Source organism: Trifolium pratense, linkage group LG1, assembly GCF_020283565.1.
Source record: "Trifolium pratense cultivar HEN17-A07 linkage group LG1, ARS_RC_1.1, whole genome shotgun sequence".
NCBI classification, from domain to species: Eukaryota; Viridiplantae; Streptophyta; class Magnoliopsida; order Fabales; family Fabaceae; genus Trifolium; species Trifolium pratense.
Genome location: NC_060059.1, coordinates 12,067,427 through 12,139,515, shown reverse-complemented (window position 1 = coordinate 12,139,515; position 72,089 = coordinate 12,067,427). Strand labels below are relative to the sequence as shown.

Sequence of the window (72,089 nt, the reverse complement as noted above, 5' to 3'; positions counted from 1 at the left end):
TCACTCCGAAATGATCATCTGATACTTCCTCCAAAGTATTCTCCAAATAAGAACTCCACATCGAACAACGCTACTCAATCTTAAACAATCCACTTCAAGAACATCTCTATTCGTCCTTACTTCTCGCGTTCGAAACATCTTGGAGAGACAAAATCTTCTCCCCCACTTATCTCAAACCCACCTTTACACTTCCACTAGAACATCCGGTGCTCACACCTAACGGTTCTATCGTCTCTAAACATATTCTTCCTAAGAAGAAACTAGTATCGACATCGTTTACACGCATGTCGCATACAAGGGACAAAACCTAACCCACGATACCTAAACACTAACACAAATTCATGCAAGCATTCAAGTAACCTATACTTCTCAAAGTTAGGAAATCAAAACAACACAAGAAAAATGAACATTGCATAGCAATAATTCATATTCACATTCATTCTAGTCCTAGCAAACACAAGAAGACAAGAATCTCACATCTAATCAACTTAGGACAAGACATCAACAAAAATAAAATTCTTGTCTAGCTCCCTCGCTTAGCAAACGCTAGCGAGCTCCCGGCGAGACAAGTCAAAACATTCACAGGACTTAGCAAGACTTAGCGAGACTCAGCGAGGTTCATTCTTCGCCTAGCGAGCACATCCAAAAAATCTGGGTGCTCTGCTACGGTTTTGAACTTACGCTCACTAAACTCTCGTTTTCTCGACTCACTAATCCACAAAATCCAAACTTCAAGCATATAACATCATTATAAACTTGAAAGCACAATTAGAATCATGCATCAACATTCACGACATAGAATTATGAGATCTTCATGTTTTTACTCATAAAACGCATAGCAATTCAAATGCCTAGTAATCATCTAGCACATGTTATAAACAAACATATAACAACACATATTAGGATCTACTTACATCCTACTCCTTTCTCACTCTAGTGAAAAATTCATTTTCACTTACTCAAAAGAAATTAATCTTATATTCTCAACAAAATCTTCCTCACATGCAGTTTTACATCATGCCGGATCATCAACAATTAGCAATAAGCATCTACAAACCAAAAGTTCAAACCACACAAATTTCTAAAACTTTAAGCATAGAAATACACAACCACTACTTGACTTGATAACTTATAATAATGATAAGCATCAATCGCATCAAGTACACACTACAAGAAAAGACAGACACAACTGGCACACACGCTCACTCGATCTGACTGCACAGAACGGCTCTGATTGACACACAACCTCACAGTCCGAAGACAACTGCTCTGATACCACTTTGTAACACCCAAACCCGTTATTTAATTATCTCTGCCTTTATAAAATCTTTTTCGAAAATACGCAGCGGAAAAATTGAAAATCTGATTTATAAAGCGCTGGTTTGAATATCACAAACTTCATTCAAAGATAATACTAATACATTTATCTAGTAAAATATTCGAATGAACTAAAAACAAAACCTCGCATCGAACGATGCGTTATTAGTTATACAAAACGGATACTTTTCAAATGAAAGCTTAAGACCAACAGAGTATACTAAGAGGACTACATGCATATACATATAAAAACCCCTTTTTCCTGTGTCTCAATCAGAGCAGAGCTTCACCATTGCACTCGGACGAGGCTAACACATAACCTGTCAACCTGGACCCCCAAAGGTCCAGCAATTAACACAAAGCAGAGAGTTAGAAAACATAAACATAAATATAAGTGTGAGTAGTATACTACACACTTCACACGCTATCATACATTTCTAACTCACGCACATACATCGTCAAATACGACTACCAATTAATCATTCATTTACAAACACACCAATCATATAGTTTCACGTCTTCTCGGACACTACCAAAGTGTTCATTTTATAGTCATGACGGACTCTACACTTGTTCATTTTATAGTCATGACGGACTCTACTCACATACCAAGTCATGGCAACAATCACAGTATTAAACAATTAGTAAATACCAAAGCTTAACACATACGGAAAACACATTACAATCCAATCAGATATTGTCACATAACAATTATCAAATACATGTGCATTTACCCTAATGCATCTAATGCCAATTATCCAATGTCATGTCATCCCTAGACACGACTAATGCATGTGGTACCAATTTACATTGTTCAGATTTCAGTCATGACGGACTGTTCAGTTTTCAGTCATGTACGGACTGTTCAGATTATAGTCATGTACGGACTGTTCAGATTATAGTCATGCACGGACTCTACATCTGCAGTTTTACATCATGCAGGATAAGCGTCTCACCAATGGTGGACCAAACCAGTTTTACATCTTGTTGGATGCTGCTATTCACCCCATTTAAGATGAACCCAGTTTTACATCTTGTTGGATGCGTCGGAAATTACCGAACCACCTTATCTCCCTTGGATAAGCTCAATAACAGTTTTATATCATGTAGGATATGGTTATCATCAACCATCTCTCCCATAAAGAGGAGTCACACAGTTTTATATCATGTTTGGATATGGGCTCCAGATCTCGGATAACATAATCCCATCTTCGGCCACTTTTCATAAACATAGTCCATTTTCATCAATTATTGGAATTCACATGATTCCCATAACACAATTATTCATGAATGCATGATTACTTTTAAACACATCAAATACATGACGCTATCTAGCTCGAAGCTATTCATTCACTGATGCGGAAACACAATTCCAACATCTAACACATTAGGATAACACAATATCCTATCACTCCAATCATAATTATTCACATGATAATTATCTGCATAACCATTTTTATACACATAAGGTTTCATTTACACTTATGTCATAAAACACACATCATTTCCTTAACATTGTAAATTAATGCTAAAACATAAACATAGTCACTTGAACTACAAGTCATTGCATACGCGTGCGAATCATATAACGATTAACAATAAGCATTAACAACATCAACATGTATCAACAAACATGTAAGGATACCCTTAAACCATGTTACAAGTGCCTAATTGCACTTAAAACAATTATCAAAAAGTTGCTGTCACAGTGCTGTTCGCTGAGCGAATCCGTAGCGAACCCGTAGCGAACACGTAGCGAACACGTAGCGAACACGTAGCGAACACGTTCGCTGTAGCGAACAGGTAGCGAACTACATCAGAGGGTTGCAGGTACATGGCGAACAGATAGCGAACCCGTAGCGAACTTATTCGCTAAGCGAATCCGTAGCGAATCCGTAGCGAACTTATTCGCTAAGCGAATCCGTAGCGAATCCGTAGCGAACTACACCAGAAATATCTGTTCTTGAGTTTTCTAAGGCGGTTTAACATTGAATCAACTCAAAAATTCATCCAAACATGTTATAAATTCATATAAACAGCCATTCCAAACATATATGGTATCAAGGAACATTAATCATCCCTTCCAAACATCCAAATACCTCTAATAATCAAAATCATGGCAATTTCTTGGGTTTTAAGCAAGTTTAACAAAACATGCAAATCATTGATCAAACATCTACATATACCCACTTTCAACTTCCCAAAGTTGTTTACCTCATCTATCATGAGTTCACTACACATGTTAGGATCAAAAGAATCCAATTTCCATTAAGAAAATCACCCACAAAACCCACAAGAAAATAGAGTGGAAAGAGTTTGGGAATGGAGGAATCGACATCCTCCCCTCTTCCGAATCACTCACGAATATGTAATCTAACTCTCGTACCTTAGCTCGACGAATCCACAAGCTTGCTCTTCTCTTTCTCCCCCATGAGCTCCTTGCCCTAGCTAAGCTCTTCAACTTCTCAAGAATTGCAACTTATGAGACTATTCATGGTTGACTTGGCTACTTATAGCTCTCTCTCTATTCTCATGGATCAAAGCCCACTTGGCTTAGGCCCAATGCCTATTCTACGCCCAAAGGCCCAAACAACATAACTTCTCGCTCATTAACTTACGTTCTCGCTAAATGATTATCTGCCGCTTAATAATTTAATTATAAATCACGCCCTCGCGTAATAAAATAATTAAATAACGAATACTAAATTTTGGGTCGTTACACTCAAGTTGCTCATATATTGTATATAAAGCCTAAAATGAGTTTATAATTAAGAGTAGCACATCAACAAACATGAATCATTGAACAAGAAACACAACCAACACAAATCACAAAAACGATTGGACCAAAGAAATTGTGCCTTTGTTTGTCAAAAGAGTTGAACCAAAATTTACTGTTCCATGTGTTGTTGTTTAAATCATGAATATTGAACTCACTCATCCTAGTGGTTTGAATCAGATTATTTTTCTTAGTTTAACAAAAAGGGTGTTTAGAAGTAATTAGTACCATATAAATTGAGACCCCTAGCTTCCAAATTATAGCACAACACATCACACTTCCTTCAATTACATTCTAGTCACTAAATCTAATTAATATTCTCACTCTCACCAGCCAAATACTCACCAGTCACCACTCAGTACTGAAATGGGAGGAAACAATAAAAGAAAGTATGAATCTTCATTCAGGTCTATTTTCAACATATTCAAATCTAGAAGCAACAAGCAAAGATGGTATGATTACTATGATGATGGCGCAAAGCAACGGAACAAAGTGTGGCCTAGTGATGAAGATAGAGGTAGTTGGGGTGTAGCTAATCCTGTCATTGATATGAGAGCCACAACTTTCATTGCTCAATACAAGAAACAAATTTTTGAGTCTGAAATTCACTGCCAAGCTCAACCTGACCTGTAGGAAAAAGCTTCTATGTTTATCCATTTTTAATTTGTTTGTTCTTCTCTGTTGAAATTATGTAATTAGTTATTGATTATAATTTGTGAACAATTATAGTTAAATTGTAAATATGAATAATCCTTCAAGTTTATTCATTTCTACCAACAACACATAATTTAATTCTATGTCGAGAACAATACAAATTATTCAGATAGAATGTTTCTTTAGTGAGTTACTTTTTTTTGTAAAAGAAATTCAATAAGGAGAATAAATATTGGTTGAAGGGATTGATTGATTCAATCATTATGAAAACTACTGATCCGGATGTGATAAATCTCATACCAATGAGATACCTGCTACAAAGGCACATACTACAAAGACAAAAGTAAAACCGGCCACAAAGGCAACCTATACAGACTCTGCTAAACACATCATATATGATTCATGTCTCAACAATATGAGGAAAATTCATTTTCTTAAAAGACCACCATGACCTGCAACGAAACTAGTCCTCCATACACTCTTTCTATAATTTCCATGATTTAATTAATAAAAAAGCATGTCATTATCCCCTTTTTTTATGTGTCTATATATATTAAATGGTCAAATTTTGTGTAGCTTATAGTGTGACAGAACCAAACGAAGCACTCAACCCATAGTTGGATGTTTTATATAATATAGCAGAATTAAAAACAAGCACACAGTACACCAAACAATTCAAAATAGCCATGGATTATTCCACAAAACAAATAAGGTGTCAACTAATGACAATATATACTATTCGAACAAAAGTAAACATACTGAAGCATAGTAAAATATATCATGTATAAACAGAACCAAGTATTTATCAATATCGTACCCCATTTTCTATCTTTTTCGAATTACATCAACTAGTATTTATTTATTCTCTCTCTCTCTCTCTCTCTCTCTCTCTCTCTCTTTTTCGAATTATATATATATATATATATATATATAAGGTTGATTCCTTTGGTTTGTTTTAAGTGACAAAGGCTTTACTATAATCTCTTAAAATGGTTCCTATGTAGGATGAGTGTATGGAGAAAATGAAAGGAAGTTCAGTTTTTTTTCCTCTCTAGTCTGGCCTGAATTGGTACAGAATAAGGAGGTAATGATTAACGAATGATAAGTAAGGTTAATGTGTTATGTGGAAATCAATCAAAACTTAATATCCACACTAATTGTTATTGATTCAGATGATAGCATTTTTCATTTGCCAAAACATTGCCAACTCATAATTCTAAAATAATAAGACAATTGATTTCTAACCAAAACAAGAAATTAAAATTAAAATAGATCATAAAATCATTAACCTAAACAAGAAATAAAATAAGGATTATATTTAATTATATTTAATAAGTCAATGGAATTACTAAGAATGACATATAAAATGTTCACTATAAAATATCAGGTTGTTACATAGTTTATTCAAATTGTAATGTATATTCAAATTTGATAATAAGAAAAGAAATATTTATATAAAGAAAAGATATGGCAAAGTGTGAAATTAAAAATATAGTTTCAATTTTGTTGATGATAATTTTAGTTGTTGCTCAAGCATATGGTTCTCCGGTTCCGTCGACCTCATCAATAAAACGTAATTTGATTTGTGTTGGTCAGTGTGGTTTGAAATGTATTCCTGTGATACAATTTCCACCAGTATATGCTGCTTGTGTTAGTACATGTGGATTATTGATATGTCATAAAGTTTCGTCAAAAAGTGCTTATGGTTGTGCAACTACTTGCGTCATGTCCAAGTCTGTTAACGTCAATAAAGGTATTTTCAGTTGGAATTTAATCTCTTGAATTATACATTGTTATAAAATATAATTGTATTAGTTAATAGTATTTTATACAATAATTGACTATTTTACAGACGCTCGTGATGTTAACGTTGTTGTGAATTCATGCATGGAAGCTTGCAAGGACAAATAATTTGTTAAAATGTGACTTTCAATGTAGCAAGAAAATGTTGGATAGAGAAGTATTTAAAATTTTATAATCATGTACTAACGGTGTAAAATTTTATTACGGGTACTTCAAATCATATTTCATTAGATCTTATGTTGTGATATTTTACTTGAAAATCAAATAAATGTATCTGATGATGTATGATTGAATGTATTGTAATCTCTTTTTATACTACCAGTTCATACATAGAAAAATATAATGTTCATTTATGTTGAAATAATGATTCTTAAAATAATATCAATTTTTTCTAAAAGGTTCATTTTTAAATATTTACTTTCGTCTCTCTAGTAAAATTTAACTTGGTGGACTTTTCCGTTTCATTCCCTTTCAAACGATTTAGTAGCAATAAGCATGATCTTCCAATCGTTAGATTTTGTTATTTTTTATTTTTCATCAATTGTGGTTTGGTCCCGATAATTTTTAATTTTTATAAAATTATGAATTTATGGTTTGTAGAGTTGTTTAATGGGTCGACTCCATTTGGTACAACAAGCCATTCCAATTATTACTAGGCTTTTTTAAGCCAGATCGAGGGATGGTCAATCTATGGAATTGAGCACCACGGACACGAGAATCGTCAAAATAACCATAAAACCCCTTAGTGCGATGAACGACAGTACCGCTAACACAGCGTATCACGCACCTTGCTCTTTCAAAAAATATCAGGTCGAGGCAGAACTTGATGAATAATGAACGTGCGTGGTATCTCACAAAACAATAAACAGAGATGAACCACCCAAATTGTTTTAAAATTAAAAGCAAGGGAATACAAACAAACCAGAGATCACAACTTGGTTTTGTCAAATAGCAACATATAACCTCTATCAACAAAACATTACTATTAATAATTTCAACATAAAAAAACCCAATTTCCACATGAAATAGAAATTAAGTCTGGAATTTATAAAAAATTACATCCCTCACCTTATAAGTCGAGTTAGACTAATATATAAATCTAATATAGTATAAGAGTCTATAAATTCATGATCCACCACTTAACTACCTTTTATATTCACACACAAAGTCCAATAGTGCGATGAAGAAGTGTGTATATAAAAACTCAAGTTGCTCATATATTGTATATTGTTGGTGTTTTAAAGTTTGGCCTCATTTTGCTAAAACAAATGATCAAGTCAGATGGGGAGCAGAATGCTTCACCATCAAGTTCAAGCAAGATGTTGCGCAGAATGCTTCAACATTGGATACCACATCCAGTGGGCCGGGCCTGTTATCATTAAATCTCGCGCCTTACTCTATAAAAGGAATCCACGTGATTTTACTTGTATGGCAAGCAGCGCCTTTCCTAATGCTCCAGAAGGCGGCCATAACCTAGTTTTGTTTCACAAAGAATCTCTTATTTATGGAAACAAAACATTTGCTCGAAGAATATTCCTTGAAGGAACTTTTGGACCTGATACAAGTTTGAAGCCCAATTCAAGACCTAGCCCATGCTAGTTGCTCAGGTTATTAATAGGGTGACTGAACCCTTGTGGAAATCACTGAAGCCGTTATTGAATTTCACAAAGCGTGTGTTTAGGTTTTAGTGTGTACTGTTTTTTCTTGTGCTTGTATCTCCTTGATGCAAGTCTGAGAATTGTTTTATTGTATTGTAATATCTCTGGAGCTTCTAAGCAAGGAGATAGTGTGTCAAGTATTCCCAAGCTTTTAAGCACGGAATAGCTATGTTTTAGGAAGTGTGACTTCATATCAATTATCTGTGTTGTGTAAACGATCACAGAGTCTGTGGTCAAGAGGAGGTGAGCGGAGGTTCTCATACCTAGGTGTGTCTTAGGTAGAATATAGCACGGGTGGTGATTAGGTGAGAAGTCATAAACTGGAAGTTTAGTGAGGGCTTCAAACTAATACTGTCATAGTGGATTCACTCCTGGATTGGTATCCCCCAGAGTAGGCTTATGCTGAACTGGGTTAACAAATTACTGTGTTAATTTATTTTCAGCTTGTTAAGTTTATTATTCATTTTGTATGCGCTGTTGGATGTTGGATCATTCACGCATTAAAAGTGTATTACAGTGGTGAAGCACCGTGTTCAACATCGTGTTACTAGTGTGCCAGAATTTCAATTGGCATCAGAGCAGGCACCCTGCTCGAAACTCAGGGTGAGCTTCAGGGACGGAAATTTCTGGTGAGATGGACAAGGAAGGAGGAACGGTTTCTATACCACCACTGCTAACTGGGCCTGAGAACTATGACTACTGGAAAGCTAAGATGATGGTGTTTCTTAAATCCATTGACAGCAGAACATGGAAAGCTGTAGAGAATGGATGGGAACCCCCAATGGTCATTGATAAGGATGGAAAGGTAACAGGTGAAATCAAGCCTAATAAAGACTATTCTAAAGACGAGGATGACTTAGCTCTGGGAAATTCAAAAGCTTTGAATGCCATATTCAATGGGGTGGACATCAACATGTTCAGACTTGTTAAACGATGCACTGTCGCCAAACAGGCGTGGGAAATACTCAGGAAAGCACATGAAGGAACCAACAAGGTAAAGCTGTCCAAACTTCAGATGCTTCGCACAAACTTTGAAAATCTAAGTATGAAGGAAGAAGAGACTATTCATGACTTTCACATGAATATTTTAGAATTTGCAAATTCATTTGATGCTTTGGGAGAACCCATATCAGATGAAAAGCTGGTGAGCAAAATCCTCAGATCTCTACCTAAGAGGTTTGACATGAAAGTAACAGCAATAGAAGAATCTCAGGATCTGGCCAACATTCAAGTGGATGAGCTAATAGGCTCACTTCAAACCTATGAGATGAGCATAAACCAAAGAAAAGAGAAGAAAAACAAAAGTTTGGCTTTTACTTCTAATACTGCAGAAGATGAAGAGATAGATATGGAGACTGATGAAAGTCTATCTGAAGCCATGGTGTTACTTGGGAGACAGTTCAATCGTATCATGAAGAGGATGGACAAAAGAAATAAATTCAATGGTCCAAGCACCAAATCTGACTTCAATAATAAGTACAATGGTCCAAGCACCAAAACTGACTTCAACAAATCTGGATCTAGTCAAAGGAGGACCAGAAGTGATGACAAAAGTACTTCATCTAGAGGAGTTCAGTGTCATGAGTGCGAAGGATTTGGTCATATCAAATTCGAATGCCCTACTTTTCTGAAGAAGAAGAAGAGTCTTGCTGTTACTTGGTCAGATGAAGATTCAGAAGAAGAAGATGAAGGTGAATCTGCTAAACTTGTCAATGCATTGACAGGTGTTTGTGAATCTGATGCTGAATCATGTGATGAAACATCCTATGAAGAACTACTAACTACCTATAAAGACCTATTCATCAGGAGCAATGAATTCTGCAAAGCCTTGGAAAAACAAAAGAAGGCGAATTGCCAACTACAGGCTGAGAAGAATGAATGTCTAGATATAATTAAGACTCTCAACAAAGAGATTGAGAAGCTGAATGAAGACTTGGAGCATGCTAGAAAACAAGTTAGAGTCTTTGCATCTGGAGAAGAAAAGTTTCAAGCCATGCTGTTAAAACAAAGTGCAGGTAAGAAACCTATTTGAAATTCTGGTATCACTAGAATGATGTTGCCTAAGATGTCCCACCAACTACTTTGTGAATAATGTTGTTTTCTATTGTTGGCACATCTTATATAACATATAAAAACTGACAGAGAATAAATAAATGACACAAGTAATTGTTAACCCAGTTCAGCCAACTGCCTACTCTGGGGGATACCAATCCAGGAAGGAAATCCACTAATAGCTCTAGTTACTAAGACCTCCAGCAAACCCTAGGATTTACGCCTTAAACTAAGACCTCCAGCAAACCCTTGGTTTACGCCTTATAACCTCGACACTACTCATGCAACTTCTGCCTAGGAACTCCTAGACATGAGATCCCATCTCACTTCCACTCACACAACACAACCTGTGTTGATTATACAATGTTGGGAATGATGTGGCGACAACTTGTCAAGACAACACTTCACTTTTGCTTAAAAGCTTCAAGTGAATCACACACGGTAAACTCCGTACTTCAAAGCTTAGGAGTAACCTTAAAATAATAAACTTACTTCTTAACTCGTGTTATAGAATCCACAAGCAAGAATTACAATCAAATAATAAAAGACTCAACAAAGACTCAATATGTGAACTAATATTTTTCAAATGAGATATCTATTCTTGAGCTTGGTCTTCGTATATATAATGATCTAGCACGCTCCTCTTTCTTCATTACTGATAGGACGCTCCTTGCAGCTCATAAAAGGTGATCTGATTCTCTTTTGATCTTCATCAAGAATATATCAAGACTTTCCAAAAGTGTTTAAAGGACTTTATGTGATAGGATAAGTCATCCAGCTATTCCATTAAGTTTGTCTTATCCTTAAAGCTCCTGATCAGATCAAATCTCCATTGAGCGTGCTCTTTAAGTGGATTTCCATAAATAGCAGATGCTCTCATAAATGCGCGAGATTTCCTTGAATAAAAAGGATGTTGTAACATGTTTTCCAACATCTTGTTAGTATATTTGTTTTAGCAAAATTAAGCCAATTCAAATATCCAACAATCTCCCCCTTTGGCAATTTTTGGCTAAAACAATTTCAGGCCATTACCTTTGAGAGATTAATAAGCGCAATCCTTCAAATCAACATGATCACACAAAAGAAGGAATGTTAGAGCATCATTTAAACAAAATTTCACATAGGTGAAAATATATGCATCAGAGGCAGCAGCAGCGGAGTTATCATCAATTAGCCTCGAGCAAAATAAAACGTGGTATCAGAGCAAAATATATATCATATGTCATCAAAGATGTTGTGACATATGGGAGCACATCTTCTAGCGCATGTTCGTCCAATCAGGGCAGCATCCATTTCAGCAGCAAACTCCCCCTGACTTCATCAGCTTATGCATCATCTCAGGAAAAAAATTTTACACTCCCCCTGAATACTTGCTTACTGCTACTTAAACACATGTCATAACAAAAGACAGAACAACACGTAGCAGACAAACAAAACAAAGTACTACTCCCCCTTTTTAGCCACAAAATGTGCCAAAACAGGAAAGTTAAGTATCCAAAGTGCAGAATTAAAAGTACAGACCATGCACTCAGAAGGTGCTAAAATCCAGGGCACAAACCACCCACAAAAACAAATAACAAAGTTCAGTAAAACATTAAAACAGATTATAAAATCATTCATCATCACTACTGTCAGAGGCTTCATCCTCATCTGTAGCAGTAGCATAACCTTCTTCCTCATCTGCATTGTTTTGATCACCTGTAGCAGCCACATTTGCACTAGCTTTGACAGGTATCTCATCAGTTTCCAATCCTTCAATCATTTTTGAAATTCTGGCACACTAGTAACACGATGTTGAACACGATGCTTCACCACTGTAATACACTTTTAATGCGTGAATGATCCAACATCCAACAGCGCATACAAAATGAATAATAAACTAAACAACTGAAAATAAATTAACACAGTAATTTGTTAACCCAGTTCAGCATAAGCCTACTCTGGGGGATACCAATCCAGGAGTGAATCCACTATGACAGTATTAGTTTGAAGCCCTCACTAAACGCCCCGTTTATGACTTCTCACCTAATCACCACCCGTGCTATATTCTACCTAAGACACACCTAGGTATGAGAACCTCCGCTCACCTCCTCTTGACCACAGACTCTGTGATCGTTACACAATACAGATAATTGATATGAAGTCACACTTCCTAAACATAGCTATTCCGTGCTTAAAAGCTTGGGAATACTTGACACACTATCTCCTTGCTTAGAAGCTCCAGAGATATTACAACACAATAAAACAATTCTCAGACTTGCATCAGGGAGATACAAGCACAAGAAAAACAGTACACACTAAAACCTAAACACACGCTTTGTGAAATTCAATAACGGCTTCAGTGATTTGCACAAGGGTTCAATCACCCTATAAATAACCTGAGCAACTAGCATGGGCTAGGTCTTGAATTGGGCTTCTAACTTGTATCAGGTCCGAAAGTTCCTTCAAGGAATATTCTGCGAGCAAATGTTTTGTTTCCATAAATAAGAGATTCTTTCTGAAACAAAACTAGGTTATGGCCGCCTTCTGGAGCATTAGGAAAGGCGCTGCTTGCCATACAAGTAAAATCACGTGGATTCCTTTTTTAGAATAAGGCGCGAGATTTAATGATAACAGGCCCGGCCCACTGGATGTGGTATCCAATGTTGAAGCATTCTGCGCAACATCTTGCTTGAACTTGATGGTGAAACATTCTGCTCCACATCTGGCTTGATCATTTGTTTTAGCAAAATGAGGCCAACCTTTAAAACACCAACAATCTCCCCCTTTGGCAATTTTTGGCTAAAACAATTTGTGATTATTTCAACCAATCTAGAGAGATACAATAACTACCTTTCTTCAACTCAACATAGGCACACAGTCATGAAGTAAAGTAGAACAATCTTCAAGTGCATTTTCAAACGCTCCTCATATGGAAAACGCAATCAAAAATAGAAGTATCGCACTAGAGTATCAGAGACATACACAGCGGAATAACGAGCACAACTAGCCTCACATGATATACGCCAATAGAGAGTATATAGATTCTCATGAAAGAAACACTGGGGAAAAATAAATTCCCTCAACGCATAGAAAAATAAATTCTCAGGATTATTGATGCTTCAACATTCATTAGCACCTTGCATGGTGTGAGTAAAGCACTTGCTGCTCCCCCTTAATATCAGAGACGAGTAAATATTTTAAACAAGTAATTTTTACTCCCCCTACAAACATGCATACCAGATAAGCACATATGCATAGTATATCAGAACTGTTACTGTTACTCCCCCTCAACTCCCGCATTACTACCTGTAGCTTGATGATGCAACATCAGGTAGCACATCCTCATGGAACATCACATCAGAACATCACATCAGAGAGCATAAAGACATTAGATACTCTACTCCCCCTTTTTAGCCAGAAATTAGACAAACATGGTCTTCATAGAGCAAAAAAAAATATCCAGAGTACCAGAATATAAAGTGCAGAGAGTACCAGAAATTATTACAGACCATGCACACTTGGTGCCAAATTCAAAAGATCAAATGCAAAAGTGAAATAAAGACAGTTACACAGAGGCACTAGCACTAGAGTCACTTTCTTCTTCCTCATCTGAACCAGCTTCCTCTTCCTCACTAACAGCATCAGCCATTTGCTCATCCATATCAGTAGCTGCAGCTTCTTCAAGCTTCAGAGCATGAATCATCCTTTCAAATTGCAGCTTCTTTTCATCCAACTCCTTGCAGTTTGCTTCCAGCACAGCAATTATCTCCTTCCTTGTCATGGGAGCATTTGTAGCAGCAGTTGATGGGCCAACAATGTCTGGAGCATGCTGTTGGCTATACAATTTCTGATGAATAGAGAGAGATTCTGCTCTTCTCTTTGCAGACTCACCCTCATGTCTAATGCTAGGGTGCTGAGAAAATATGATATCACAAAGCAAAGTAGGGAAAGCAATGGGTTGCTTTGTAACAGAGGTCTTGGCATGTTGTACAATTTGATTGAAGATATAAAGACCAGCATTAAATTTTGTACCTGTGCCAATCATGTAGATCAATTTACCTAGTCCAGTAGCAACATCAGAGGAGTGGGTTGTGGGAACCCAGTTGACTGAAGCAATGCGATTCAGAATAGCATACTTAAAAGTCAGCTTTACAGCAGGCACCTTTGCCTTCCTTGGCCAAGTCTTCACCTGGTTAGCAGTAATGGTTTTGCAGATCACATTATTAGATACCTCAAGATCAGGCTGAGTCACATCAGGGTTATCAAGAGCCTTGTTGATAACAGCAGGGGAGAATTCCACACACTTTCCACGCACATAAACCTTCTGGTATTCTCTATCCAGAGGATTGTCACATCCTGCAGGGATGTTGACCACAAACTCCCTTACCAGCTTCTCATAACAGGAGCCTAAACCCGTCACAGTCTTAATCATCCCAGCATCCTTGATCAAGTTCACTACTTCTTCACACTCCAAGATATCTTCGCCTAATTCTCTTTCCAAGGCAAGTCTCCTTTTGCAGATAAGACCCCATCTTTGGGCATATGATGGAAGGTGGAATGACACATTATCACAAGGAAAATCTTCAATCTCAGCAGGAACAGAGGCAGCTTTTCTTGTAGACATGGTCTTCTTCGCAGGAGGCTTGATGCTTGAAGCATCCTTTTCAGCATCAAAATCAGAGTCACTGGATGGTGCACTCTTCCTTTTCAGCACTTTCTTCTCAGAGGGAGGTACAGACTTGCTCCAAGATTTCTTAGGACCATATTTGACAGGTTTCAGGGTAGAACCCCTAGTCTTCTTGGTCACAATAGGGGTGGTTTCAATAACAGGTGCAGGTTTTGTTGTCCTGCTTCTCAGCCTTCTTCCAACACCTTTCTGAACAGGTTTGGCCTGTTGGTCTTCATCAGTTTCAATGTCATCCAAATCCACCATATTCTTGCCTTCAGTACCTGTTTTCTCAGAGCCAGTAGCATCATTGTTCCCAGTAGCTTCTTTCTCTTTTTCTTTCTCAGGCTCAGAGTCAGCCACAATCTCAGGAGTACCTCCATCTTTAGTTATCTCTTCTTCAGTAGAGGCTTCTGTATCAGAACTACTACCAAATGAATCAGTGAAGGCAGTATCACTGGAGTTTTGACGAGTTTTGGATGGTTCACCATCCTTTGCAGCATCAATCAGTTTCGCGGATGCTCCAGCTTCCAACACATCATCAGGAATAGAATCCTTTTCTTTCACAGTTTTGTCACCAACCGCAGGGGTGACATTATCAGAAACAATTACTTCCTCTTTCTCAGCCATAAAGGTTTGACCAACAACGGGTTCAATAGTAACAGACCTAGATGTTTCTAGGGTTTCAGTAGATTTGGGGTTAATCGACAGAGTAGGTTTTTCTCCAACAACCTTTTCAACTTCAGATTTCTCAGTTTCACTATGAACCTTGCTAGATGATTCAACATTTGATTCAGTCGCTAATTTGACAGAGGTGTCAACATGCGATTCAACATTGACAGTATCAAAGGGATTTTTGTTCAAGTACAAGTCAAACATGTTCAAACCCTTTTTAACAGACAATTCACCCTTTTTCTTCTCAGATTTATTAGAAATAGACTTGTTCGAGAGAGACGGAGAGGATTCACTTACTTTAGTAGGTTTCTCCTTCTTTTCGCTAGCCTTCGATTTTGACGATTTCTTCTTCGATTTAGTTGAAAGCACAGTCGTGATGGGTTCAGCATCAATGACAACAGTAGAGCCTTTTGCTTTGGAGCGAGTTTTCACAGTATCATCAGTGGTGTTCTTGATTTGGGAAGGATCAGATTGTTGAGACATGGTGATGAGATTTTTGTGAATTTTGGTGATTGAGGGTGACGAACGGGAAGTTGAGAGTTTGAGAGAGAAAACACAATTGATGGAGAGATGAGTGCGTGTAATGAGGTGGTTACGGAAAGTGTTTGATGTCTTTCCTAGATTTGCGTGCTCCACTAGTTGAAGAGAAGAGAGAAGAACGGTTGCACGCATATAGTGCTTTAACTGCTATAACTCCTCATGCAGGCAAATTCCCAATTTGCCCCTGAGCCTTTCAAATTGTGTTGCATCCAATGCTTTAGTGAAAATGTCAGCCACCTGTTCCTCTGTAGCAACATGCTCCAACTTCACAATATTTTCCTCTACTAAATCCCTGATGAAGTGATGACGGATGTCAATATGCTTTGTTCTACTGTGCTGTATAGGATTTTTTGAAATATTTATGGCGCTTAAATTGTCACAGTACAATGTTAGAGCATCCTGTTCAACATTGTATTCCTTGAGCATCTGCTTCATCCACAATAATTGAGAGCAACTACTCCCAGCTGCAATGTACTCAGCCTCTGCAGTGGATAGAGAAACACAGTTTTGTTTCTTGCTAAACCAAGAGATAAGATTCTCTCCTAGGTAAAAACATCCACCAGAGGTGCTTTTTCTGTCATCAGCACATCCAGCCCAATCTGCATCACAATATCCCATCAACCTAGCATTGTTGGTGTGGGAATACATTATTCCATAATCAGAAGTTGCATTGACATACTTCAAAATTCTTTTTACTTGTGTAAGATGGCTCATCTTTGGCTCAGCTTGGTACCTTGCACATACACCAACAGCAAAGGTGATGTCAGGTCTGCTTGCTGTGAGGTATAGTAGGCTCCCTATCATGCTTCTGTACAGGCTTTGGTCTACATCTACACCTTTCTCATCCTTGGTTAATTTTAGATGTGTGGCAGCAGGTGTTCTTTTGTGTGCAGCATTCTCCATGCCAAATTTCTTTATGATATTTTTAGCATACTTGCTTTGAGACACAAATATTGTGTCTTCCATCTGTTTCACCTGTAATCCAAGAAAATAGGTTAATTCTCCTACCAAGCTCATCTCAAATTCAGACTGCATCTGTCTCACAAAGTGTTGGACCATCGGTTCCGCCATCCCTCCAAAGACTATGTCATCAACATATATCTGTGCTATCAACAAATTTCCATTTATTTCTTTGACAAATAAGGTCTTGTCATTTCCACCTTTCTTGTACCCTTGGTTAATCAGGAATTCAGTTAGCCTCTCGTACCAAGCCCTTGGTGCTTGTTTCAAGCCATACAAAGCCTTTTTCAGTTTGTAGACATGATCAGGATGATTTGGATCTGTGAAACCTTTGGGCTGTTCAACAAATACTTCTTCATGTAGATACCCATTTAAAAAAGCGCTCTTGACATCCATTTGGTAGAGTTTGAGTTTGAGGATGCAAGCTACACCAAGAAGCAGCCTTATGGATTCTAGTCTTGCTACGGGGGCAAATGTCTCATCAAAATCAATTCCTTCCACCTGAGTGTAGCCTTGAGCTACCAGTCTTGCCTTATTCCTTGTTACTGTGCCCTTCTCATCAGATTTATTCTTGTATATCCATTTAGTTCCTATGACATTTACTCCATGTGGTCTTGGAACAAGATCCCAGACTTCATTTCTCTTGAATTGATTCAATTCCTCTTGCATAGCTTCAATCCAGAACTCATCAGTAAGAGCCTCTTTTATGTTTTTAGGCTCAAATTTTGATACAAAACAAGTGTTTGAGATAGCATCAATCTTTCTTCTGGTAGCAATGCCCTGGTCTGGATCACCTATGATTAGATCTTTAGGGTGATTCTTCTGTGTCCTAATAGATGGTGCTTTTGCTGGGGCAGGTACAGAGTCTTGCTCAGATTCATCACCTTTTAGTTCAGACTTTTCACTTTGTGTCGTCTCATCAGAGTTGTCAGGAGATGGTTCAACATCTGTTTCCACATCCGGTGGTTGAGTGGATGGTGCATCATCAATCACAACATTGATCGTTTCCATAATGACTTTGGTTTTTGTGTTATAGACCCTGTATGCTCTGCTATTCAAGGAATATCCCAGAAATATACCTTCTTCACTTTTAGGGTCAAGTTTTCGTCTGGGTTCTCTGTCAGCAAGTATGTAGCATTTACTCCCAAAAATGTGGAAGTGTTTCACAGTTGGCTTTCTTCCCTTCCATAATTCATACAAGGTTGCAGATGTTCCCTTTTTGAGTGTTACACGGTTGTGTATGTAGCAGGCTGTACTCATAGCCTCTGCCCAGAACTGATATGGAAGACCCTTGGCATGAAGCATTACCCTAGCAGACTCTTGAATGGTTCTATTCTTTCTCTCTACTACACCATTTTGTTGTGGTGTTATGGGAGCAGAGAATTCATGTTGGATACCTTCTGCTGCACAGAAATCATAGAATTTGCTATTCTCAAATTCCTTTCCATGATCACTTCTGACCCTAATGATGACAGACTCCTTTTCTCTTTGAAGTTGTACACATAAGTTTCTAAATGTTTCAAAACTATCTGATTTTTCTCTAAGGAAGTCTATCCATGTAAATCTAGAGAAATCATCCACCATAACAAAAGCATACCTTTTTCCTCCAAGACTTTCAGTCTGCATAGGTCCCATCAAATCCATATGAAGTAATTCAAGTGTTCTGGTAGTAGATTGATGTTGCAGCCTTGGGTGCGCCACCTTGGTTTGTTTGCCTATCTGACATTCTCCACATATTGTTCCTTCATCTATCTTTAGCTTGGGTAATCCTCTGATTGCTTCCTCAGCTATGGCCTTTTTCATTCCTCTCAGGTGTAGATGACCCAACTTTTGATGCCAGAGTTTGACTTCCTCATTTTTGCTTATGAGACAAGTAGACAAATAATTTCCTTCTTCAGACACCCACAAGTAACAATTGTCTTTGGACCTTACTCCCTTCATTATCAGTCTTCCTTCTTCATCTGTAACAAGACATTCTGATTGTGTGAAGTTCACCTTCATGCCTTGGTCACATAGTTGACTGATGCTAATCAAATTGGCTGTAAGTCCTTTTACTAACAGAACATTGTCTAAGTTTGGTAACCCATTATCAATTAGGTTCCCAATTCCTTTTATTTCTCCCTTAGCTCCATCTCCAAATGTTACAAAGCTTGTGGCATAGGACCTTAGGTTGGCTAGATACCCTTCCACTCCAGTCATGTGTCTAGAGCATCCACTGTCAAAATACCAATCTTGTCTAGATGATGCCCGTAGTGATGTATGGGCTATCAGGCTTACACCATCTTCCTTCTTCTTCCACTCTTTCTTGACGTTCACGTTCTCAGATTTGGGTTCAAGTGATCGTGAATTCTGTGGATATCCATACAGCTTGTAACAGTAAGGTCTGATGTGTCCTTTCCTACCACAGTAATGACACCTCCAATTCCTTCTTTTAGTTCTAGATCTTGACCTGTTGTATCGATGGTGGGGCGGATGTTGAGGCATCGAGTTAGTCTGAACATGCTGCTTGGGTTTCAACCATGTGTCAGTTCCCTGATGTGTGGGAGGATGAGGAGGTAGTAACCCTCCACTAACAGGAAAAGTTTTATCAATGGGGGTAGTGATAGTAGCTTTGTTGTAACTCATTTCTTGATCCACTATCTCATAGTCAAAGCCAATAGGTTTCTTACCTGCACTTTGTTTTAACAGCATGGCTTGAAACTTTTCTTCTCCAGATGCAAAGACTCTAACTTGTTTTCTAGCATGCTCCAAGTCTTCATTCAGCTTCTCAATCTCTTTGTTGAGAGTCTTAATTATATCTAGACATTCATTCTTCTCAGCCTGTAGTTGGCAATTCGCCTTCTTTTGTTTTTCCAAGGCTTTGGAGAATTCATTGCTCCTGATGAATAGGTCTTTATAGGTAGTCAGTAGTTCTTCATAGGATGTTTCATCACATGATTCAGCATCAGATTCACAAACACCTGTCAATGCATTGACAAGTTTAGCAGATTCACCTTCATCTTCTTCTTCTGAATCCTCATCTGACCAAGTAACAGCAAGACTCTTCTTCTTCTTCAGAAAATTAGGGCATTCGGATTTGATATGACCAAATCCTTCGCACTCATGACACTGAACTCCTCTAGATGAAGTACTTTTGTCATCACTTCTGGCCCTCCTTTGAGTAGATCCAGGTTTGTTGAAGTCAGTTTTGGTGCTTGGACTATTGAACTTATTATTGAAGTCGGATTTGGTGCTTGAACCATTGAATTTATTTCTTTTGTCCATCCTCTTCATAATACGATTGAACTGTCTCCCAAGTAACACCATGGCTTCAGATAGACTTTCATCACTCTCCATATCTATCTCTTCATCTTCTGCAGTATTAGAGGTAAAAGCCAAACTTTTGTTTTTCTTCTCTTTTCTTTGGTTTATGCTCATCTCATAGGTTTGAAGTGAGCCTATTAGTTCATCCACTTGAATGTTAGCCAGATCCTGAGATTCTTCTATTGCTGTTACTTTCATGTCAAACCTCTTAGGTAGAGATCTGAGGATTTTGCTCACCAGCTTTTCATCTGATATGGGTTCTCCCAAAGCATCAAATGAATTTGCAAATTCTAAAATATTCATGTGAAAGTCATGAATAGTCTCTTCTTCCTTCATACTCAGATTCTCAAAGTTTGTACGAAGCATCTGAAGTTTGGACAGCTTTACCTTGTTGGTTCCTTCATGTGCTTTCCTGAGTATTTCCCACGCCTGTTTGGCCACAGTGCATCTTTTAACAAGTCTGAACATGTTGATGTCCACCCCATTGAATATGGCATTCAAAGCTTTTGAATTTCCCAGAGCTAAGTCATCCTCGTCTTTAGAATAGTCTTTATTAGGCTTGATTTCACCTGTTACCTTTCCATCCTTATCAATGACCATTGGGGGTTCCCATCCATTCTCTACAGCTTTCCATGTTCTGCTGTCAATGGATTTAAGAAACACCATCATCTTAGCTTTCCAGTAGTCATAGTTCTCAGGCCCAGTTAGCAGTGGTGGTTTAGAAACCGTTCCTCCTTCCTTGTCCATCTCACCAGAAATTTCCGTCCCTGAAGCTCACCCTGAGTTTCGAGCAGGGTGCCTGCTCTGATGCCAATTGAAATTCTGGCACACTAGTAACACGATGTTGAACACGATGCTTCACCACTGTAATACACTTTTAATGCGTGAATGATCCAACATCCAACAGCGCATACAAAATGAATAATAAACTAAACAACTGAAAATAAATTAACACAGTAATTTGTTAACCCAGTTCAGCATAAGCCTACTCTGGGGGATACCAATCCAGGAGTGAATCCACTATGACAGTATTAGTTTGAAGCCCTCACTAAACGCCCCGTTTATGACTTCTCACCTAATCACCACCCGTGCTATATTCTACCTAAGACACACCTAGGTATGAGAACCTCCGCTCACCTCCTCTTGACCACAGACTCTGTGATCGTTACACAATACAGATAATTGATATGAAGTCACACTTCCTAAACATAGCTATTCCGTGCTTAAAAGCTTGGGAATACTTGACACACTATCTCCTTGCTTAGAAGCTCCAGAGATATTACAACACAATAAAACAATTCTCAGACTTGCATCAGGGAGATACAAGCACAAGAAAAACAGTACACACTAAAACCTAAACACACGCTTTGTGAAATTCAATAACGGCTTCAGTGATTTGCACAAGGGTTCAATCACCCTATAAATAACCTGAGCAACTAGCATGGGCTAGGTCTTGAATTGGGCTTCTAACTTGTATCAGGTCCGAAAGTTCCTTCAAGGAATATTCTGCGAGCAAATGTTTTGTTTCCATAAATAAGAGATTCTTTCTGAAACAAAACTAGGTTATGGCCGCCTTCTGGAGCATTAGGAAAGGCGCTGCTTGCCATACAAGTAAAATCACGTGGATTCCTTTTTTAGAATAAGGCGCGAGATTTAATGATAACAGGCCCGGCCCACTGGATGTGGTATCCAATGTTGAAGCATTCTGCGCAACATCTTGCTTGAACTTGATGGTGAAACATTCTGCTCCACATCTGGCTTGATCATTTGTTTTAGCAAAATGAGGCCAACCTTTAAAACACCAATAATTTTCAAGAACACATTCTTCCTCTCCTCAAGCTCAGCCTGTTGTTTATCAATATCCTGACATTGAGCCTTTAAACCAGCAATAATCTCCTTTTTGGTCATAACAGCAGCTCCACCAGCAGATGTCCCAACATGTTCAGTAACATTGTGATTACCAAAAAGTTTATGATGAAAAGTAAAACCAGATTCCCTTTTCTTGGGAGTGTCAGTCACAGCCTTAATGTCTGGATATTGGGCCAAGATGATTCCACATAGCAAAGATGGAAATGCTATTGGCATCTTCACAGCTGTTGATCTAATATGCTTAATGGTTTGATCAAAAATAAAGGTCCCATAGTCATAGTCAACCTTGGTCCCTACTGCATATATAAATCTACCCAGGTTTGTAGCAACATTGGTTGCATGCTTGGTTGGCACCCAATTTGTTGACCCTATCCTATTGAGGATGGCATATTTGACATTCAATTTACTCGTGGGTATCAGCTTCTTTGAAGGCCAGACCTTAACCTTACCACCAGTTATCTCAGCACTCACAACATCATTAGCAACCTCTAATTCAGCCTTAGGTTCTACAGACCTACCTAAGTATTCATTGATGACAACAGGAGAGAAATTGATACATTTACCTCTGACAAAAACTTTGTGGTAGTCCTTGCTCAGTGGATTATCACATTCTTCAGGGATGTTCACCAGAAATTCTTTCACAAGCAGCTCATAACAAGGACTGAAATCACAGACTGTCTTCATCAGGCCAGCTTCCTTGATGTAGTCAAAGATGTCTTGACATTTGAGCGCATCTTTGATCAGTTCCCTTTCAACAGCCAATCTCCTTTGGTAAATATAGTCCCATCTCAGTGCAAAAGCAGCACGATGGAAGGAAATGTTGTCACAGGGGGCTTCTTCAACACCTTGTGGAGCCTTCTTCACAGTAGTCTTCTTAGGGTTGGCAGAGGAGATGTTAACAACATCTTCAGCAACATTATAGTCTGAGTCACTAGATGACTCCTTCTTTCTCTTCAGTGTTTCCTTCTTCTTGCTGGGAGGGGAGAAAACTTTGCTCCAACCTTTTACTGGTCCAACACCTTTTGTTTTCACTCTTGGTGCAGGAGTCTTGCTTGCAGTGGCCACAGCCTTCCCTGTACAGCTTCTCAATCTCTTTGTTATACCACCAGTTGATTTTTCAGCAGTCTTGGTGGTGACATAATCATCAACATCAACAACATCTTTTTCTTTCTCAGCTTCTGCAGGCTTGTCAGCTTCAACCTCTTGCTCATCTGTAGGGATGGACTGGTTACTTTCTTCAGATTGAGTGTCCCCTTCATTATCAGACGTATCCTCATCAGCAGTTCCAGTTTCATCATCTGTGGACTCAGATGTTGTGGCAGTTGGCTCAACATCCTTTTCAACAATAGTTTCCTTCACAGGTTCTTCCTCAGCAGTTCCAGCATCTTCATTCTCATTCAAGGATGTCTCAACATCGTTCATGACAACCTCTTCAGTAACAGCAGGGGTTGATTTTTCAGCCATTATATCAGCAATTGTTGGTGATTTGTCAGGAATATTAGGATCAACCTCTGTTGGAGTGTCTTCCATCTCAGTATCAACAGGCACATTATTCAGATCTCTCTTCTCAGCATTAGATCCCAAATTTTCTTGACTAGGGTTACCAGCAGTGGAAATAATTGTTTCAACAACTTCAGACACAGGTTTAGGTTTTTGAGGTTCTACTTCAGTTGCCTTCTCGGATGTGTTAACATTTGAATCAAACACCAAATCAGACATAGACAGAGAAAACTTAGATTTGTAATCCCTTCTTTTCCTTTTAGAACTTCCTTTACTAGATTTATTACTCAAAGAAGAGATAGCATCACTTACTTTGATGATTTCTTCCTTTTTCTCAACAGATTTCTCTTTTCCTTTCTTCTCAGCGACATTTGTTTGAGCTTTGGGTTTGGTAGCACGAACAGTCGTAACAGGAACGGCGTCCTTAATGATCTTTGAGGAATCGATCTTCGCCTTTGATCGAGTAGAACGGCCAGTCTTTGTAGTTTGTGATGATTCAGACATGTTTGAACGAAGGTTTTTGAAGTTTGAGAAGTTGAATGGATGAAGGTTGTGATGAGAAGCAGTTGAATAGGGTTCACGATCAGAAATTAGGTTTTTAATGAAAGTGTATTGATTGCGTGTACAGACACATTTAAGGGAAGTTTGTAATGATTTCCCTAAATTAGCGTGCATTGAATGATGGGAGAGAAAACGGTTTCCTTTTGCACGCCTCAACTGCTGTAACTGCTATGCTTCTTCATGCAGGCAAATTCCCAATTTGCCCCTTAAAAATTCAAATTGATTAGCATCAAGTGCCTTTGTAAAAATGTCAGCTAGCTGTTCACTTGTACCAATGTGCTTGAGTTCCACACAATTTTCTTCAACAAGGTCTCTGATGAAATGATGCCTGATGTCTATGTGTTTGGTTCTTGAGTGTTGAACTGGATTCTTTGATATATTGATTGCACTCAAGTTGTCACAATATAATGTCATGACATCTTGGTCGACATTATATTCTTTCAGCATCTGTTTCATCCACATTAGCTGGGAACAACTGCTACCTGCAGCAATGTATTCAGCCTCTGCAGTAGATAGAGACACACAATTCTGCTTCTTGCTGAACCATGAGATTAAATTATCACCCAAAAAGAAGCATCCTCCTGAAGTGCTCTTTCTATCATCAGCACTTCCAGCCCAATCTGCATCACAATACCCTATCAAAGTTGAGTTCTTGGTCTGGGAATACAGAATCCCATAATTACTCGTGCCCTTAATATATTTCAGAATCCTTTTGACTTGTACAAGATGGCTCATCTTTGGCTTGGCTTGATATCTTGCACAAACACCTACAGCAAAGGTGATGTCTGGTCTACTAGCTGTAAGATACAATAGACTGCCAATCATGCTCCTGTACAGGCTTTGATCAACATCAATGCCATTCTCATCTTTGGTTAGCTTCAGATGAGTAGCAGCTGGTGTTCTCTTGTGAGCTGCAGTGTCCATTCCAAACTTTTTGATCATGTTCTTCGCATACTTGCTTTGAGAGACAAATATGGTGTCTTCCATTTGTTTTACTTGCAGACCAAGAAAATATGTCAGCTCACCTACCAAACTCATTTCAAACTCAGATTGCATTTGTTGTACAAAATGTTGCACCATCTTTTCAGACATTCCACCAAATACTATGTCATCAACATAAATCTGGGCAATCATCAGCTTCTCTTCTTGCTCTTTAACAAACAAGGTTTTGTCATGGCCTCCTTTTCTGTATCCTTGAATAACAAGAAAGTTTGTCAGCCTTTCATACCAGGCCCTTGGAGCCTGTTTCAGTCCATAAAGAGCCTTCTTCAGCTTGTACACATGATCAGGATTAGTAGGATCTACAAAACCTTTTGGCTGCTCCACATAAACTTCTTCATGTAGATACCCATTTAGGAAGGCACTCTTGACATCCATTTGGTACAGCTTAAATTTGAAGATGCATGCTATACCAAGGAGTAGCCTAATAGATTCCAGTCTTGCAACTGGCGCAAATGTTTCATCAAAGTCAAGTCCTTCAACCTGAGTGTACCCTTGAGCCACTAACCTTGCCTTGTTTCTTGTTACAACACCATTTTCATCTGACTTGTTTTTGAACACCCATTTTGTGCCTATGACATTAACACCATTGGGTCTAGGAACAAGATCCCACACATCACTTCTCCTAAACTGAGTTAATTAATCTTGCATGGCTTCTATCCAGAACTCATCAGTGAGAGCCTCTTTTACATTTTTAGGCTCAACCTTTGAGACAAAACATGAATTAGTAACCACTTCATTTGTCCTTCTTGTAGCAATTCCCTGGTTAGGATTTCCTATGATGAGATCCTTGGGATGGTTCTTCTGTATTCTTATTGAAGGAACTTTGCTCACAGGGCGAGGTGTAGGAATGGTTGATTCATCATCTGAATCTGATTCCTTTTCTGCTACAGCTTCTTCAGATGTTGGCTAAGTTGTTGCAACATCATCTTCAGTATCAGATGTTTTAGCAGATGTCAAATCATCTATCACAACATTGATAGATTCTACTATTACCTTAGTTCTCTGGTTGTAAACTCTGTAGGCCCTGCTGTTTGTTGAGTATCCAAGAAACAATCCTTCTTCACTTTTAGGATCCATTTTTCTTCTGTGCTCTCTATCAGATAGGATATAGCACTTACTTCCAAACACATGAAAGTGTTTGACAGTTGGTTTTCTGCCTTTCCACAGTTCATATAGTGTAGTAGAAGTTCCAGTTCTGAGTGTGACACGATTGTGAATATAACAAGCAGTATGCATAGCCTCAGCCCAGAATTGATATGGAAGATGTTTTGCATGCAACATCACTCTGGCTGACTCTTGTATTGTCCTGTTCTTCCTCTCAACAACACCATTTTGTTGAGGTGTGATTGGAGCTGAGAATTCATGCTTGATTCCTTCAGAGATGCAGAATTCAAGAAAGCTTGCATTCTCAAACTCTTTACCATGATCACTTCGTATCCTAACAATAGCAGAGTTCTTTTCTCTTTGGAGTTGAAGACAAAGTTCTTTGAATGCATCAAAACTTTCAGATTTGTCTTTTAGAAATTCAATCCATGTGAACCTTGAAAAATCATCTACCATAACAAACGCGTACCTTTTTCCTCCAAGGCTCTCTACTTGCATTGGCCCCATCAGGTCTATGTGCAGTAATTCTAGAACCCTTGTTGTGGTAAGATGTTGTAACTTCGGATGCGACATCTTTGTCTGCTTTCCTATTTGACATTCTCCACATATACTTCCTTCCTCAATTTTGAGTTTTGGAAGATCTCTGATTGCCTCTTTAGCTATTGCCTTCTTCATGCCTTTGAGGTGCAGGTGGCCAAGTTTTTGATGCCACAACTTTACCTCATCTTCTTTACTAATAAGACATGTTGGTACCTCTTCTTCTTTAGGAATCCAGAGATAGCAGTTGTCTCTTGACCTTACTCCTTTCATCAACAGCTCTCCTTGCTCGTTTGTAACTAGGCATTCAGCTTTTGTGAAGTTAACTTTCATGCCTTGATCACAAAGTTGGCTTATGCTGATTAGATTTGCTTTAAGCCCTTTTACAAGCAGCACATTATCTAGCTTTGGTAAGCCATGGTTTGCAAGTTTACCAACTCCCTTGATTTCTCCTTTGGCTCCATCTCCAAAGGTTACAAAACTGGTAGCATATGACTTCAAGTCTTCAAGATAGTGTTCAACACCTGTCATGTGTCTAGAACAGCCACTATCAAAGTACCAGGTTTCTCTTGAAGAAGCTCTTAAGGATGTATGAGCTATTAGACCTGTGGTCTTCTTCTTTTCTCTCCATTCCTGTCTTGTTGTAACATTAGGAAAGACAGGAGTATAGAATTCTTGATGAACTCTCCTTGGATATCCGTGCAGCCTATAGCAAAAAGGCCTAATGTGTCCTTTCCTGCCACAATGATGACATGTCCAGTTATAGAACCTGGGCATAGGATGTCCCATCAGATGTTGCGACAATCCTCCTGACACAAACGTGCTGTTGATTGGAGTATGTATAGTGGCATTGTTGAACTTTATCTGTTGCTTTACTCTTTCATGTTCAAAACCAATGGGCTTAGGTTTCCCGTAGTTTTGTCTTTGTAACATTTCCTCAAAAGCATCAGTACCTTTGGTCATCATTTTAGCCACTTTTGTGACTTGATCCAAGTCAGCATTTAACTTGGTCACTTCTTCACCTTGTTCAGCAACTTTACACAGGAGGTTAGACTTCTCTATTTCCAACTGTTGAATTTGACTACTCTGATCTTCAACCTTAATGTTGAGATTATTAATGTTCATGAGTAAGTCATTTCTCTCAGCTTGCAGTTTGCCATTGATCTTCTTTTGTTTCTCCAATGCTTTGCAAACTTCTATACTTCTACTATGAAGATCTTTGTAAGTAGCAGCTAGTTCTTCATAAGTTACCTCCTCATCACATGATTCTGAGTCAGATACACAGACTCCTGTTAAAGCATTAACATATTTGGCAGATTCTTCCTCCTCTGAATCTGTATCAGACCATGAAACCACAAGACTTTTCTTTTGCCTTTTTAGAAAGGTTGGACATTCAGGTCTGATATGGCCAAAACCTTCACATTCGTGGCATTTCACTCCTCTTTCATCTTCATTTGTCTTTTTCTGAAAGCTGGACTGTTTGTTGTTGTTGAATCGACCATTTGGCTTGTGCCTTTGATCTACTTTCTTCATCAACTTGTTGAACTGTCTCCCAAGCATAGCCATAGACTCAGCTAAGCTTTCTTCACCTTCAGATTCAATTTGTAAATCATCAGCAGCACTTTTTGAAGCAAAGGCTAGATTCTTATCTTTCTTTTCATTTCTCCTGTTTAGGCCAATTTCATAGGTCTGAAGTGATCCTATGAGTTCATCTAGATTTAGACTTGAAAGATCATGAGCCTCCTCAATAGCTGTCACCTTCATATCAAATCTTTTAGGCAAAGATCTGAGTATTTTTCCAACTAGCTCCTCATCTGAGATAGGTTTCCCAAGTGCATCAAACGAATTTGCAAAGTCAAGCACATTCATCTGAAAGTCATGAATGGTTTCTTCCTCCTTCATTCTGAGATTCTCAAAATTGGTTTTGAGCATCTGAAGTTTAGATAGCTTAACTTTTGATGTTCCTTCATGAGCTTTTCTCAGAACTTCCCAGGCGTGCTTAGCAGTAATACATCTCTTAACAAGCCTGAACATGTTTGCATCCACACCATTAAAAATTGCATACAAGGCTTTGGAGTTGCCAAGTGCCAGATCATCCTCATCTTTAGTCCATTCATCATTTGGCTTCTTGACATCAGTTTTATTGCCATCTTTGTCAAGAACCATTGGTGGTTCCCATCCACGTAACACAGCCTTCCATGTCCTGCTGTCAATTGATTTTATGAAAGCCTCCATTTTAGATTTCCAATAATCATAGTTCTCAGGACCTGTCAGTAAGGGGGGTTTAGACACTGACCCTCCTTCTTTATCCATTGTACCAGAAAGTACTCTCCCTGGAGCTCACCCAAAATAACAGAACAGGGTGCCTGCTCTGATGCCAATTGAAATTCTGGTATCACTAGAATGATGTTGCCTAAGATGTCCCACCAACTACTTTGTGAATAATGTTGTTTTCTATTGTTGGCACATCTTATATAACATATAAAAACTGACAGAGAATAAATAAATGACACAAGTAATTGTTAACCCAGTTCAGCCAACTGCCTACTCTGGGGGATACCAATCCAGGAAGGAAATCCACTAATAGCTCTAGTTACTAAGACCTCCAGCAAACCCTAGGATTTACGCCTTAAACTAAGACCTCCAGCAAACCCTTGGTTTACGCCTTATAACCTCGACACTACTCATGCAACTTCTGCCTAGGAACTCCTAGACATGAGATCCCATCTCACTTCCACTCACACAACACAACCTGTGTTGATTATACAATGTTGGGAATGATGTGGCGACAACTTGTCAAGACAACACTTCACTTTTGCTTAAAAGCTTCAAGTGAATCACACACGGTAAACTCCGTACTTCAAAGCTTAGGAGTAACCTTAAAATAATAAACTTACTTCTTAACTCGTGTTATAGAATCCACAAGCAAGAATTACAATCAAATAATAAAAGACTCAACAAAGACTCAATATGTGAACTAATATTTTTCAAATGAGATATCTATTCTTGAGCTTGGTCTTCGTATATATAATGATCTAGCACGCTCCTCTTTCTTCATTACTGATAGGACGCTCCTTGCAGCTCATAAAAGGTGATCTGATTCTCTTTTGATCTTCATCAAGAATATATCAAGACTTTCCAAAAGTGTTTAAAGGACTTTATGTGATAGGATAAGTCATCCAGCTATTCCATTAAGTTTGTCTTATCCTTAAAGCTCCTGATCAGATCAAATCTCCATTGAGCGTGCTCTTTAAGTGGATTTCCATAAATAGCAGATGCTCTCATAAATGCGCGAGATTTCCTTGAATAAAAAGGATGTTGTAACATGTTTTCCAACATCTTGTTAGTATATTTGTTTTAGCAAAATTAAGCCAATTCAAATATCCAACACTATTGGCTTTGACTATGAGATAGTGGATCAAGAAATGAGTTACAACAAAGCTACTATCACTACCCCCATTGATAAAACTTTTCCTGTTAGTGGTGGGTTACTACCTCCTCATCCTCCCACACATCAGGGAACTGACACATGGTTGAAACCCAAGCAGCATGTGCAGACTAACTCGATGCCTCAACATCCGCCTCACCATCGATACAACTGGTCAAGATCTAGGACTAAAAGAAGGAATTGGAGGTGTCATTACTGTGGTAGGAAAGGGCACATCAGACCTTACTGTTACAAGCTGTATGGATATCCACAGAATTCACGATCACTTGAACCCAAATCTGAGAACGTGAATGTCAAGAAAGAGTGGAAGAAGAAGGAAGATGGTGTAAGCCTGATAGCCCATACATCACTACGGGCATCATCTAGACAAGATTGGTATTTTGACAGTGGATGCTCTAGACACATGACTGGAGTGGAAGGGTATCTAGCCAATCTAAGATCCTATGCCACAAGTTTTGTAACTTTTGGAGATGGAGCTAAGGGAGAAATAAAAGGAATTGGGAACCTAATTGACAATGGATTACCAAACTTAGACAATGTTCTGTTAGTAAAAGGTCTTACAGCCAATTTGATTAGCATCAGTCAATTGTGTGACCAAGGCATGAAGGTGAACTTCACACAATCAGAATGTCTTGTTACAGATGGAGAAGGAAGACTGATAATGAAGGGAGCAAGGTCCAAAGACAATTGTTACTTGTGGGTATCTGAAGAAGGAAATTATATGTCTACTTGCCTCATAAGCAAAAATGATGAAGTCAAACTCTGGCATCAAAAGTTAGGCCATCTACATCTAAGAGGAATGAAAAAGGCCATAGCTGAAGAAGCAATCAGAGGATTACCCAAGCTAAAGATAGACGAAGGAACAATATGTGGAGAATGTCAGATAGGCAAACAAACCAAGGTGGCGCATCCAAGGCTTCAACATCAAACTACTACCAGAACACTTGAATTACTACATATGGATTTGATGGGACCTATGCAGACTGAAAGTCTTGGAGGAAAAAGGTATGCTTTTGTTATGGTGGATGATTTCTCTAGATTTACATGGATAGATTTCCTTAGAGAAAAATCAGATAGTTTTGAAACATTTAGAAACTTATGTGTACAACTTCAAAGAGAAAAGGAGTCTGTTATCATAAGGGTCAGAAGCGATCATGGGAAGGAATTTGAAAATAGCAAATTCTATGATTTCTGTGCAGCAGAAGGTATCCAACATGAATTCTCTGCTCCCATAACACCACAACAAAATGGTGTAGTAGAGAGAAAGAATAGAACCATTCAAGAGTCTGCTAGGGTAATGCTTCATGCCAAGGGTCTTCCATATCAGTTCTGGGCAGAGGCTATGAGTACAGCCTGCTACATACACAACCGTGTAACACTCAAAAAGGGAACATCTGCAACCTTGTATGAATTATGGAAGGGAAGAAAGCCAACTGTGAAACACTTTCACATTTTTGGGAGTAAATGCTATATTCTTGCTGACAGAGAACCAAGACGAAAACTTGATCCTAAAAGTGAAGAAGGTATATTTCTGGGATATTCCTTGAATAGCAGAGCCTACAGGGTCTATAACAAAAAAACCAAAGTCATTATGGAAACGATCAATGTTGTGATTGATGATGCACCATCCACTCAACCATCGGATGTGGAAACAGATGTTGAACCATCTCCTGACAACTCTGATGAGATGACACAAAGTGAAAAGTCTGAGTTAAAAGGTAATGAATCTGATCAAGACTCTGTACCTGCCCCAGCAAAAGCACCATCTATTAGGACACAGAAGAATCACCCTAAAGATCTAATCATAGGTGATCCAGACCAGGGCATCGCTACCAGAAGAAAGATTGATGCTATCTCAAACACTTGTTTTGTATCAAAATTTGAGCCTAAAAACATAAAAGAGGCCCTTACTGATGAGTTCTGGATTGAAGCAATGCAAGAGGAATTGAATCAATTCAAGAGAAATGAAGTCTGGGACCTTGTTCCAAGACCACATGGAGTAAATGTCATAGGTACTAAATGGATATACAAGAATAAATCTGATGAGAAGGGCACAGTAACAAGGAATAAGGCAAGACTGGTAGCTCAAGGTTACACTCAGGTAGAGGGAATCGACTTTGATGAGACCTTTGCCCCCGTAGCAAGACTAGAATCCATAAGGCTGCTTCTTGGTGTAGCTTGCATCCTCAAACTCAAACTCTATCAAATGGATGTCAAGAGCGCTTTTCTAAATGGGTATCTTCATGAAGAAGTGTTTGTTGAACAGCCCAAAGGTTTCACAGATCCAAATCATCCGGATCATGTCTACAAACTGAAAAAGGCTTTGTATGGCTTGAAACAAGCACCAAGGGCTTGGTATGAGAGGCTAACTGAATTCCTGATCAACCAAGGATACAAGAAAGGTGGAAATGACAAGACCTTGTTTGTCAAAGAAATGAATGGAAACTTGTTGATAGCACAGATATATGTTGATGACATAGTCTTTGGAGGGATGGCGGAACCGATGGTCCAACACTTTGTGAGACAAATGCAGTCTGAATTTGAGATGAGCTTGGTAGGTGAACTAACCTATTTTCTTGGATTACAGGTGAAACAGATGGAAGACACAATATTTGTGTCTCAAAGCAAGTATGCTAAAAATATTATAAAGAAATTTGGCATGGAAAATGCTGTTCACAAAAGAACACCTGCTGCCACACATCTGAAATTAACCAAGGATGAGAAAGGTGTAGATGTAGACCAAAGCCTGTACAGAAGCATGATAGGAAGCCTACTATACCTCACAGCAAGCACACCTGACATCACATTTGCTGTTGGTGTATGTGCAAGGTACCAAGCTGAGCCAAAAATGAGCCATCTTACACAAGTAAAAAGAATTTTGAAGTATGTCAATGGAACTTCTGATTATGGAATAATGTATTCCCACACCAACAATGCTAGGTTGATGGGATATTGTGATGCAGACTGGGCTGGATGTGCTGATGACAGAAGAAGCACCTCTGGTGGATGTTTTTACCTAGGAGAGAATCTTATCTCATGGTTTAGCAAGAAACAAAACTGCGTCTCTCTATCCACTGCAGAAGCTGAGTACATTGCAGCTGGGAGTAGTTGCTCTCAACTACTGTGGATGAAGCAGATGCTTAAGGAATACAATGTTGAACAGGATGCTCTAACATTGTACTGTGACAACATGAGCGCCATAAATATTTCGAAAAATCCAATACAGCACAGTAGAACAAAGCATATTGACATTCGTCATCACTTCATCAGGGATTTAGTAGAGGAAAATATTGTGAAGTTGGAGCATGTTGCTACAGAGGAACAGGTGGCTGACATTTTCACTAAAGCATTGGATGCAACACAATTTGAAAGGCTCAGGGGCAAATTAGGAATTTGCCTGCATGAGGAGTTATAGCAGTTAAAGCACTATATGCGTGCAACCGTTCTTCTCTCTTCTCTTCAACTAGTGGAGCACGCAAATCTAGGAAAGACATCAAACACTTTCCATAACCCCCTCATTACACGCACTCATCTCTCCATCAATTGTGTTTTCTCTCTCAAACTCTCAACTTCCCTATCAACTCTATCACATTCTTGGAAATTAGAATCATCTCGTTCATCACCCTCAATCACCAAAATTCACAAAAATCTCATCACCATGTCTCAACAATCTGATCCTTCCCAAATCAAGAACACCACTGATGATACTGTGAAAACTCGCTCCAAAGCAAAAGGTTCTACTGTTGTCATTGATGCTGAACCCATCACGACTGTGCTTTCAACTAAATCGAAGAAGAAATCGTCAAAATCGAAGGCTAGCGAAAAGAAGGAGAAACCTACTAAAGTAAGTGAATCCTCTCCGTCTCTCTCGAACAAGTCTATTTCTAGTAAATCTGAGAAGAAAAAGGGTGAATTGTCTGTTAAAAAGGGTTTGAACATGTTTGATTTGTACTTGAACAAAAATCCTTTTGATACTATCAATGTTGAATCGCATGTTGACGCCTCTGTCAAATTAGCGACTGAATCAAATGTTGAATCATCTAGTAAGGTTCATAGTGAAACTGAGAAATCTGAAGTTGAAAAGGTTGTTGGAGAAAAACCTACTCTGTCGATTAACCCCAAATCTACTGAAACCCTAGAAACACCTAGGTCTGTTACTGTTGAACCTGTTGTTGGTCAAACCTTTTTGGCTGAGAAAGAGGAAGTAATTGTTTCTGATAATGTCACCCCTGCGGTTGGTGACAAAACTGTGAAAGAAAAGGATTCTATTCCTGATGATGTGTTGGAAGCTGGAGCATCCGCGAAACTGATTGATGCTGCAAAGGATGTTGAACCATCCAAAACTCGTCAAAACTCCAGTGATACTGCCTTCACTGATTCATTTGGTAGTAGTTCTGATACAGAAGCATCTACTGAAGAAGAGATAACTAAAGATGGAGGTACTCCTGAGATTGTGGCTGACTCTGAGCCTGAGAAAGAAAAAGAGAAAGAAGCTACTGGGAACAATGATGCTACTGGTTCTGAGAAAACAGGTACTGAAGGCAAGAATATGGTGGATTTGGATGACATTGAAACTGATGAAGACCAACAGGCCAAACCTGTTCAGAAAGATGTTAGAAGAAGACTGAGAAGCAGGACAACAAAACCTGCACCTGTTATTGAAACCACTCCTGTCGTGACCAAGAAGACTAGGGGTTCTACCCTGAAACCTGTCAAATATGGTCCTAAGAAATCTTGGAGCAAGTCTGTACCTCCCTCTGAGAAGAAGAAGAATGTGCTGAAAAGGAAGAGTGCACCATCCAGTGACTCTGATTTTGATGCTGACAAGGATGCTTCAAGCATCAAGCCTCCTGCGAAGAAGACCATGTCTACAAGAAAAGCTGCCTCTGTTCCTGCTGAGATTGAAGATTTTCCTTGTGATAATGTGTCATTCCACCTTCCATCATATGCCCAAAGATGGGGTCTTATCTGCAAAAGGAGACTTGCCTTGGAAAGAGAATTAGGCGAAGATATCTTGGAGTGTGAAGAAGTAGTGAACTTGATCAAGGATGCTGGGATGATTAAGACTGTGAGGGGTTTAGGCTCCTGTTATGAGAAGCTGGTAAGGGAGTTTGTGGTCAACATCCCTGCAGGATGTGACAATCCTCTGGATAGAGAATATCAGAAGGTTTATGTGCGTGGAAAGTGTGTGGAATTCTCCCCTGCTGTTATCAACAAGGCTCTTGATAACCCTGATGTGACTCATCCTGACCTTGAGGTATCTAATAATGTGATCTGCAAAACCATTACTGCTAACCAGGTGAAGATTTGGCCAAGGAAGGCAAAAGTGCCTGCTGTAAAGCTGACCTTTAAGTATGCTATTCTGAATCGCATTGCTTCAGTCAACTGGGTTCCCACAACCCACTCCTCTGATGTTGCTACTGGACTAGGTAAATTGATCTACATGATTGGCACAGGTACAAAATTTAATGCTGGTCTTTATATCTTCAATCAAATTGTACAACATGCCAAGACCTCTGTTACAAAGCAACCCATTGCTTTCCCTACTTTGCTCTGTGATATCATATTTTCTCAGCACCCTAGCATTAGACATGAGGGTGAGTCTGCAAAGAGAAGAGCAGAATCTCTCTCTATTCATCAGAAATTGTATAGCCAACCGCATGCTCCAGACATTGTTGGCTCATCAACTGCTGCTACAAATGCTCCCATGACAAGGAAGGAGATAATTGCTATGCTGGAAGCAAATTGCAAGGAGTTGGATGAAAAGAAGCTGCAATTTGAAAGGATGATTCATGCTCTGAAGCTTGAAGAAGCTGCAGCTACTGATATGGATGAGCAAATGGCTGATGCTGTTAGTGAGGAAGAGGAAGCTGGTTCAGATGAGGAAGAAGAAAGTGACTCTAGTGCTAGTGCCTCTGTATAACCTTCTTTATTTCTCTTTTGCATTTGATCTTTTGAATTTGGCACCAAGTGTGCATGGTCTGTAATAATTTCTGGTACTCTCTGCACTTTATATTCTGGTACTCTGGATATTTTTCTCTTTATGCTCTATGAAGACCATGTTTGTCTAATTTCTGGCTAAAAAGGGGGAGTAGTGTGATAGTGTGATATCAAATAAATATATGCTCTCTGATGTGTTGTGCCATGAGGATGTGCTACCTGATGTTGCATCATCAAGTTACAGGTAGTAATGCGGGAGTTGAGGGGGAGTAAAAGTTCTGATATACTATGCATATGTGCTTATCTGGTATGCATGTTTGTAGGGGGAGTAAAAAATTGCTTGTTTAAAATATTTACTCGTCTCTGATATTAAGGGGGAGCAGCAAGTGCTTTACTCACACCATGCAAGGTGCTAATGAATGTTGAAGCATCAATATTCCTGAGAATTTATTTTTCTCTGCGTTGAGGGAATTTATTTTTCCCAGTGTTTCTTTCATGAGAATCTTTGTACTCTCTATTGGCATATATCCTGTGAGGCTAGTAGTGTGCGTTATTCCGCTGTGTATGTCTCTGATACTCTAGTGCGATACTTCTATATTTGATTGCGTTTTTCATATGAGGAGCGTTTGAAAATGCACTTGAAGATTGTTCTACTTTACTTCATGACTGTGTGCCTATGTTGAGTTGAAGAAAGGTAGTTATTGTATCTCTCTAGATTGGTTGAAATAATCACAAATTGTTTTAGCCAAAAATTGCCAAAGGGGGAGATTGTTGGTGTTTTAAAGTTTGGCCTCATTTTGCTAAAACAAATGATCAAGTCAGATGGGGAGCAGAATGCTTCACCATCAAGTTCAAGCAAGATGTTGCGCAGAATGCTTCAACATTGGATACCACATCCAGTGGGCCGGGCCTGTTATCATTAAATCTCGCGCCTTACTCTATAAAAGGAATCCACGTGATTTTACTTGTATGGCAAGCAGCGCCTTTCCTAATGCTCCAGAAGGCGGCCATAACCTAGTTTTGTTTCACAAAGAATCTCTTATTTATGGAAACAAAACATTTGCTCGAAGAATATTCCTTGAAGGAACTTTTGGACCTGATACAAGTTTGAAGCCCAATTCAAGACCTAGCCCATGCTAGTTGCTCAGGTTATTAATAGGGTGACTGAACCCTTGTGGAAATCACTGAAGCCGTTATTGAATTTCACAAAGCGTGTGTTTAGGTTTTAGTGTGTACTGTTTTTTCTTGTGCTTGTATCTCCTTGATGCAAGTCTGAGAATTGTTTTATTGTATTGTAATATCTCTGGAGCTTCTAAGCAAGGAGATAGTGTGTCAAGTATTCCCAAGCTTTTAAGCACGGAATAGCTATGTTTTAGGAAGTGTGACTTCATATCAATTATCTGTGTTGTGTAAACGATCACAGAGTCTGTGGTCAAGAGGAGGTGAGCGGAGGTTCTCATACCTAGGTGTGTCTTAGGTAGAATATAGCACGGGTGGTGATTAGGTGAGAAGTCATAAACTGGAAGTTTAGTGAGGGCTTCAAACTAATACTGTCATAGTGGATTCACTCCTGGATTGGTATCCCCCAGAGTAGGCTTATGCTGAACTGGGTTAACAAATTACTGTGTTAATTTATTTTCAGCTTGTTAAGTTTATTATTCATTTTGTATGCGCTGTTGGATGTTGGATCATTCACGCATTAAAAGTGTATTACAGTGGTGAAGCACCGTGTTCAACATCGTGTTACTAGTGTGCCAGAATTTCAATTGGCATCAGAGCAGGCACCCTGCTCGAAACTCAGGGTGAGCTTCAGGGACGGAAATTTCTGGTGAGATGGACAAGGAAGGAGGAACGGTTTCTAAACCACCACTGCTAACTGGGCCTGAGAACTATGACTACTGGAAAGCTAAGATGATGGTGTTTCTTAAATCCATTGACAGCAGAACATGGAAAGCTGTAGAGAATGGATGGGAACCCCCAATGGTCATTGATAAGGATGGAAAGGTAACAGGTGAAATCAAGCCTAATAAAGACTATTCTAAAGACGAGGATGACTTAGCTCTGGGAAATTCAAAAGCTTTGAATGCCATATTCAATGGGGTGGACATCAACATGTTCAGACTTGTTAAACGATGCACTGTCGCCAAACAGGCGTGGGAAATACTCAGGAAAGCACATGAAGGAACCAACAAGGTAAAGCTGTCCAAACTTCAGATGCTTCGCACAAACTTTGAAAATCTAAGTATGAAGGAAGAAGAGACTATTCATGACTTTCACATGAATATTTTAGAATTTGCAAATTCATTTGATGCTTTGGGAGAACCCATATCAGATGAAAAGCTGGTGAGCAAAATCCTCAGATCTCTACCTAAGAGGTTTGACATGAAAGTAACAGCAATAGAAGAATCTCAGGATCTGGCCAACATTCAAGTGGATGAGCTAATAGGCTCACTTCAAACCTATGAGATGAGCATAAACCAAAGAAAAGAGAAGAAAAACAAAAGTTTGGCTTTTACTTCTAATACTGCAGAAGATGAAGAGATAGATATGGAGACTGATGAAAGTCTATCTGAAGCCATGGTGTTACTTGGGAGACAGTTCAATCGTATCATGAAGAGGATGGACAAAAGAAATAAATTCAATGGTCCAAGCACCAAATCTGACTTCAATAATAAGTACAATGGTCCAAGCACCAAAACTGACTTCAACAAATCTGGATCTAGTCAAAGGAGGACCAGAAGTGATGACAAAAGTACTTCATCTAGAGGAGTTCAGTGTCATGAGTGCGAAGGATTTGGTCATATCAAATTCGAATGCCCTACTTTTCTGAAGAAGAAGAAGAGTCTTGCTGTTACTTGGTCAGATGAAGATTCAGAAGAAGAAGATGAAGGTGAATCTGCTAAACTTGTCAATGCATTGACAGGTGTTTGTGAATCTGATGCTGAATCATGTGATGAAACATCCTATGAAGAACTACTAACTACCTATAAAGACCTATTCATCAGGAGCAATGAATTCTGCAAAGCCTTGGAAAAACAAAAGAAGGCGAATTGCCAACTACAGGCTGAGAAGAATGAATGTCTAGATATAATTAAGACTCTCAACAAAGAGATTGAGAAGCTGAATGAAGACTTGGAGCATGCTAGAAAACAAGTTAGAGTCTTTGCATCTGGAGAAGAAAAGTTTCAAGCCATGCTGTTAAAACAAAGTGCAGGTAAGAAACCTATTGGCTTTGACTATGAGATAGTGGATCAAGAAATGAGTTACAACAAAGCTACTATCACTACCCCCATTGATAAAACTTTTCCTGTTAGTGGTGGGTTACTACCTCCTCATCCTCCCACACATCAGGGAACTGACACATGGTTGAAACCCAAGCAGCATGTGCAGACTAACTCGATGCCTCAACATCCGCCTCACCATCGATACAACTGGTCAAGATCTAGGACTAAAAGAAGGAATTGGAGGTGTCATTACTGTGGTAGGAAAGGGCACATCAGACCTTACTGTTACAAGCTGTATGGATATCCACAGAATTCACGATCACTTGAACCCAAATCTGAGAACGTGAATGTCAAGAAAGAGTGGAAGAAGAAGGAAGATGGTGTAAGCCTGATAGCCCATACATCACTACGGGCATCATCTAGACAAGATTGGTATTTTGACAGTGGATGCTCTAGACACATGACTGGAGTGGAAGGGTATCTAGCCAATCTAAGATCCTATGCCACAAGTTTTGTAACTTTTGGAGATGGAGCTAAGGGAGAAATAAAAGGAATTGGGAACCTAATTGACAATGGATTACCAAACTTAGACAATGTTCTGTTAGTAAAAGGTCTTACAGCCAATTTGATTAGCATCAGTCAATTGTGTGACCAAGGCATGAAGGTGAACTTCACACAATCAGAATGTCTTGTTACAGATGGAGAAGGAAGACTGATAATGAAGGGAGCAAGGTCCAAAGACAATTGTTACTTGTGGGTATCTGAAGAAGGAAATTATATGTCTACTTGCCTCATAAGCAAAAATGATGAAGTCAAACTCTGGCATCAAAAGTTAGGCCATCTACATCTAAGAGGAATGAAAAAGGCCATAGCTGAAGAAGCAATCAGAGGATTACCCAAGCTAAAGATAGACGAAGGAACAATATGTGGAGAATGTCAGATAGGCAAACAAACCAAGGTGGCGCATCCAAGGCTTCAACATCAAACTACTACCAGAACACTTGAATTACTACATATGGATTTGATGGGACCTATGCAGACTGAAAGTCTTGGAGGAAAAAGGTATGCTTTTGTTATGGTGGATGATTTCTCTAGATTTACATGGATAGATTTCCTTAGAGAAAAATCAGATAGTTTTGAAACATTTAGAAACTTATGTGTACAACTTCAAAGAGAAAAGGAGTCTGTTATCATAAGGGTCAGAAGCGATCATGGGAAGGAATTTGAAAATAGCAAATTCTATGATTTCTGTGCAGCAGAAGGTATCCAACATGAATTCTCTGCTCCCATAACACCACAACAAAATGGTGTAGTAGAGAGAAAGAATAGAACCATTCAAGAGTCTGCTAGGGTAATGCTTCATGCCAAGGGTCTTCCATATCAGTTCTGGGCAGAGGCTATGAGTACAGCCTGCTACATACACAACCGTGTAACACTCAAAAAGGGAACATCTGCAACCTTGTATGAATTATGGAAGGGAAGAAAGCCAACTGTGAAACACTTTCACATTTTTGGGAGTAAATGCTATATTCTTGCTGACAGAGAACCAAGACGAAAACTTGATCCTAAAAGTGAAGAAGGTATATTTCTGGGATATTCCTTGAATAGCAGAGCCTACAGGGTCTATAACACAAAAACCAAAGTCATTATGGAAACGATCAATGTTGTGATTGATGATGCACCATCCACTCAACCATCGGATGTGGAAACAGATGTTGAACCATCTCCTGACAACTCTGATGAGATGACACAAAGTGAAAAGTCTGAGTTAAAAGGTAATGAATCTGATCAAGACTCTGTACCTGCCCCAGCAAAAGCACCATCTATTAGGACACAGAAGAATCACCCTAAAGATCTAATCATAGGTGATCCAGACCAGGGCATCGCTACCAGAAGAAAGATTGATGCTATCTCAAACACTTGTTTTGTATCAAAATTTGAGCCTAAAAACATAAAAGAGGCCCTTACTGATGAGTTCTGGATTGAAGCAATGCAAGAGGAATTGAATCAATTCAAGAGAAATGAAGTCTGGGACCTTGTTCCAAGACCACATGGAGTAAATGTCATAGGTACTAAATGGATATACAAGAATAAATCTGATGAGAAGGGCACAGTAACAAGGAATAAGGCAAGACTGGTAGCTCAAGGTTACACTCAGGTAGAGGGAATCGACTTTGATGAGACCTTTGCCCCCGTAGCAAGACTAGAATCCATAAGGCTGCTTCTTGGTGTAGCTTGCATCCTCAAACTCAAACTCTATCAAATGGATGTCAAGAGCGCTTTTCTAAATGGGTATCTTCATGAAGAAGTGTTTGTTGAACAGCCCAAAGGTTTCACAGATCCAAATCATCCGGATCATGTCTACAAACTGAAAAAGGCTTTGTATGGCTTGAAACAAGCACCAAGGGCTTGGTATGAGAGGCTAACTGAATTCCTGATCAACCAAGGATACAAGAAAGGTGGAAATGACAAGACCTTGTTTGTCAAAGAAATGAATGGAAACTTGTTGATAGCACAGATATATGTTGATGACATAGTCTTTGGAGGGATGGCGGAACCGATGGTCCAACACTTTGTGAGACAAATGCAGTCTGAATTTGAGATGAGCTTGGTAGGTGAACTAACCTATTTTCTTGGATTACAGGTGAAACAGATGGAAGACACAATATTTGTGTCTCAAAGCAAGTATGCTAAAAATATTATAAAGAAATTTGGCATGGAAAATGCTGTTCACAAAAGAACACCTGCTGCCACACATCTGAAATTAACCAAGGATGAGAAAGGTGTAGATGTAGACCAAAGCCTGTACAGAAGCATGATAGGAAGCCTACTATACCTCACAGCAAGCACACCTGACATCACATTTGCTGTTGGTGTATGTGCAAGGTACCAAGCTGAGCCAAAAATGAGCCATCTTACACAAGTAAAAAGAATTTTGAAGTATGTCAATGGAACTTCTGATTATGGAATAATGTATTCCCACACCAACAATGCTAGGTTGATGGGATATTGTGATGCAGACTGGGCTGGATGTGCTGATGACAGAAGAAGCACCTCTGGTGGATGTTTTTACCTAGGAGAGAATCTTATCTCATGGTTTAGCAAGAAACAAAACTGCGTCTCTCTATCCACTGCAGAAGCTGAGTACATTGCAGCTGGGAGTAGTTGCTCTCAACTACTGTGGATGAAGCAGATGCTTAAGGAATACAATGTTGAACAGGATGCTCTAACATTGTACTGTGACAACATGAGCGCCATAAATATTTCGAAAAATCCAATACAGCACAGTAGAACAAAGCATATTGACATTCGTCATCACTTCATCAGGGATTTAGTAGAGGAAAATATTGTGAAGTTGGAGCATGTTGCTACAGAGGAACAGGTGGCTGACATTTTCACTAAAGCATTGGATGCAACACAATTTGAAAGGCTCAGGGGCAAATTAGGAATTTGCCTGCATGAGGAGTTATAGCAGTTAAAGCACTATATGCGTGCAACCGTTCTTCTCTCTTCTCTTCAACTAGTGGAGCACGCAAATCTAGGAAAGACATCAAACACTTTCCATAACCCCCTCATTACACGCACTCATCTCTCCATCAATTGTGTTTTCTCTCTCAAACTCTCAACTTCCCTATCAACTCTATCACATTCTTGGAAATTAGAATCATCTCGTTCATCACCCTCAATCACCAAAATTCACAAAAATCTCATCACCATGTCTCAACAATCTGATCCTTCCCAAATCAAGAACACCACTGATGATACTGTGAAAACTCGCTCCAAAGCAAAAGGTTCTACTGTTGTCATTGATGCTGAACCCATCACGACTGTGCTTTCAACTAAATCGAAGAAGAAATCGTCAAAATCGAAGGCTAGCGAAAAGAAGGAGAAACCTACTAAAGTAAGTGAATCCTCTCCGTCTCTCTCGAACAAGTCTATTTCTAGTAAATCTGAGAAGAAAAAGGGTGAATTGTCTGTTAAAAAGGGTTTGAACATGTTTGATTTGTACTTGAACAAAAATCCTTTTGATACTATCAATGTTGAATCGCATGTTGACGCCTCTGTCAAATTAGCGACTGAATCAAATGTTGAATCATCTAGTAAGGTTCATAGTGAAACTGAGAAATCTGAAGTTGAAAAGGTTGTTGGAGAAAAACCTACTCTGTCGATTAACCCCAAATCTACTGAAACCCTAGAAACACCTAGGTCTGTTACTGTTGAACCTGTTGTTGGTCAAACCTTTTTGGCTGAGAAAGAGGAAGTAATTGTTTCTGATAATGTCACCCCTGCGGTTGGTGACAAAACTGTGAAAGAAAAGGATTCTATTCCTGATGATGTGTTGGAAGCTGGAGCATCCGCGAAACTGATTGATGCTGCAAAGGATGTTGAACCATCCAAAACTCGTCAAAACTCCAGTGATACTGCCTTCACTGATTCATTTGGTAGTAGTTCTGATACAGAAGCATCTACTGAAGAAGAGATAACTAAAGATGGAGGTACTCCTGAGATTGTGGCTGACTCTGAGCCTGAGAAAGAAAAAGAGAAAGAAGCTACTGGGAACAATGATGCTACTGGTTCTGAGAAAACAGGTACTGAAGGCAAGAATATGGTGGATTTGGATGACATTGAAACTGATGAAGACCAACAGGCCAAACCTGTTCAGAAAGATGTTAGAAGAAGACTGAGAAGCAGGACAACAAAACCTGCACCTGTTATTGAAACCACTCCTGTCGTGACCAAGAAGACTAGGGGTTCTACCCTGAAACCTGTCAAATATGGTCCTAAGAAATCTTGGAGCAAGTCTGTACCTCCCTCTGAGAAGAAGAAGAATGTGCTGAAAAGGAAGAGTGCACCATCCAGTGACTCTGATTTTGATGCTGACAAGGATGCTTCAAGCATCAAGCCTCCTGCGAAGAAGACCATGTCTACAAGAAAAGCTGCCTCTGTTCCTGCTGAGATTGAAGATTTTCCTTGTGATAATGTGTCATTCCACCTTCCATCATATGCCCAAAGATGGGGTCTTATCTGCAAAAGGAGACTTGCCTTGGAAAGAGAATTAGGCGAAGATATCTTGGAGTGTGAAGAAGTAGTGAACTTGATCAAGGATGCTGGGATGATTAAGACTGTGAGGGGTTTAGGCTCCTGTTATGAGAAGCTGGTAAGGGAGTTTGTGGTCAACATCCCTGCAGGATGTGACAATCCTCTGGATAGAGAATATCAGAAGGTTTATGTGCGTGGAAAGTGTGTGGAATTCTCCCCTGCTGTTATCAACAAGGCTCTTGATAACCCTGATGTGACTCATCCTGACCTTGAGGTATCTAATAATGTGATCTGCAAAACCATTACTGCTAACCAGGTGAAGATTTGGCCAAGGAAGGCAAAAGTGCCTGCTGTAAAGCTGACCTTTAAGTATGCTATTCTGAATCGCATTGCTTCAGTCAACTGGGTTCCCACAACCCACTCCTCTGATGTTGCTACTGGACTAGGTAAATTGATCTACATGATTGGCACAGGTACAAAATTTAATGCTGGTCTTTATATCTTCAATCAAATTGTACAACATGCCAAGACCTCTGTTACAAAGCAACCCATTGCTTTCCCTACTTTGCTCTGTGATATCATATTTTCTCAGCACCCTAGCATTAGACATGAGGGTGAGTCTGCAAAGAGAAGAGCAGAATCTCTCTCTATTCATCAGAAATTGTATAGCCAACCGCATGCTCCAGACATTGTTGGCTCATCAACTGCTGCTACAAATGCTCCCATGACAAGGAAGGAGATAATTGCTATGCTGGAAGCAAATTGCAAGGAGTTGGATGAAAAGAAGCTGCAATTTGAAAGGATGATTCATGCTCTGAAGCTTGAAGAAGCTGCAGCTACTGATATGGATGAGCAAATGGCTGATGCTGTTAGTGAGGAAGAGGAAGCTGGTTCAGATGAGGAAGAAGAAAGTGACTCTAGTGCTAGTGCCTCTGTATAACCTTCTTTATTTCTCTTTTGCATTTGATCTTTTGAATTTGGCACCAAGTGTGCATGGTCTGTAATAATTTCTGGTACTCTCTGCACTTTATATTCTGGTACTCTGGATATTTTTCTCTTTATGCTCTATGAAGACCATGTTTGTCTAATTTCTGGCTAAAAAGGGGGAGTAGTGTGATAGTGTGATATCAAATAAATATATGCTCTCTGATGTGTTGTGCCATGAGGATGTGCTACCTGATGTTGCATCATCAAGTTACAGGTAGTAATGCGGGAGTTGAGGGGGAGTAAAAGTTCTGATATACTATGCATATGTGCTTATCTGGTATGCATGTTTGTAGGGGGAGTAAAAAATTGCTTGTTTAAAATATTTACTCGTCTCTGATATTAAGGGGGAGCAGCAAGTGCTTTACTCACACCATGCAAGGTGCTAATGAATGTTGAAGCATCAATATTCCTGAGAATTTATTTTTCTCTGCGTTGAGGGAATTTATTTTTCCCAGTGTTTCTTTCATGAGAATCTTTGTACTCTCTATTGGCATATATCCTGTGAGGCTAGTTGTGTGCGTTATTCCGCTGTGTATGTCTCTGATACTCTAGTGCGATACTTCTATATTTGATTGCGTTTTTCATATGAGGAGCGTTTGAAAATGCACTTGAAGATTGTTCTACTTTACTTCATGACTGTGTGCCTATGTTGAGTTGAAGAAAGGTAGTTATTGTATCTCTCTAGATTGGTTGAAATAATCACAAATTGTTTTAGCCAAAAATTGCCAAAGGGGGAGATTGTTGGTGTTTTAAAGTTTGGCCTCATTTTGCTAAAACAAATGATCAAGTCAGATGGGGAGCAGAATGCTTCACCATCAAGTTCAAGCAAGATGTTGCGCAGAATGCTTCAACATTGGATACCACATCCAGTGGGCCGGGCCTGTTATCATTAAATCTCGCGCCTTACTCTATAAAAGGAATCCACGTGATTTTACTTGTATGGCAAGCAGCGCCTTTCCTAATGCTCCAGAAGGCGGCCATAACCTAGTTTTGTTTCACAAAGAATCTCTTATTTATGGAAACAAAACATTTGCTCGAAGAATATTCCTTGAAGGAACTTTTGGACCTGATACAAGTTTGAAGCCCAATTCAAGACCTAGCCCATGCTAGTTGCTCAGGTTATTAATAGGGTGACTGAACCCTTGTGGAAATCACTGAAGCCGTTATTGAATTTCACAAAGCGTGTGTTTAGGTTTTAGTGTGTACTGTTTTTTCTTGTGCTTGTATCTCCTTGATGCAAGTCTGAGAATTGTTTTATTGTATTGTAATATCTCTGGAGCTTCTAAGCAAGGAGATAGTGTGTCAAGTATTCCCAAGCTTTTAAGCACGGAATAGCTATGTTTTAGGAAGTGTGACTTCATATCAATTATCTGTGTTGTGTAAACGATCACAGAGTCTGTGGTCAAGAGGAGGTGAGCGGAGGTTCTCATACCTAGGTGTGTCTTAGGTAGAATATAGCACGGGTGGTGATTAGGTGAGAAGTCATAAACTGGAAGTTTAGTGAGGGCTTCAAACTAATACTGTCATAGTGGATTCACTCCTGGATTGGTATCCCCCAGAGTAGGCTTATGCTGAACTGGGTTAACAAATTACTGTGTTAATTTATTTTCAGCTTGTTAAGTTTATTATTCATTTTGTATGCGCTGTTGGATGTTGGATCATTCACGCATTAAAAGTGTATTACAGTGGTGAAGCACCGTGTTCAACATCGTGTTACTAGTGTGCCAGAATTTCATATATAAAGCCTAAAATGAGTTTATAATTAAGAGTAGCACATCAACAAACATGAATCATTGAACAAGAAACACAACCAACACAAATCACAAAAACGATTGGACCAAAGAAATTGTGCCTTTGTTTGTCAAAAGAGTTGAACCAAAATTTACTGTTCCATGTGATCTTGTTTAAATCATGAATATTGAACTCACTCATCCTAGTGGTTTGAATCAGATTATTTTTCTTAGTTTAACAAAAAGGGTGTTTAGAAGTAATTAGTACCATATAAATTGAGACCCTTAGCTTCCAAATTATAGCACAACACAACACACTTCCTTCAATTACATTCTAGTCACTAAATCTAATTAATATTCTCACTCTCACCAGCCAAATACTCACCAGTCACCACTCAGTACTGAAATGGGAGGAAACAATCAAAGAAAGTATGAATCTTCATTCAGGTCTATTTTCAACATATTCAAATCTAGAAGCAACAAGCAAAGATGGTATGATTACTATGATGATGGCGCAAAGCAACGGAACAAAGTGTGGCCTAGTGATGAAGATAGAGGTAGTTGGGGTGTAGCTGATCCTGTCATTGATATGAGAGCCACAACTTTCATTGCTCAATACAAGAAACAAATTTTTGAGTCTGGAATTCACTGCCAAGCTCAACCTGACCTGTAGGAAAAAGCTTCTATGTTTATCCATTTTAAATTTGTTTGTTCTTCGCTGTTGAAATTATGTAATTAGTTATTGATTATAATTTGTGAACCATTATAGTTAAATTGTAAATATGAATAATCTTTCAAGTTTATTCATTTCTACCAACAACACATAATTTAATTCTATGTCGAGAACAATACAAATTATTCAGATAGAATGTTTCTTTAGTGAGTTACTTTTTTTTGTAAAAGAAATTCAATAAGGAGAATAAATATTGGTTGAAGGGATTGATGGATTCAATCATTATGAAAACTACTGATCCGGATGTGATAAATCTCATACCAATGAGATACCTGCTACAAAGGCACATACTACAAAGACAAAAGTAAAACCGGCCACAAAGGCAGCCTATACAGACTCTGCTAACACATCATATATGATTCATGTCTCAACAATATGAGGAAAATTCATTTTCTTAAAAGACCACCATGACCTGCAACGAAACTAGTCCTCCATAAACTCTTTCTATAATTTCCATGATTTAATTAATAAAAAAGCATGTCATTATCCCTTTTTTTATGTGTCTATATATATTAAATGGTCAAATTTTGTGTAGCTTATAGTGTGACAGAACCAAACGAAGCACTCAACCCATAGTTGGATGTTTTATATAATATAACAGAATTAAAAACAAGCACACAGTACACCAAACAATTCAAAATAGCCATGGATTATTCCACAAAACAAATAAGGTGTCAACTATAATGACAATATATACTATTCGAACAAAAGTAAACATACTGAAGCATAGTAAAATATATCATGTATAAACAGAACCAAGTATTTATCAATATCGTACCCCATTTTCTATCTTTTTTGAATTACATCAACTAGTATTTATTTATTCTCTCTCTCTCTCTCTCTCTCTCTCTCTCTCTCTCTCTCTCTCTCTTTATATATATATATAGATATATATATATAAGGTTGATTCCTTTGGTTTGTTTTAAGTGACAAAGGCTTTACTATAATCTCTTAAAATGGTTCCTATGTAGGATGAGTGTATGGAGAAAATGAAAGGAAGTTCAGTTTTTTTTCCTCTCTAGTCTGGCCTGAATTGGTACAGAATAAGGAGGTAATGATTAACGAATGATAAGTAAGGTTAATGTGTTATGTGGAAATCAATCAAAACTTAATATCCACACTAATTGTTATTGATTCAGATGATAGCATTTTTCATTTGCCAAAACATTGCCAGCTCATAATTCTAAAATAATAAGACAATTGATTTCTAACCAAAACAAGAAATTAAAATTAAAATAGATCATAAAATCATTAACCTAAACAAGAAATAAAATAAGGATTATATTTAATTATATTTAATAAGTCAATGGAATTACTAAGAATGACATATAAAATGTTCACTATAAAATATCAGGCTGTTACATAGTTTATTCAAATTGTATTGTATATTCAAATTTGATAATAAGAAAAGAAATATTTATATAAAGAAAAGATATGGCAAAGTGTGAAATTAAAAATATAGTTTCAATTTTGTTGATGATAATTTTAGTTGTTGCTCAAGCATATGGTTCTCCGGTTCCGTCAACCTCATCAGTAAAACGTAATTTGATTTGTGTTGGTCAGTGTGGTTTGAAATGTATTCCTGTGATACAATTTCCACCAGTATATGCTGCTTGTGTTAGTACATGTGGATTATTGATATGTCATAAAGTTTCGTCAAAAAGTGCTTATGGTTGTGCAACTACTTGCGTCATGTCCAAGTCTGTTAACGTCAATAAAGGTATTTTCAGTTGGAATTTAATCTCTTGAATTATACATTGTTATAAAATATAATTGTATTAGTTAATAGTATTTTATACAATAATTGACTATTTTACAGACGCTCGTGATGTTAACGTTGTTGTGAATTCATGCATGGAAGCTTGCAAAGACAAATAATTTGTTAAAATGTGACTTTCAATGTAGCAAGAAAATGTTGGATAGAGAAGTATTTAAAATTTTATAATCATGTACTAACGGTGTAAAATTTTATTACGGGTACTTCAAATCATATTTCATTAGATCTTATGTTGTGATATTTTACTTGAAAATCAAATAAATGTATCTGATGATGTATGATTGAATGTATTGTAATCTCTTTTTATACTACCAGTTCGTACATAGAAAAATATAATGTTCATTTATGTTGAAATAATGATTCTTAAAATAATATCAATTTTTTCTAAAAGGTTCATTTTTATATATTTACTTTCGTCTCTCTAGTAAAATTTAACTTGGTGGACTTTTCCGTTTCATTCCCTTTCAAACGATTTAGTAGCAATAAGCATGATCTTCCAATCGTTAGATTTTGTTATTTTTTATTTTTCATCAATTGTGGTTTGGTCCCGATAATTTTTAATTTTTATAAAATTATGAATTTATGGTTTGTAGAGTTGTTTAATGGGTCGACTCCATTTGGTACAACAAGCCATTCCAATTATTACTAGGCTTTTTTAAGCCAGATCGAGGGATGGTCAATCAATGGAATTGAGCACCACGGACACGAGAATCGTCAAAATAACCATAAAACCCCTTAGTGCGATGAACGACAGTACCGCTAACACGGCGTATCACGCACCTTGCTCTTTCAAAAAATATCAGGTCGAGGCAGAACTTGATGAATAATGAACGTGCGTGGTATCTCACAAAACAATAAACAGAGATGAACCACCCAAATTGTTTTAAAATTAAAAGCAAGGGAATACAAACAAACCAGAGATCACAACTTGGTTTTGTCAAATAGCAACATATAACCTCTATCAACAAAACATTACTATTAATAATTTCAACATAATAAAACCCAATTTCCACATGAAATAGAAATTAAGTCTGGAATTTATAAAAAATTACATCCCTCACCTTATAAGTCGAGTTAGACTAATATATAAATCTAATATAGTATAAGAGTCTATAAATTCATGATCCACCACTTAACTACCTTTTATATTCACACACAAAGTCCAATAGTGCGATGAAGAAGTGTGTATATAAAAACTCAAGTTGCTCATATATTGTATATAAAGCCTAAAATGAGTTTATAATTAAGAGTAGGACATCAACAAACATGAATCATTGAACAAGAAACACAACCAACACAAATCACAAAAACGATTGGACCAAAGAAATTGTGCCTTTGTTTGTCAAAAGAGTTGAACCAAAATTTACTGTTCCATGTGATCTTGTTTAAATCATGAATATTGAACTCACTCATCCTAGTGGTTTGAATCAGATTATTTTTCTTAGTTTAACAAAAAGGGTGTTTAGAAGTAATTAGTACCATATAAATTGAGACCCTTAGCTTCCAAATTATAGCACAACACAACACACTTCCTTCAATTACATTCTAGTCACTAAATCTAATTAATATTCTCACTCTCACCAGCCAAATACTCACCAGTCACCACTCAGTACTGAAATGGGAGGAAACAATCAAAGAAAGTATGAATCTTCATTCAGGTCTATTTTCAACATATTCAAATCTAGAAGCAACAAGCAAAGATGGTATGATTACTATGATGATGGCGCAAAGCAACGGAACAAAGTGTGGCCTAGTGATGAAGATAGAGGTAGTTGGGGTGTAGCTGATCCTGTCATTGATATGAGAGCCACAACTTTCATTGCTCAATACAAGAAACAAATTTTTGAGTCTGGAATTCACTGCCAAGCTCAACCTGACCTGTAGGAAAAAGCTTCTATGTTTATCCATTTTAAATTTGTTTGTTCTTCGCTGTTGAAATTATGTAATTAGTTATTGATTATAATTTGTGAACCATTATAGTTAAATTGTAAATATGAATAATCTTTCAAGTTTATTCATTTCTACCAACAACACATAATTTAATTCTATGTCGAGAACAATACAAATTATTCAGATAGAATGTTTCTTTAGTGAGTTACTTTTTTTTGTAAAAGAAATTCAATAAGGAGAATAAATATTGGTTGAAGGGATTGATTGATTCAATCATTATGAAAACTACTGATCCGGATGTGATAAATCTCATACCAATGAGATACCTGCTACAAAGGCACATACTACAAAGACAAAAGTAAAACCGGCCACAAAGGCAGCCTATACAGACTCTGCTAAACACATCATATATGATTCATGTCTCAACAATATGAGGAAAATTCATTTTCTTAAAAGACCACCATGACCTGCAACGAAACTAGTCCTCCATAAACTCTTTCTATAATTTCCATGATTTAATTAATAAAAAAGCATGTCATTATCCCTTTTTTTATGTGTCTATATATATTAAATGGTCAAATTTTGTGTAGCTTATAGTGTGACAGAACCAAACGAAGCACTCAACCCATAGTTGGATGTTTTATATAATATAGCAGAATTAAAAACAAGCACACAGTACACCAAACAATTCAAAATAGCCATGGATTATTCCACAAAACAAATAAGGTGTCAACTAATGACAATATATACTATTCGAACAAAAGTAAACATACTGAAGCATAGTAAAATATATCATGTATAAACAGAACCAAGTATTTATCAATATCGTACCCCATTTTCTATCTTTTTTGAATTACATCAACTAGTATTTATTTATTCTCTCTCTCTCTCTCTCTCTCTCTCTCTCTCTTTATATATATATATATATATATATATATATATATATATATATATAAGGTTGATTCCTTTGGTTTGTTTTAAGTGACAAAGGCTTTACTATAATCTCTTAAAATGGTTCCTATGTAGGATGAGTGTATGGAGAAAATGAAAGGAAGTTCAGTTTTTTTTCCTCTCTAGTCTGGCCTGAATTGGTACAGAATAAGGAGGTAATGATTAACGAATGATAAGTAAGGTTAATGTGTTATGTGGAAATCAATCAAAACTTAATATCCACGCTAATTGTTATTGATTCAGATGATAGCATTTTTCATTTGCCAAAACATTGCCAACTCATAATTCTAAAATAATAAGACAATTGATTTCTAACCAAAACAAGAAATTAAAATTAAAATAGATCATAAAATCATTAACCTAAACAAGAAATAAAATAAGGATTATATTTAATTATATTTAATAAGTCAATGAAATTACTAAGAATGACATATAAAATGTTCACTATAAAATATCAGGTTGTTACATAGTTTATTCAAATTGTATTGTATATTCAAATTTGATAATAAGAAAAGAAATATTTATATAAAGAAAAGATATGGCAAAGTGTGAAATTAAAAATATAGTTTCAATTTTGTTGATGATAATTTTAGTTGTTGCTCAAGCATATGGTTCTCCGGTTCCGTCAACCTCATCAGTAAAACGTAATTTGATTTGTGTTGGTCAGTGTGGTTTGAAATGTATTCCTGTGATACAATTTCCACCAGTATATGCTGCTTGTGTTAGTACATGTGGATTATTGATATGTCATAAAGTTTCGTCAAAAAGTGCTTATGGTTGTGCAACTACTTGCGTCATGTCCAAGTCTGTTAACGTCAATAAAGGTATTTTCACTTGGAATTTAATCTCTTGAATTATACATTGTTATAAAATATAATTGTATTAGTTAATAGTATTTTATACAATAATTGACTATTTTACAGACGCTCGTGATGTTAACGTTGTTGTGAATTCATGCATGGAAGCTTGCAAGGACAAATAATTTGTTAAAATGTGACTTTCAATGTAGCAAGAAAATGTTGGATAGAGAAGTATTTAAAATTTTATAATCATGTACTAACGGTGTAAAATTTTATTACGGGTACTTCAAATCATATTTCATTAGATCTTATGTTGTGATATTTTACTTGAAAATCAAATAAATGTATCTGATGATGTATGATTGAATGTATTGTAATCTCTTTTTATACTACCAGTTCATACATAGAAAAATATAATGTTCATTTATGTTGAAATAATGATTCTTAAAATAATATCAATTTTTTCTAAAAGGTTCATTTTTAAATATTTACTTTCGTCTCTCTAGTAAAATTTAACTTGGTGGACTTTACCGTTTCATTCCCTTTCAAACGATTTAGTAGCAATAAGCATGATCTTCCAATCGTTAGATTTTGTTATTTTTTATTTTTCATCAATTGTGGTTTGGTCCCGATAATTTTTAATTTTTATAAAATTATGAATTTATGGTTTGTAGAGTTGTTTAATGGGTCGACTCCATTTGGTACAACAAGCCATTCCAATTATTACTAGGCTTTTTTAAGCCAGATCGAGGGATGGTCAATCAATGGAATTGAGCACCACGGACACGAGAATCGTCAAAATAACCATAAAACCCCTTAGTGCGATGAACGACAGTACCGCTAACACGGCGTATCACGCACCTTGCTCTTTCAAAAAATATCAGGTCGAGGCAGAACTTGATGAATAATGAACGTGCGTGGTATCTCACAAAACAATAAACAGAGATGAACCACCCAAATTGTTTTAAAATTAAAAGCAAGGGAATACAAACAAACCAGAGATCGCAACTTGGTTTTGTCAAATAGCAACATATAACCTCTATCAACAAAACATTACTATTAATAATTTCAACATAATAAAACCCAATTTCCACATGAAATAGAAATTAAGTCTGGAATTTATAAAAAATTACATCCCTCACCTTATAAGTCGAGTTAGACTAATATATAAATCTAATATAGTATAAGAGTCTATAAATTCATGATCCACCACTTAACTACCTTTTATATTCACACACAAAGTCCAATAGTGCGATGAAGAAGTGTGTATATAAAAACTCAAGTTGCTCATATATTGTATATAAAGCCTAAAATGAGTTTATAATTAAGAGTAGCACATCAACAAACATGAATCATTGAACAAGAAACACAACCAACACAAATCACAAAAACGATTGGACCAAAGAAATTGTGCCTTTGTTTGTCAAAAGAGTTGAACCAAAATTTACTGTTCCATGTGATCTTGTTTAAATCATGAATATTGAACTCACTCGTCCTAGTGGTTTGAATCAGATTATTTTTCTTAGTTTAACAAAAAGGGTGTTTAGAAGTAATTAGTACCATATAAATTGAGACCCTTAGCTTCCAAATTATAGCACAACACAACACACTTCCTTCAATTACATTCTAGTCACTAAATCTAATTAATATTCTCACTCTCACCAGCCAAATACTCACCAGTCACCACTCAGTACTGAAATGGGAGGAAACAATCAAAGAAAGTATGAATCTTCATTCAGGTCTATTTTCAACATATTCAAATCTAGAAGCAACAAGCAAAGATGGTATGATTACTATGATGATGGCGCAAAGCAACGGAACAAAGTGTGGCCTAGTGATGAAGATAGAGGTAGTTGGGGTGTAGCTGATCCTGTCATTGATATGAGAGCCACAACTTTCATTGCTTAATACAAGAAACAAATTTTTGAGTCTGGAATTCACTGCCAAGCTCAACCTGACCTGTAGGAAAAAGCTTCTATGTTTATCCATTTTAAATTTGTTTGTTCTTCGCTGTTGAAATTATGTAATTAGTTATTGATTATAATTTGTGAACCATTATAGTTAAATTGTAAATATGAATAATCTTTCAAGTTTATTCATTTCTACCAACAACACATAATTTAATTCTATGTCGAGAACAATACAAATTATTCAGATAGAATGTTTCTTTAGTGAGTTACTTTTTTTTGTAAAAGAAATTCAATAAGGAGAATAAATATTGGTTGAAGGGATTGATTGATTCAATCATTATGAAAACTACTGATCCGGATGTGATAAATCTCATACCAATGAGATACCTGCTACAAAGGCACATACTACAAAGACAAAAGTAAAACCGGCCACAAAGGCAGCCTATACAGACTCTGCTAAACACATCATATATGATTCATGTTTCAACAATATGAGGAAAATTCATTTTCTTAAAAGACCACCATGACCTGCAACGAAACTAGTCCTCCATAAACTCTTTCTATAATTTCCATGATTTAATTAATAAAAAAGCATGTCATTATCCCTTTTTTTATGTGTCTATATATATTAAATGGTCAAATTTTGTGTAGCTTTTAGTGTGACAGAACCAAACGAAGCACTCAACCCATAGTTGGATGATTTATATATTATAGCAGAATTAAAAACAAGCACACAGTACACCAAACAATTCAAAATAGCCATGGATTATTCCACAAAACAAATAAGGTGTCGACTAATGACAATATATACTATTCGAACAAAAGTAAACATACTGAAGCATAGTAAAATATATCATGTATAAACAGAACCAAGTATTTATCAATATCGTACCCCATTTTCTATCTTTTTCGAATTACATCAACTAGTATTTATTCTCTCTCTCTCTCTCTCTCTCTCTCTCTCTCTCTCTCTCTCTCTCTCTCTCTTTATATATATATAAGGTTGATTCCTTTGGTTTGTTTTAAGTGACAAAGGCTTTACTATAATCTCTTAAAATGGTTCCTATGTAGGATGAGTGTATGGAGAAAATGAAAGGAAGTTCAGTTTTTTTTCCTCTCTAGTCTGGCCTGAATTGGTACAGAATAAGGAGGTAATGATTAACGAATGATAAGTAAGGTTAATGTGTTATGTGGAAATCAATCAAAATTTAATATCCACACTAATTGTTATTGATTCAGATGATAGCATTTTTCATTTGCCAAAACATTGCCAACTCATAATTCTAAAATAATAAGACAATTGATTTCTAACCAAAACAAGAAATTAAAATTAAAATAGATCATAAAATCATTAACCTAAACAAGAAATAAAATAAGGATTATATTTAATTATATTTATTAAGTCAATGGAATTACTAAGAATGACATATAAAATGTTCACTATAAAATATCAGGCTGTTACATAGTTTATTCAAATTGTATTGTATATTCAAATTTGATAATAACAAAAGAAATATTTATATAAAGAAAAGATATGGCAAAGTGTGAAATTAAAAATATAGTTTCAATTTTGTTGATGATAATTTTAGTTGTTGCTCAAGCATATGGTTCTCCGGTTCCGTCAACCTCATCAGTAAAACGTAATTTGATTTGTGTTGGTCAGTGTGGTTTGAAATGTATTCCTGTGATACAATTTCCACCAGTATATGCTGCTTGTGTTAGTACATGTGGATTATTGATATGTCATAAAGTTTCGTCAAAAAGTGCTTATGGTTGTGCAACTACTTGCGTCATGTCCAAGTCTGTTAACGTCAATAAAGGTATTTTCACTTGGAATTTAATCTCTTGAATTATACATTGTTATAAAATATAATTGCATTAGTTAATAGTATTTTATACAATAATTGACTATTTTACAGACGCTCGTGATGTTAACGTTGTTGTGAATTCATGCATGGAAGCTTGCAAGGACAAATAATTTGTTAAAATGTGACTTTCAATGTAGCAAGAAAATGTTGGATAGAGAAGTATTTAAAATTTTATAATCATGTACTAACGGTGTAAAATTTTATTACGGGTACTTCAAATCATATTTCATTAGATCTTATGTTGTGATATTTTACTTGAAAATCAAATAAATGTATCTGATGATGTATGATTGAATGTATTGTAATCTCTTTTTATACTACCAGTTCATACATAGAAAAATATAATGTTTATTTATGTTGTAATAATGATTCTTAAAATAATATCAATTTTTTCTAAAAGATTCATTTTTAAATATTTACTTTCGTCTCTCTAGTAAAATTTAACTTGGTGGACTTTACCGTTTCATTCCCTTTCAAACGATTTAGTAGCAATAAGCATGATCTTCCAATCGTTAGATTTTGTTATTTTTTATTTTTCATCAATTGTGGTTTGGTCCCGATAATTTTTAATTTTTATAAAATTATGAATTTATGGTTTGTAGAGTTGTTTAATGGGTCGACTCCATTTGGTACAACAAGCCATTCCAATTATTACTAGGCTTTTTTAAGCCAGATCGAGGGATGGTCAATCAATGGAATTGAGCACCACGGACACGAGAATCGTCAAAATAACCATAAAACCCCTTAGTGCGATGAACGACAGTACCGCTAACACGGCGTATCACGCACCTTGCTCTTTCAAAAAATATCAGGTCGAGGCAGAACTTGATGAATAATAAACGTGTGTGGTATCTCACAAAACAATAAACAGAGATGAACCACCCAAATTGTTTTAAAATTAAAAGCAAGGGAATACAAACAAACCAGAGATCGCAACTTGGTTTTGTCAAATAGCAACATATAACCTCTATCAACAAAACATTACTATTAATAATTTCAACATAATAAAACCCAATTTCCACATGAAATAGAAATTAAGTCTGGAATTTATAAAAAATTACATCCCTCACCTTATAAGTCGAGTTAGACTAATATATAAATCTAATATAGTATAAGAGTGTATAAATTCATGATCCACCACTTAACTACCTTTTATATTCACACACAAAATCCAATAGTGCGATGAAGAAGTGTGTATATAAAAACTCAAGTTGCTCATATATTGTATATAAAGCCTAAAATGAGTTTATAATTAAGAGTAGCACATCAACAAACATGAATCATTGAACAAGAAACACAACCAACACCAATCACAAAAGATTGGACCAAAGAAATTGTGCCTTTGTTTGTCAAAAGAGTTGAGCCAAAATTTACTGTTCCATGTGATCTTGTTTAAATCATGAATATTGAACTCACTCATCCTAGTGGTTTGAATCAGATTATTTTTCTTAGTTTAACAAAAAGGGTGTTTAGAAGTAATTAGTACCATATAAATTGAGACCCTTAGCTTCTAAATTATAGCACAACACAACACACTTCCTTCAATTACATTCTAGTCACTAAATCTAATTAATATTCTCACTCTCACCAGCCAAATACTCACCAGTCACCACTCAGTACTGAAATGGGAGGAAACAATCAAAGAAAGTATGAATCTTCATTCAGGTCTATTTTCAACATATTCAAATCTAGAAGCAACAAGCAAAGATGGTATGATTACTATGATGATGGCGCAAAGCAACAGAACAAAGTGTGGCCTGGTGATGAAGATAGAGGTAGTTGGGGTGTAGCTGATCCTGTCATTGATATGAGAGCCACAACTTTCATTGCTCAATACAAGAAACAAATTTTTGAGTCTGAAATTCACTGCCAAGCTCAACCTGACCTGTAGGAAAAAGCTTCTATGTTTATCCATTTTAAATTTGTTTGTTCTTCGCTGTTGTAATTATGTAATTAGTTATTGATTATAATTTGTGAACCATTATAGTTAAATTGTAAATATGAATAATCTTTCAAGTTTATTCATTTCTACCAACAACACATAATTTAATTCTATGTCGAGAACAATACAAATTATTCAGATAGAATGTTTCTTTAGTGAGTTACTTTTTTTTGTAAAAGAAATTCAATAAGGAGAATAAATATGGGTTGAAGGGATTGATTGATTCAATCATTATGAAAACTAATGATCCGGATGTGATAAATCTCATACCAATGAGATACCTGCTACAAAGGCACATACTACAAAGACAAAAGTAAAACCAGCCACAAAGGCAGCCTATACAGACTCTGCTAAACACATCATATATGATTCATGTTTCAACAATATGAGGAAAATTCATTTTCTTAAAAGACCACCATGACCTGCAACGAAACTAGTCCTCCATAAACTCTTTCTATAATTTCCATGATTTAATTAATAAAAAAGCATGTCATTATCCCTTTTTTTATGTGTCTATATATATTAAATGGTCAAATTTTGTGTAGCTTATAGTGTGACAGAACCAAACGAAGCACTCAACCCATAGTTGGATGATTTATATAATATAGCAGAATTAAAAACAAGCACACAGTACACCAAACAATTCAAAATAGCCATGGATTATTCCACAAAACAAATAAGGTGTCGACTAATGACAATATATACTATTCGAACAAAAGTAAACATACTGAAGCATAGTAAAATATATCATGTATAAACAGAACCAAGTATTTATCAATATCGTACCCCATTTTCTATCTTTTTCGAATTACATCAACTAGTATTTATTCTCTCTCTCTCTCTCTCTCTCTCTCTCTCTCTCTCTCTTTATATATATATAAGGTTGATTCCTTTGGTTTGTTTTAAGTGACAAAGGCTTTACTATAATCTCTTAAAATGGTTCCTATGTAGGATGAGTGTATGGAGAAAATGAAAGGAAGTTCAGTTTTTTTTCCTCTCTAGTCTGGCCTGAATTGGTACAGAATAAGGAGGTAATGATTAACGAATGATAAGTAAGGTTAATGTGTTATGTGGAAATCAATCAAAATTTAATATCCACACTAATTGTTATTGATTCAGATGATAGCATTTTTCATTTGCCAAAACATTGCCAACTCATAATTCTAAAATAATAAGACAATTGATTTCTAACCAAAACAAGAAATTAAAATTAAAATAGATCATAAAATCATTAACCTAAACAAGAAATAAAATAAGGATTATATTTAATTATATTTATTAAGTCAATGGAATTACTAAGAATGACATATAAAATGTTCACTATAAAATATCAGGCTGTTACATAGTTTATTCAAATTGTATTGTATATTCAAATTTGATAATAAGAAAAGAAATATTTATATAAAGAAAAGATATGGCAAAGTGTGAAATTAAAAATATAGTTTCAATTTTGTTGATGATAATTTTAGTTGTTGCTCAAGCATATGGTTCTCCGGTTCCGTCAACCTCATCAGTAAAACGTAATTTGATTTGTGTTGGTCAGTGTGGTTTGAAATGTATTCCTGTGATACAATTTCCACCAGTATATGCTGCTTGTGTTAGTACATGTGGATTATTGATATGTCATAAAGTTTCGTCAAAAAGTGCTTATGGTTGTGCAACTACTTGCGTCATGTCCAAGTCTGTTAACGTCAATAAAGGTATTTTCACTTGGAATTTAATCTCTTGAATTATACATTGTTATAAAATATAATTGCATTAGTTAATAGTATTTTATACAATAATTGACTATTTTACAGACGCTCGTGATGTTAACGTTGTTGTGAATTCATGCATGGAAGCTTGCAAGGACAAATAATTTGTTAAAATGTGACTTTCAATGTAGCAAGAAAATGTTGGATAGAGAAGTATTTAAAATTTTATAATCATGTACTAACGGTGTAAAATTTTATTACGGGCAGTTCAAATCATATTTCATTAGATCTTATGTTGTGATATTTTACTTGCAAATCAAATAAATGTATCTGATGATGTATGATTGAATGTATTGTAATCTCTTTTTATACTACCAGTTCATACATAGAAAAATATAATGTTCATTTATGTTGTAATAATGATTCTTAAAATAATATCAATTTTTTCTAAAAGATTCATTTTTAAATATTTACTTTCGTCTCTCTAGTAAAATTTAACTTGGTGGACTTTACCGTTTCATTCCCTTTCAAACGATTTAGTAGCAATAAGCATGATCTTGCAATCGTTAGATTTTGTTATTTTTTATTTTTCATCAATTGTGGTTTGGTCCCGATAATTTTTAATTTTTATAAAATTATGAATTTATGGTTTGTAGAGTTGTTTAATGGGTCGACTCCATTTGGTACAACAAGCCATTCCAATTATTACTAGGCTTTTTTAAGCCAGATCGAGGGATGGTCAATCAATGGAATTGAGCACCACAGACACGAGAATCGTCAAAATAAGCATAAAACCCCTTAGTGCGATGAACGACAGTACCGCTAACACGGCGTATCACGCACCTTGCTCTTTCGAAAAATATCAGGTCGAGGCAAAACTTGATGAATAATGAACGTGTGTGGTATCTCACAAAACAATAAACAGAGATGAACCACCCAAATTGTTTTAAAATTAAAAGCAAGGGAATACATACAAACCAGAGATCACAACTTGGTTTTGTCAAATAGCAACATATAACCTCTATCAACAAAACATTACTATTAATAATTTCAACATAATAAAACCCAATTTCCACATGAAATAGAAATTAAGTCTGGAATTTATAAAAAATTACATCCCTCACCTTATAAGTCGAGTTAGACTAATATAGAAATCTAATATAGTATAAGAGTCTATAAATTCATGATCAACCACTTAACCACCTTTTATATTCACACACAAAGTCCAATAGTGCGATGAAGAAGTGTGTATATAAAAACTCAAGTTGCTCATATATTGTATATAAACCCTAAAATGAGTTTATAATTAAGAGTAGCACATCAACAAACATGAATCATTGAACAAGAAACACAACCAACACAAATCACAAAAACGATTGGACCAAAGAAATTGTGCCTTTGTTTGTCAAAAGAGTTTAACCAAAATTTACTGTTCCATGTGATCTTGTTTAAATCATGAATATTGAACTCACTCATGCTAGTGGTTTAAATCAGATTATTTTTCTTAGTTTAACAAAAAGGGTGTTTAGAAGTAATTAGTACCATATAAATTGAGACCCCTAGCTTCCAAATTATAGCATAACACAACACACTTCCTTCAATTACATTCTAGTCACTAAATCTAATTAATATTCTCACTCTCACCAGCCAAATACTCATCAGTCACCACTCAGTACTGAAATGGGAGGAAACAATCAAAGAAAGTATGAATCTTCATTCAGGTCTATTTTCAACATATTCAAATCTAGAAGCAACAAGCAAAGATGGTATGATTACTATGATGATGGCGCAAAGCAACGGAACAAAGTGTGGCCTAGTGATGAAGATAGAGGTAGTTGGGGTGTAGTTGATCCTGTCATTGATATGAGAGCCACAACTTTCATTGCTTAATACAAGAAACAAATTTTTGAGTCTGAAATTCACTGCCAAGCTCAACCTGACCTGTAGGAAAAAGCTTCTATGTTTATCCATTTTAAATTTGTTTGTTCTTCGCTGTTGTAATTATGTAATTAGTTATTGATTATAATTTGTGAACCATTATAGTTAAATTGTAAATATGAATAATCTTTCAAGTTTATTCATTTCTACCAACAACACATAATTTAATTCTATGTCCAGAACAATACAAATTATTCAGATAGAATGTTTCTTTAGTGAGTTACTTTTTTTTGTAAAAGAAATTCAATAAGGAGAATAAATATGGGTTGAAGGGATTGATTGATTCAATCATTATGAAAACTAATGATCCGGATGTGATAAATCTCATACCAATGAGATACCTGCTACAAAGGCACATACTACAAAGACAAAAGTAAAACCGGCCACAAAGGCAGCCTATACAGACTCTGCTAAACACATCATATATGATTCATGTTTCAACAATATGAGGAAAATTCATTTTCTTAAAAGACCACCACGACCTGCCACGAAACTAGTCCTCCATAAACTCTTTCTATAATTTCCATGATTTAATTAATAAAAAAGCATGTCATTATCCCTTTTTTTATGTGTCTATATATATTAAATGGTCAAATTTTGTGTAGCTTATAGTGTGACAGAACCAAACGAAGCACTCAACCCATAGTTGGATGTTTTTATATAATATAGCAGAATTAAAAACAAGCACACAGTACACCAAACAATTCAAAATAGCCATGGATTATTCCACAAAACAAATAAGGTGTCAACTAATGACAATATATACTATTCGAACAAAAGTAAACATACTGAAGCATAGTAAAATATATCATGTATAAACAGAACCAAGTATTTATCAATATCGTACCCCATTTTCTATCTTTTTCGAATTACATCAACTAGTATTTATTCTCTCTCTCTCTCTCCCTCTCTCTCTCTCTCTCTTTATATATATATATATATATATAAGGTTAATTCCTTTGGTTTGTTTTAAGTGACAAAGGCTTTACTATAATCTCTTAAAATGGTTCCTATGTAGGATGAGTGTATGGAGAAAATGAAAGGAAGTTCAGTTTTTTTTCCTCTCTAGTCTGGCCTGAATTGGTACAGAATAAGGAGGTAATGATTAACGAATGATAAGTAAGGTTAATGTGTTATGTGGAAATCAATCAAAATTTAATATCCACACTAATTGTTATTGATTCAGATGATAGCATTTTTCATTTGCCAAAACATTGCCAACTCATAATTCTAAAATAATAAGACAATTGATTTCTAACCAAAACAAGATGTTGGATATTTGAATTGGCTTAATTTTGCTAAAACAAATATACTAACAAGATGTTGGAAAACATGTTACAACATCATATTTATTCAAGGAAATCTCGCGCATTTATGAGAGCATCTGCTATTTATGGAAATCCACTTAAAGAGCACGCTCAATGGAGATTTGATCTGATCAGGAGCTTTAAGGATAAGACAAACTTAATGGAATAGCTGGATGACTTATCCTGTCATATAAAGTCCTTTAAACACTTTTGGAAAGTCTTGATATATCCTTAATGAAGATTGAAAAAGTATCAGATCATCCTTTATGATTCTCAAGGAGCGTCTGAGCATTTGTGAAGAAAGAGGAGCGTGCCTAATCATTATATATACAAAGACCAAGCTCAAGAATAGATATCTCATTGAAAAATATTAGTTACACATATTGAGTCTTTGTTGAGTCTTTTATTGTAATTCTTGCTTGTGGATTCTATAACACGAGTTAAGAAGTAAGTTTATTATTTTAAGGTGACTCCTAAGCTTTGAAGTACGGAGTTTACCGTGTGTGATTCACTCGAAGCTTTTAAGCAAAAGTGAAGTGTTGTCTTGGCAAGTTGTCGCCACATCTTTCCTAACATTGTATAATCAACACAGGTTGTGTTGTGTGAGTGGAAGTGAGATGGGATCTCATGTCTAGGAGTTCCTAGGCAGAAGTTGCATGAGTAGTGTCGAGGTTATAAGGCGTAAACCAAGGGTTTGCTGGAGGTCTTAGTTTAAGGCGTAAATCCTAGGGTTTGCTGGAGGTCTTAGTAACTAGAGCTATTAGTGGATTTCCTTCCTGGATTGGTATCCCCCAGAGTAGGCAGTTGGCTGAACTGGGTTAACAATTACTTGTGCACTTTATTTATTTTCTATCAGTATTTTATATGTTATGTAAGATGTGCCAACAATAGAAACAACATTTATCATAAAGTAGTTGTTGGGACATCTTCGGTAACATCATTCTAGTGATACCAGAATTTCAATTGGCATCAGAGCTGGCACCCTGTTCTGTTATTTTGGGTGAGCTCCAGGGAGAGTACTTTCTGGTACAATGGATAAAGAAGGAGGGTCAGTGTCTAAACCCCCCTTACTGACAGGTCCTGAGAACTATGATTATTGGAAATCTAAAATGGAGGCTTTCATAAAATCAATTGACAGCAGGACATGGAAGGCTGTGTTACGTGGATGGGAACCACCAATGGTTCTTGACAAAGATGGCAATAAAACTGATGTCAAGAAGCCAAATGATGAATGGACTAAAGATGAGGATGATCTGGCACTTGGCAACTCCAAAGCCTTGTATGCTATTTTTAATGGTGTGGATGCAAACATGTTCAGGCTTGTTAAGAGATGTATTACTGCTAAGCATGCCTGGGAAATTCTGAGAAAAGCTCATGAAGGAACATCAAAAGTTAAGCTATCTAAACTTCAGATGCTCAAAACCAATTTTGAGAATCTCAGAATGAAGGAGGAAGAAACCATTCATGACTTTCAGATGAATGTGCTTGATTTTGCAAATTCGTTTGATGCACTTGGAAAACCTATCTCAGATGAGGAGCTAGTTGGAAAAATACTCAGATCTTTGCCTAAAAGATTTGATATGAAGGTGACAGCTATTGAGGAGGCTCATGATCTTTCAAGTCTAAATTTAGATGAACTCATAGGATCACTTCAGACCTATGAAATTGGCCTAAACAGGAGAAATGAAAAGAAAGATAAGAATCTAGCCTTTGCTTCAAAAAGTGCTGCTGATGATTTACAAATTGAATCTGAAGGTGAAGAAAGCTTAGCTGAATCTATGGCTATGCTTGGGAGACAGTTCAACAAGTTGATGAAGAAAGTGGATCAAAGGCACAAGCCAAATGGTCGACTCAACAACAACAAACAGTCCAGCTTTCAGAAAAAGACAAATGAAGATGAAAGAGGAGTGAAATGCCATGAATGTGAAGGTTTTGGACATATCAGACCTGAATGTCCAACCTTTCTAAAAAGGCAAAAGAAAAGTCTTGTAGTTTCATGGTCTGATACAGATTCAGAGGAGGAAGAATCTGCCAAATTTGTTAATGCTTTAACAGGAGTTTGTGTATCTGACTAAGAATCATGTGATGAGGAGGTAACTTATGAGGAACTAGCTGCTACTTATAAAGATCTTCATACTAGAAGTATAGAAGTTTGCAAAGCATTAGAGAAACAAAAGAAGATCAATGGTAAACTACAAGCTGAGAAAAATGACTTACTCATAAACATTGATAATCTCAATGCTAAGGTTGAAGATCAGAGTAGTCAAATTCAACAGCTGGAAATGGAGAAGTCTAACCTCCTGTGTAAAGTTGCTGAACAGAATGAAGAAGTAACCAAATTAAATGCTGATTTAGATCAAGTCACTAAAGTGGCTAAAATGATGACCAAAGGTACTGATGCCTTTGAGGAAATGTTACAGAGACAAAACTATGGGAAACCTAAGCCCATTGGTTTTGAACATGAAAGAGTAAATCAGCAGATGAAGTTCAACAATGCTACTATACATACTCCAATCAGCAGCACGTTTGTGTCAGGAGGATTGTCGCAACATCTGATGGGACATTCTATGCCCAGGCTCTATAACTGGACATGTCACCATTGTGGCAGGAAAGGACACATTAGGCCTTTCTGCTATAGGCTGCACGGATATCCAAGGAGAGTTCATCAAGAATTCTATACTCCTGTCTTTCCTAATGTTACAACAAGACAGGAATGGAGAGAAAAGAAGAAGATCACAGGTCTAATAGCTCATACATCCTTGAGAGCTTCTTCAAGAGAAACCTGGTACTTTGATAGTGGCTGTTCTAGACACATGACAGGTGTTGAACATTATCTTGAAGACTTGAAGTCATATGCTACCAGCTTTGTGACCTTTGGAGATGGAGCCAAAGGAGAGATCAAGGGAGTTGGTAAACTTGCAAACCATGGCTTACCAAAGCTAGATAATGTGCTGCTTGTAAAAGGGCTTAAAGCAAATCTAATCAGCATAAGCCAACTTTGTGATCAAGGCATGAAAGTTAACTTCACGAAAGCTGAATGTCTAGTTACAAATGAGCAAGGAGAGTTGTTAATGAAAGGAGTAAGGTCAAGAGACAACTGCTATCTCTGGATCCCTAAAGAAGAAGATGTACCAACATGTCTTATTAGCAAAGAAGATGAGGTAAAGTTGTGGCACCAAAAACTTGGCCATCTGCACCTTAAAGGCATGAAGAAGGCAATAGCTAAAGAGGCTATCAGAGGACTTCCAAAGCTCAAAATAGAGGAAGGAAGTATATGTGGAGAATGTCAAATAGGGAAGCAGACAAAGATGTCGCATCCAAAGTTGCAACATCTTACCACAACAAGGGTTCTAGAATTACTGCACATAGACTTGATGGGGCCAATGCAAGTGGAGAGCCTTGGAGGAAAAAGGTACGCGTTTGTCATGGTAGATGACTTTTCTAGGTTCACATGGATTGAATTTCTAAAAGACAAATCTGAAAGTTTTGATGCATTCAAAGAACTTTGTCTTCAACTCCAAAGAGAAAAGAACTCTGCTATTGTTAGGATACGAAGTGATCATGGTAAAGAGTTTGAGAATGCAAGCTTTCTTGAATTCTGCATCTCTGAAGGAATCAAGCATGAATTCTCAGCTCCAATCACACCTCAACAAAATGGTGTTGTTGAGAGGAAGAACAGGACAATACAAGAGTCAGCCAGAGTGATGTTGCATGCAAAACATCTTCCATATCAATTCTGGGCTGAGGCTATGCATACTGCGTATTATATTCACAATCGTGTCACACTCAGAACTGGAACTTCTACTACACTATATGAACTGTGGAAAGGCAGAAAACCAACTGTCAAACACTTTCATGTGTTTGGAAGTAAGTGCTATATCCTATCTGATAGAGAGCACATAAGAAAAATGGATCCTAAAAGTGAAGAAGGATTGTTTCTTGGATACTCAACAAACAGCAGGGCCTACAGAGTTTACAACCAGAGAACTAAGGTAATAGTAGAATCTATCAATGTTGTGATAGATGATTTGACATCTGCTAAAACATCTGATACTGAAGATGATGTTGCAACAACTTTGCCAACATCTGAAGAAGCTGTAGCAGAAAAGGAATCAGATTCAGATGATGAATCAACCATTCCTACACCTCGCCCTGTGAGCAAAGTTCCTTCAATAAGAATACAGAAGAACCATCCCAAGGATCTCATCATAGGAAATCCTAACCAGGGAATTGCTACAAGAAGAACAAATGAAGTGGTTACTAATTCATGTTTTGTCTCAAAGGTTGAGCCTAAAAATGTAAAAGAGGCTCTCACTGATGAGTTCTGGATAGAAGCCATGCAAGATGAATTAACTCAGTTTAGGAGAAGTGATGTGTGGGATCTTGTTCCTAGACCCAATGGTGTTAATGTCATAGGCACAAAATGGGTGTTCAAGAACAAGTCAGATGAAAATGGTGTTGTAACAAGAAACAAGGCAAGGTTAGTGGCTCAAGGGTACACTCAGGTTGAAGGACTTGACTTTGATGAAACATTTGCGCCAGTTGCAAGACTGGAATCTATTAGGCTACTTCTTGGTATAGCATGCATCTTCAAATTTAAGCTGTACCAAATGGATGTCAAGAGTGCCTTTCTAAATGGGTACTTACATGAAGAAGTCTATGTGGAGCAGCCAAAAGGTTTTGTAGATCCTACCAATCCTGATCATGTGTACAAGTTAAAGAAAGCTCTTTATGGACTGAAACAGGCTCCAAGGGCTTGGTATGAAAGGCTGACAAATTTTCTTGTTAGTCAAGGATACAGAAAAGGAGGCCATGACAAAACCTTGTTTGTTAAAGAACAAGAAGAGAAGCTGATGATTGCCCAGATTTATGTTGATGACATAGTATTTGGTGGAATGTCTGAAAAGATGGTGCAACATTTTGTACAACAAATGCAATCAGAGTTTGAAATGAGTTTGGTAGGTGAGCTGACATATTTCCTTGGTCTGCAAGTAAAACAAATGGAAGACACCATATTTGTCTCTCAAAGCAAGTATGCGAAGAACATGATCAAAAAGTTTGGAATGGACACTGCAGCACACAAGAGAACACCAGCTGCTACTCATCTAAAGCTAACCAAAGATGAAAATGGCATTGATGTTGATCAAAGCCTATACAGGAGCATGATTGGCAGTCTATTGTATCTTACAGCTAGTAGACCAGACATCACCTTTGCTGTGGGTGTATGTGCAAGATATCAAGCCAAGCCAAAGATGAGCCATCTTGTCCAAGTCAAAAGGATTCTGAAGTATATAAAGGGCACCAGTGATTATGGGATTCTGTACTCCCAGACAAAGAATTCAACTTTGATAGGGTATTGTGATGCAGATTGGGCTGGAAGTGCCGATGATAGAAAGAGTACCTCAGGAGGATGTTTCTTTTTGGGTGATAATTTAATCTCATGGTTCAGCAAGAAGCAGAATTGTGTGTCTCTGTCTACTGCAGAGGCTGAATACATAGCTGCAGGAAGCAGTTGTTCCCAGCTGATGTGGATGAAACAGATGCTGAAAGAATATAATGTCGACCAAGATGTCATGACATTATATTGTGACAACTTGAGTGCAATCAATATATCAAAGAATCCAGTTCAACACTCAAGAACCAAACACATAGACATCAGGCATCATTTCATCAGAGACCTTGTTGAAGAAAATTGTGTGGAACTCAAGCACATTGGTACAAGTGAACAGCTAGCTGACATTTTTACAAAGGCGCTTGATGCTAATCAATTTGAATTTTTAAGGGACAAATTAGGAATTTGCCTGCATGAAGAAGCATAGCAGTTACTGCAGTTGTGGCGTGCAAAAGGAAACCGTTTTCTCTCCCATCAATCAATGCACGCTAATTTAGGGAAATCATTACAAACTTCCCTTAAATACATCATCACACGCATTCAATTGTTCTTCATCCAAATTCTAACCTTTGTCTGCAAACCCTATTCTCTCACTTTGCTCATCAAACTCCATCTATCCAACTTCTCAAACTTCAAAAACCTTCATTCAAACATGTCTGAATCATCACAAACTACAAAGTCTGGCCGTTCTACTCGATCAAAGGCGAAGATCGATTCCTCGAAGATCATCAAGGACGCCGTCCCTGTTACGACTGTTCGTGCTTCCAAACCCAAAGCTCTAACAAATGTCGCTGAGAAGAAAGGAAAAGAAAAATCTGTTGAGAAAAAGGAAGAAATCATCAAAGTAAGTGATGCTATCTCCCCTTTGGGTAATAAATCTAGTAAAGGAAGTTCTAAAAGGAAAAGAAGGGATTACAAATCTAAGTTTTCTCTGTCTATGTCTGATTTGGTGTTTGATTCGAATGTTAACACATCTGAGAAAACATCTGAAACCAACGAAGGAGAATCTCAGAACCCTAAACCTGTGTCTGAAGGTGTTGAAACAATTCCTCCTGCTGGTGACCCTCGCGAAGAAAATTTGGGATCTGACGCTGCAAAGCAAGATCTTAACTCTATGCCTGTTGAAACGGAGATTGAAGACACCCATACAGAAGTTGAGCCTGACATTGCTGATAAATCACCAACTCTTGCTGAAATGGTAACTGAAAAATCAGCCCCTGTGGAAACAGAAGAAGTTGTGATGAAGGATGTTGAGACACCCTTGAGAGAAGATGAAGAAACTGAAACCGCTGAGGAAGAACCTGTGAAGGAAGCTGATGCTGCAAAAGATGTTGAGACAACTGTCACAACATCTGAAACCTCAGATGAAGAGACTGAAATTGCTGATGAAGGAGTTTCTGCTGATGAAGAGGAAACTCAATCTGAAGAGAGCAACCAGTCCATCCCTACAGATGAGCAAGAGGTTGAAGCTGACAAGCCTGCAGAAGCTGAGAAAGAAAAAGTTGTAGTAGATGTTGATGATTATGTCACCACCAAGATTGCTGAAAAATCAACTGGTGGTATAACAAAGAGATTGAGAAGCTGTACAGGGAAGGCTGTGGCCACTGCAAGCAAGACTCCTACACCAAGGGTAAAAACAAAAGGTGTTGGACCAGTCAAAGGTTGGAGTAAGGTTTTCTCCCCTCCCAGCAAGAAGAAGGAAACACTGAAGAGAAAGAAGGAGTCATCTAGTGACTCAGACTATGATGTTGCTGAAGATGTTGTTAACATCTCCTCTGCCAACCCTAAGAAGACTACTGTGAAGAAGGCTCCTCAAGGTGTTGAAGAAGCCCCCTGTGATAACATTTCCTTCCATCGTGCTGCCTTTGCACTGAGATGGGACTACATTTACCAAAGGAGATTGGCTGTTGAAAGGGAACTGACCAAAGATGCTCTTAAATGTCAAGACATCTTTGACTACATCAAGGAAGCTGGTCTGATGAAGACAGTCTGTGACTTCAGTCCCTGTTATGAGCTGCTTGTGAAAGAATTTCTGGTGAACATCCCTGAAGAATGTGATAACCCACTGAGCAAGGACTACCACAAAGTTTTTGTCAGAGGTAAATGTATCAATTTTTCTCCTGTTGTGATTAATAATTACTTAGGAAGATCTATAGAACCTAAGGCTGAATTAGAGGTTGCTAATGATGTTGTGAGTGCTGAGATAACTGGTGGTAAGGTTAAGGTCTGGCCTACAAAGAAGCTGATTCCCACGAGTAAATTGAATGTCAAATATGCCATCCTCAATAGGATAGGGTCAACCAATTGGGTACCAACCAAGCATGCAACCAATGTTGCAACTAACCTGGGTAGATTTATATATGCTGTAGGAACCAAGTTTGACTATGACTATGGGACCTTTATTTTTGATCAAACCATTAAGCATATTAGATCAACTGCTGTGAAGATGCCAATAGCATTTCCATCTTTGCTATGTGGAATTATCTTGGCCCAATATCCAGACATTAAGGTTGTGACTGACACTCCCAAGATAAGGGAATCTGGTTTTACTTTTCATCA

At 37.1% G+C, this 72,089-nt stretch overlaps 3 protein-coding genes across 3 annotated transcripts; 2 read left to right on the top strand and 1 right to left on the bottom strand.

Annotated features, from left to right (window-relative positions):
• Positions 1–13,807: 13,807 nt before the first annotated feature.
• LOC123888425 lies at positions 13,808–16,255 on the bottom strand. The gene has a single exon (XM_045937492.1). It carries the CDS (start codon positions 16,253–16,255, stop codon positions 13,808–13,810), a length of 2,448 nt encoding a protein of 815 aa, XP_045793448.1.
• Positions 16,256–34,065: 17,810 nt separating this feature from the next.
• LOC123888410 lies at positions 34,066–36,330 on the top strand. The gene has a single exon (XM_045937468.1). The coding sequence runs from the start codon at positions 34,066–34,068 to the stop codon at positions 36,328–36,330; it is 2,265 nt and encodes a 754-aa protein (XP_045793424.1).
• Positions 36,331–43,286: 6,956 nt separating this feature from the next.
• On the top strand, positions 43,287–45,551 carry LOC123888404. Its single transcript, XM_045937460.1, has one exon. The coding sequence runs from the start codon at positions 43,287–43,289 to the stop codon at positions 45,549–45,551; it is 2,265 nt and encodes a 754-aa protein (XP_045793416.1).
• The last annotated feature ends 26,538 nt before the right edge of the window (positions 45,552–72,089 follow it).

Bases quoted from the DNA above. Each gene is read 5' to 3' on its own strand.
- LOC123888425 (XM_045937492.1), bottom strand. From the start codon at position 16,255: ATGCGTGCAACCGTTCTTCTCTCTTCTCTTCAACTAGTGGAGCACGCA.
- LOC123888410 (XM_045937468.1), top strand. From the start codon at position 34,066: ATGTCTCAACAATCTGATCCTTCCCAAATCAAGAACACCACTGATGAT.
- LOC123888404 (XM_045937460.1), top strand. From the start codon at position 43,287: ATGTCTCAACAATCTGATCCTTCCCAAATCAAGAACACCACTGATGAT.